Here is a 71,494-nt window from a genome sequence, read left to right as displayed (position 1 = left end):
TTATTTCTAGTTTTGACAACTTTTACTTCACTACAATCCTAAAGAAAACAAATGTACTTTTTACCACATACATTTTCCCTGACACCTAAAAGTACTAGTTACATTTTGAATGCTTAGCAGGACAGAAAGATGGTCCGATTCACACTCATCAAGAGAACATCCCTGGCACCTCTACTGCCTCTGATCTGACTGACTCACTAAACACAAATGCTTCATTTGTAAATGATGTCTGAGTGTTGGAGTGTGCCCCTGGCTATCCATAAATAAAATAAAAACAAGAAAATGGTGCTGTCTGGTTTGCTTAATATAAGGAATTTGAAATTATGTATACTTTTACTCTTGATACATCAGTATATTTTAGCATGTACTTTTGGTACTTAAGTATATTTCAAACAAAATACTTGTAGACTTTTACCCAAGTAGTATTTTACTGAATGACATTCACCTGAGTGATTTTCTATTAAGTTATCTTTACTTCTACTCAAGTATGACAATTGGGTACTTTTCCACCACTGTAACGTAGAAATAGAACTGTTTGGCCATAATGACCATCGTTATGTTTGGAGAAAAAGGGGGAGGCTTGCGAGCCGAAGAACACCATCCCAACCGTGAAGCACGAGGGTGGCAGCATCATGTTGTGGGAGTGCTTTGCTGCAGGAGGGACTGGTGCACTTCACAAAATAGATGGCATCATGAGGCAGGAAAATTATGTGGATATATTGAAGCAACATCTCAAGACATGAGTCAGGAAGTTAAGGCTTGGTCGCAAATGGGTCTTCCAAATGGACAATGACCCCAAGCATACTTCCACAGTTGTGGCAGAATGGCTTAAGGACAACAAAGTCAAGGTATTGGAGTGGCCATCACAAAGCCCTGACCTCAGTCCTATAGAACATTTGTGGGCAGAACTGAAAAAGCATGTACGAGCAAGGAGGCCTACAAACCTGACTCCGTTACACCAGCTCTGTCAGGAGGAATGGGCCAAAATTCACCCAACTTATTGTGGGAAACTTGTGGAAGGCTACCCAAAACGTTTGACCCAAGCTAAACAATTTAAAGACAATGCTACCAAATACTAATTGAGTGTATGTAAACTTCTGACCCACTGGGAATGTGATGAAAGAAATAAAAGCTGAAATAAAGCATTCTCTCTACTATTATTCTGACATTTCACATTCTTAAAATAAAGTGGTGATCCTGACTGACCTAAGACAGGGAATTTTTACTAGGATTAAATGTCAGGAACTATGAACAACTGAGTTTAAATGTATTTGGCTAAGGTGTATGTAAACTTCCAACTTCAACTGTACATGTTCATCTACAGACAGAGCGCGTAAGGCAATATGCTTGCAGTCAACTGCACCTATGACCCCTGGGAAATTAAATGAGCGGACAAACTCTACTTTGACGTGTGCCTGTTCGTCGGCTGTAAATGGGGAACTAATAATGTATCTCGTGGACAATACTTTTAGAATCTCCTCGATCACTTGTGGCAGGGTGTAGCTGAATGATGGCTGTGATATAGCCGACCTGTCATTAATTTCCCTCTGGAGTGTCCCAGTACCGAGGAATCCTAGAGTGGACAGTACTTGGACAGATATGGGTATGGCACGATTACAGCGTGTCTTCCTTTCCAGATTAGGGGCTAATTCCGTGCACAAATCGAACAGAACATTTATTGGGAGACGATAGCGATTTATAATCCATGGATCATCATGTTCAAAAAAGTAATTCTGGTCTCTGAAAACTCTCTCCCTTCTAAATGCACAGTTTTCAATGTCTTTCAATAACGCACTGTCAACTGTGGGACCTTATATAGACATTTGTGTGACTTTCCAAATCATGTCCAATCAATTGAATTTACCACAGATGGACTCCAATTAAGTTATGGAAACATCTCAAGGATGATCCATGGAAAACGGATGCACCCGAGCTCATTTTAGAATGTCATAGCATTAGCACTTAGTTACATTTTTTGTTTTTTAATTTGCAGACATTTCTAAGAACATGTTTCCGCTTTGTCACTGTGGGGTATTTTGAGTAGATTGCTGAGGAAATGTTTTTTTAAATACATTTTTTGTATAAGGCTGTAATGTAACAAAATGTTGAAAAAATCTGAATATTTTCCGAAGGCACTGCACCTCACCTCATCTTTACAACCATTGCATCTTTGTGTTTTGACCATGACAGTTTACAGTCTACAGTCATTTAGTCTCCTCACCTTGTTCAACTGCCACACTATTCATTACCAGATTCAGATGAGGTCTAGAGTTTAGGGAATGATTTGTTCCAAATACAATGCTCATAGTTTTAGAGATGTTCAGGACAAGTTCCTTAGTGGCCATTCAGACCCTTTACTCAGTGCTTTGTTGAAGCACCTTTGGCAGAAATTACAGCCTTCAGTCTTCTTGGGTATGACGTTACATGCTTGGCACACCTGTGTTTGGGGAGTTTCTCCCATTCTTCTCTGCATATCCTCTCAAGCTCTGTCAGGTTGGATAGAGAGTGTTGCTGCACGGGTATTGTCCGGTCTGTCCAGAGATGTTCAATTGGGTTCTGGCTAGGCCGCTCAAGGACATTTAGAGACTTGTCCCAAAGCCATTGCTGCGTTGTCTTGGCTGTGTGCTTAGGGTCATTGTCCTGTTGGAAGGTTTTTCGAGTCTCATTGCAAAGGGTCTGAATATTTATGTGAATAAGGTCTTTTTAATTTTTTAAAATAAATTTGCACATATGTATAAATACCTGTTTTTGCTTATCACTATGGGGTATTGTGTGTAGATTGATGAGGGGATGTTTTTTATTTAATCAATTTTAGAGTAAGGCTGTAAAGTAATACAATGTGGAAGAAGTCAATGGTTCTGAATACTTTCCAAATGCACTATCTGTGTTAAAGAGTAACTTAATCCAATTAAATTGTATTTGTCACATGCGCTGAATACAACTGGTGTAGACTTTACCATGAAATGTTTGTTTACGAACTGTTCCCAATGACGCAGCTTTAAAAAAAATAGTAACACAATATAATGCAATAAAATACAGAAGAACGGAGCTATATGCAGGGAGTAGCAGTATCAGATCAATGTGCAGAGGGAGGAGGTAGATATGTACATGAAGGCAGTGTAAAGTGACTAGGCATCAGGATAGATAATAAGTCAAGAGCAGTGCATTTGTCATACCAAGGTGATTTGTCATACCAAGGTGATTTGTCATACCAAGGTGATTTGCCATACCAAGGTGATTTGCCATACCAAGGTGATGCAGCCAGTCAAGATGCTCTCAATGTTGCAGCTGTAGAATGTTTTGAGGATCAGAGGGCCCATGCCAAATATTTTCAGCCTCCTGAGGGGAAGAGGTGCTACCGTGCCCTCTTCCTGACTGTATGGGTGTGTGTGGACCATAATAAATCATTAGTGATGTGAACACCATGTCAGGGTTTACCAGAATTGGACTCAGAAGCAGACCAGGACAAGGAGAGTAGGAAGAAGGTGAGTATTTATTTACAAGTGAATGTGAATGGGTAGATATATCCAGGTGGCGTAGCGGGCAGCGGTGGTGAGTTGATGGGAGTAAATAGGTGGATCCAATGGGGCAGCGGAATCCTCCGACGACCAGGCGGCAATGGGTAAATGATCCGGGTGAGTAATGTTCATGGCTAACGATCCGGCAGGGAATGGATGTCAGGTCAGAGCTTTTGAAGGGGAGAGGTGCTGATCAGGACAGGTGTGCAGATTACTGATGGGATACAGGTGCGGGTGAACATCGATCTCCCAACAAGCTAATTCGCCCGGCAACCAGACAGGGTGCGTTCCAGGACACCGGAAACACACTCCAGGACAGAAACACAGGCAAACACAGACTCAGGAAGCGGGATTCGTGACACGCCAAGGAACTTGAAGCTCTCGACCCGCTCCACAACAGCCATGTGGATGGGGTGTGCTTTACCCTCTTTCTCCTGTAGTCCACAATCAGGTCCTTGGTCTTACTTATGTTGAGAGAGAGTTGTGTTGACACCACACTGCGAAGTCTCTGACCCCCTCCATGTAGACTGACTCATCAGTAGAGAGTAGAGAGTGTTCCAGAGTAGAGAAACTCACAGTAGCTACTCTAATGGAGTACTGGCAGTGTCTGCTGTGGCAGGTGGGAAGGTGCAAATTACCTGAAAAAGATCTAATCTCTTAATGTTAATCTCAAAGTGCACAAAATTAATGCATTATACTGTTGAAATTCCTTTTTTTTTGTTGCAAGGGTAGGATTCCCCTGGACCCCCCTACTGGCTTTGGGCTGTGCCACAAATGTCTTCAAATTCTAGAAATGCCCTGATTTGTGCATTGCAATTTCAAAAATATTTAATTCAACTGAAATATCTTAATACAAATTCAAAATTATGTTATTCAAATAAAATTTCTGTTGGCACTGAAATCATTCCATAGTCTCTCTTCTGACTTCTTAGGCTACAGTATATTTGAATGGGGAAGTCAGGTTTGTTTATAGTTAATGGGATTGTCATTTTGTTTTGCTGAAAACACTCCAAGGAACGAATTTATGTTAATACCTTATGTTCCCATCCTAATACTACTCCTAATGAATACTGCTATGAGTCTGGCTGTGTCTGTCTTCAGGCTGGACTGCTGGAGTCTGTGAGAAAAAATAGAAAGTACAGAGCCGCATTCTGCTTCTACATGTATGGTGACTTAGCACTCTCTCTCAGCTGAAGGTTTACTGTGGTGTGTAGGTCTGTAGGATTTACCCCTGGTCTTTGGCTCTGATTGCCTCTCCCTAATATCTCTACAAGGAAAGGCAACAGAGATGGACAACAGTGGAGAGCTGTGTGGATTTTCACATATTTTGTGTGTGTGTGTGTGTGTGTGTGTGTGTGTGTGTGTGTGTGTGTGTGTGTGTGTGTGTGTGTGTGTGTGTGTGTGTGTGTGTGTGTGTGTGTGTGTGAACTGTACATAAAGCATACCAGAAAGACAGAAACCTACCATAAACAAGACACAGAAAGACACATAGAAAATGGATATAGACATTTGCAGGTAATATGAGGTGTGTGTCGATAGCACACTGATGAGGTTAGACAGAGAGAGCAGTAAGGGGAGAGCACACAGTTCACACACTCACACACAGACACCCACTCAGAGTGGAGGGAGGCAGCTGCTCCAGGTTTGAGAACACTACACAGATCAAAGCCAAGTAGAAGAGAGTGAAGGACTGACAGGTTGAATGGATGGACAGACTGACGGACGGACAGACAGACGAACAGACATACAGGCAGGCAGGCAGGCAGGCAGGCAGGCAGGCAGGCAGGCAGGCAGGCAGGCAGGCAGGCAAACAGCAGACAGACAGAAACAGACAGACAGAGAGGAGCCATCAAGGAGAGAGCTGAGAGAGGAGAACACAGAACACTCATCTCTACACTACAGGATCGCAAACCTCTGCACAGGTACTGTACACTCTCATTTACTGCAAATACTCTAAACTTCTTATTGTCTCTACAAAAATGTGTTTTGTTTTATAGAGATAATGATAGATGGAACAGAATAGAACAGAATTCCAGTCACTGGAATAGAAAACGGCATAGATTGGGAATGTATTTAAAGTCTATTTATCAGTTAAAATAATAATTATCAGAAATAGCCAGTGGACAGTTCCACCAGCTATATAATCCCAGATTATCAAACTAAAATACCAGCAGTTCTGTTGTATGTTTGATTGGACACAGCTGTTGCTCTACCTGGGATAATCAACAGGAATTCAAATGACTATGTTAAAGAGATTGGCGTTTGCCCATATTGCACTTGAGTAATGGAACTGTGTACTGCTGTTTTTATCCAGTATTGTTGTATCACTTTCCTAGGAAATTATTTTATGCTGAATAGTAGGATTTCCATAAAAATCATCAAACAGTTACTGTAGTCTCATTGAGGAAAATACATAGTGCTCTTTGCTCTATTTCTTTACATGCATATTTCTGTTTTTTTATTTCAGAAAGCTTCATCCCTCCTTTAGTTTTTTATTATTGTACTGCAACAAAAACTCTCAAATTGTAAATCAGTGATTGGCTGAAAACACTCACACACAGCTGTGTGTATCTCCATTCTATTTACCAGTTCTGGTTAGAGATGGAGCCACTGTTGGAGAAGTCTGTGGGGGAATCCTCCAATGCCAGCCTGGCAGTACCTCCTCTGAACCGCAGTGACCCAGTAGAGTTGTTCTCAGGTCTGCAGTTACTGCTGAGCTACCGCCCTCTGTTCATCCCACTCTACTGCCTCCTGGTGGCCGTGGCCTGCGTGGGCAACTCCCTCCTACTAGCATGCATCCTGGCTGACAAGAAACTCCACAACGCCACCAACTTCTTCATAGGGAACCTGGCTGCAGGCGACCTGCTCATGTGTCTGAGCTGTGTCCCTCTGACCGCCTCCTACGCCTTCGAGTCCGAGGGCTGGCTGTTTGGCCGGCCGCTCTGCCACCTGGTCCCCCTGCTGCAGACCTCCACCGTCTTTGTCTCTGTGCTGTCCCTCACGGCCATCGCTGTGGACCGCTATGTGGTGGTGGTTCACCCTGTGAGGAGGAGGATCTCCCTGAGGGGGTGTGGGGCGCTGGCGGTGGGGATGTGGCTTCTGTCCCTGCTTCTGGCAACTCCTCCTTCCCTCCACACCCGCTACTTGGACCTGCGTCCCAGTGGGTTGGAGCTGGTGGTGTGTGAGGAGTTCTGGCCAGACTCAGACCACCTGAGGCTGCTCTACTCCTGCTTCATCCTGCTCACATCCTACCTGCTTCCCCTGCTGTCGGTCAGTGTGGCCTACTGCGGCATTACAGCCCGGCTCCGTCAGCGCTGTCTCCCTGGGGCGCCCTCCCACAGCCTGCATCGCTGGAACAGGACAAAGAGGAAGACCTTCTCTTTGCTGGTACTGTCTGTGCTCTCCTTCGCCTTCTGCTGGCTGCCCTTGCAGGTACTCAATCTGCTACTGGACCTGGACCAGGACTTCCTTCTGGTGGGCAAACGCCACGTCAACCTGCTGCAGGTGTGCTGCCACCTGCTGGCCATGAGCTCTGCCTGCTACAACCCCTTCATCTACGCCTCGCTGCACAGCAAGGTGCGCTTGCGCCTCCGCGACTACCTGAGACCCCTGACAGGGCGGGGCTGCCAGAGCAGTCTGCTCTCCCAGCATGCATTACAGCACAACACTAACACCTGTCTCAGCATGGTGTCTGAGCAGCCAATCAGAGAGGAGCAGGAAGGGCCACAGACCAACGCTGACAACTCCTTCTAAAAGATGAGACACTCACTCTCCACACTCAGAGAGGACAGGGCTCAGGATAAGGTGATGTTGCGAGAGGTTAAAGGTGGTACTGCTGTTGATTTCACTTCAGGTTTGCCTCCACACCCATCTCCCTAATGCTCCTCTCCCTGACCCTCTCCCGGGTTCTCACCTCTTAGTAATTCAGTTAGCTACACTCTCTCTAAGCGTTCTGTGAAAAGTATATAGCACCATAGTACTCAGAGTCCTACCTGAGGCCAGTGTTGTTTTGATGCTTGTTTTAATGTCCTCCAGCTCCCCTGAAGGCGCACACTACCAATCCCTCAAATGAGATTATGGCCAATGGATGATGAGCGAACAAGGGTGGCACGGAGGTCTCTGTATATGCCTCTCTGTTTCTCTCTTTCTGTCACATTCTCTCTTCCTCTCAAGTTGTCAGCTGTAAAGCACTCATATTCTGCCTCACCTGTGAGTGTGTATGCTGATTATCTAGATTGTCACTCTGCATGTTTGTCATAGTTATCTCCCACAGCATACTGTACATAACTCAAAATGATCTTTACAAGTGATTCTGTCAAGTAACATTTAATGTTTATGATATAGTGTCAGTGTATTATGGCGTATAGTTTTACCTCATACATCTGCAAGAATAGTTGGAAAAGGGAGGCACCTGTATAGTAGTTCACCATTACTTGTTCAAGCTTACTTGTATATCATAGATGTACCAAACTGTGAATAAACAGGTTTCCTCCCCAATGATGTTGACTTTTGCTATCCTGTAGTTGCTGTGGTCTGGACTAGAAGCAAAGACACCTGTGTGGGTCGAGCAGTTTTATTCAGTGTTCTGTGACAACCATTGTCCCTGTATGGAGCCCAGGAACTGGGAGAATTCATAGAAATTATGTTGAATGAAAACACAGGTCAGGTGAGAATTGGATAAATCTGGTACTATGTTGAAACTCCCAGCTGTGTCTCTCAACTTGTATACACAAAGGGTCCTCTCTTTTACTATATTTCCACACCTCACGACTACGCTACCACGTGTACACACACACACACACACACACACACACACACACACACACACACACACACACACACACACACACACACACACACACACACACACACACACACATATCCGACCTGCAAATCTCCATATCCGTTTTCTATGCCCTTGTGATACAGTCTACATGCGGTGTCGTTCTGGTTTCCTGTGTCTTGTGGTGCTTTATTGAAGGTTATGGTAGGTTTCAGTCTTCCTGGTTTGCTGTATCTAGTTCTCTTGTGGTACTGCAGAAGGTTCTGTTAGGTTGAGCACCAAACACAAAATCCAACGTTGAGTAATCACCAGCGTTGATATCCCAGGGTCACAGCCTATGCTTTATCAATCATGACTGATATTAAGTTCAACCGTGTGACCTCTATGTGACATGTTATATTCTCCCCCTTGTTCCTCTCTGAATAAAGTCTGACAGGGCTGCCTAATGCACTCGCCCCTCACAGGGGTGAGAAAAGGCCCTCTAAAGAGCATTCTCATGTCAGAAACTGGGAAGAATTCTCAGACGTCAAAGGTCATGCAGGCTGATGAAAGCACAACTGAAAGTAAAGTAAAGATCTGCAGTGCTGTCTGCTCCCTCTGCTGACTATCAGTCCCTAGCAGGGATGTACAGTAACAGTGTTAGCCTCTTAAAGTGCCAATTGCAAGAAAAACTTAGAGCTCTGTTATATTTCATGGATTATTGATAAATCCAGAAAATGTAGGAGGCTGTTGCGAATCTTTATGTGACCTCCTTACATGCCCTATAAGCTCCTCCAGACTACAATATTTACACATACTGTGGTGAAAATGCTAAATACGATAGGTCCTATGTGTGATTTGGTAAAGATTGAGCTAGGGTTTCCCCAACTGTGGTTTGATTGTGTACATCTTTCCATTGTAATGGATGACCATGTGCTAAAGACTGAAAAAGTAGTCTCATCTGCTGACTGCAGGAAACACTGATATACATGAATAGAATCCAGGAGTCATGTATTGTGTTGTGTAGACATTACAATTTTATCCCGTAATAATACAGATTCTATTTCATGCCAAGCTGCATAGAAGCACTTTCTGTATTTTGAGTGATAAACAAGGCACGGGTGCATCTGTATTAGTAATTAGCAGGGAAGGAAACAGCGAGGAGAGGAGAGGAATGCGCAGACAGACAGCTCCTCAGCCTCAACTCAACACAGAGGAGGACCAGGCTCATCAGCCCTGAAGAGCCCTCAAGAGCCTGGGCAATGGTAAACACGCACACACACAAACATACACAGTACCAGTCAAAAGTTTGGACACATCTAATCATTCAAGGGTGTTTATTTTTACTATTTTCTACATTGTAGAATAATAGTGAGACATCAAAACTATGAAATAACACATGAAATAATGTAGGAACCAAAAAAGTGTTAAATCTAAATATATGTTAATTTTGTGATTCTTCACAGTAGCCACCCTTTTCCTTGATGATTATCATGCTGAAACATGAGGTGATGGTGGCCTCAGGATCTCGTCACGGTATCTCCGTGGATTCAAATTGCCATAGATAAAATATAATTGCATTTGTTGTCCATAGGTTGTGCCTGCCCATACCACAAACACGTGGCACTCTGTTTACAAGGTTGACATAAGCAAACCACTCGCCCACATTACGCATTGCACATGGTCTGCGGTTGTGTGGCCGGTTGGTCGTACTGCCAAATTCAATAAAACGACATTGGTAGAGAGATTACCATTCAATTCTCTGGTAACAGATCTGGTGGACATACCTGCAGTCAGCATGCCAATTGCACGCTCCCTCAAAACTTCCGATATCTGTGGCATTGGCACATTTTAGAGTGGCCTTTTATTATCCCCAGCACAAGATGAGCCTATGTAATGATCAGGCTGTTTAATCAATCTTGATATGCCACACCTGTCAGATAGATGGATTATCTTGGCAAAGGAGAAATGCTCACCAACAGGGATGCAAACAAATTTGTGCCAAAAATGTAAGAGAAATAAGCTTTTTGTGCATATGGAACATTTCTAAAATATTTTATTTCAGCCCATGAAACATGGGACCAACACTTTACATGTTGCGTTTATATTTTTGTTCAGTGTAATTAAAAGAGACTGGATCTACGCCACTATCGTATCAGTATACCGGTCCGTCTGTCTGTCTGTTAGGAGCTCAACTGTCTCTTCTCCCTAGGGTCGATGTCTGCGGCCACACGGAATCGCCGTTTTATTCTTATTTTAATCACAGTTTAATTCATCAAAATCCATCTGATCAAGCTAGAGACTTTGCATGGGCTGCATCTCAATCGTCTCAATGTTGGCCTTCCACCGAAGATGCGGAAGGCAGCTGAGGTACAGCGCTGTTTTTCAGAACAGGATTATCCCCTATAACTTGTCTTCTCCTGAAAACGTCTGTAAAGTCTGAACGGTTTGAGCAAAAAACTCATGTGACACTATTATGGAAAGTGGATGTTTTGCTCTATGACGCCCACAAGGTTCACAGGTCTCGTCTGAAGTCATTCCCTTCGGTGTGCCGACTAAATGTTTTTTGCATGCAAACTTCTGTTAAATCCGAATGGTTTGAGTTACAAACTAATATGACACCACTAAAATAAACTGAGATTCTCACAAAAACAAATATATTGTCCGTTCTGCTCTACAACGCCGACAAGCTTCACAGGACTCTTGAGAAGGTCACCTGTCACTGTCCTGTAAAAAAATATATGAAAATGAATAGACTTGACGAGGCTTTTTTGGACCCAAGGTTACACATGTGACCTTTGTCTCTGTCCCAGATGCTTTCCTATATCTCACAGAAGCATTTCAGACACCTCAAATCATACTTCCTTTAGTCCAAAAACGAATCTCTTTTTTTTGCCATACATGAATGTGTTATTCAAAGCACTCCTATGGGCAAGTAGCAGTAAGGCCAAATTCAATGTTTCATCAGATCATTCTTTTTTTTTTAGAGAGCGAGAGGAGGGGGGACGTATACCTCCAGGGGTCTTAAAACTCAAAGTAAAATAGCTAAATGGTCCATCTTATGTTATGGACATGTTAAAACAATGACATATGTTAGTTTAGTAGATATTTCCATCTAAAGGCTTAGACTCTTATTAAACGTATTTAACTTCAACTTGACACACCTGACATTTCTTGTAACATTAGTTGAAGCATTGTGGAGGACGGTTCCAAGTAATTTAATCCATAGGAGCCTAAAGATGTCCCAGTCATGCACTGTGAGCAATCATGAAGAATCAGTCAATGAAATATGTTACCTCAGAATTCACTGATGTAAGTGTGATTCAGTGCAATGTCATAGGTAGTATGATGGTGGTGCGGCCCTACAGCTATGTAGCCACCAGGTGGCATCAGAAAATTCAAACCTGATGAGACTTACCTAGAGCAGTCACCCTTCAAAAGTTGTAAATGCAGACAGCAAATAATCGATGCGTTTCAATGGCACCTTAACTAGGCCCTAAATAGTTAACCCGCACATTAGGAGCTCCAGCAGAGTTCCACCTCAGCTTTATAACTGACACTATCTTTACATCAGTCAAGTGGAAAAGGCCATACGGACACCCCTGACCTGCAAACCAATATTTCATTTCAGAATTGGTTAAAATTAGGTCAAGGTCAGTTTGAGTTTTTGGTAGTCATTTTGCAGGTCAGCAGTGTCCTTAGTCTTTCCCCAACAGAGTGGCTGTGGACCTTTCTTGCCTGGGGCTAAAGGTCCTGAAGCTTCTGCTCATGTGCAGGATTCTCTACTTATGCACATTCTCTGCTCTACTCATGGAGAATGGTGCTTGTTTAATAAAGTTAATCAAAGTTGAATTCTACAAGACCACATATTGATAGTATTATACTTAATATAATGTTACTTACTGTAAGACAAAAAACACCACTATATTTCTTATGAGATTTTAGGATGATTGTGCGAATGGTCACATTTTTTCTCTGGTGTGGCAACAAGTCAACAACGTGTGTCACTAGGCAAAATATAATGCCTTCAGAAAGTACTCACACCCCTTAACTTTTTCCCATTTTTTACAAAGTGGGATTAAATTGATTTAATTGTCATTTGTTGTCTACGATCCACACAAAATACTCTGTAATGTCAAAGTGGCAGAAAAAATCTAACATTTGTGAAAAAAATGTATTTAAAAAACAAAACACTAATATATCTTGATTAAATATGTTTTCTTTGGGGGTAAGTCTCTAAGAGATTTCCACACCTGGATTGTGCAACATTTGCTCATTTATTATTTTCAAAAATCTTCAAGCTCTGTCAAATTGTTTGTTGATCAATGCTAGACAACCATTTTCAGGTCTTGCCATAGATTTTCATGTAGATTTAAGTCGAAACTGAAACTCGGCACTCGGGAACATTCACTGTCTTCTTGGTAAGCAACATTAGTGTAGATGATTTGGCTTTGTGTTTTAGGTTATTGTACTGCTGAAAGGTGAATTCATCTCTCAGTGTCTGGTGAAAAGCAAACAGAACCAGGTTTTCCTCTTGGATTTGGCCTGTGTTTAGCTCCATTCTGTTTCTTTTTTAACCTGAAAAACTCCCCAGTCCTGAACGATTACAAGCCTACTCGTAACATGATGCAGCCACCATTATGCTTGAACATATGGAGAGTGGTACTCGGTAATGTGTTGTATTGGATTTGCTCCAAGCAAAACACTTTGTATTCCGGTAAAATTTGCTTTGCCACATTTTTTGCAAAATTACTTTAGTGCCTTGTTGCAAACAGGATGCATGTTTGGGGATAATTTGTATTGTGGATTAACAACAATGTCGTTGATCCATCCTTAGTTTTCTCATATCACATCCATTAAGCTCTGTAACTGTTACCATAAAATAAATTCAACATTGGCCTCATGGTCGAGCAATACATTTCAAACACAGATTCAACCACAAAGACTATGGAGGTTTTCCAATGCCTCTCAAAGAATGGCACCTATTGGTAGATGGGTAAAGCAGACATTGAATATCCCTTTGAGCATGGTGAAGTTATTTATTACACTTTGGATGGTGTATCAATACACTCAGTCACTACAAAGATACAGGCATCCTTCCTCACTCAGTTGCCGGAAAGGAAGGAAACCGCTCAGGGAAACCTGAGCGGTAGGCAGGATGCCTGTGGTCACCCTCCATTCAGATTTCTTACTGATACACCACTTTGGATGGTGATTCAATACACCAATTTACTACAAAGATACAGGCATCCTTCTGTATCTTTGTAGTGACTGGGTGTATTGATACACCATCCAAAGTGTAATAAATAACTTCACCATGCTCAAAGGGATATTCAATGTCTGCTTTACCCATCTACCAATAGGTGCCATTATTTGAAAGGCATTGGAAAACCTCCATAGTCTTTGTGGTTGAATCTGTGTTTGAAATGTATTGCTCGACCATGAGGCCAATGTTGAATTTATTTTATGGTAACAGTTACAGAGCTTAATGGCTGTGATATGAGAAAACTAAGGATGGATCAACAACATTGTTGTTAATCCACAATACAAATTATCCCCAAACATGCATCCTGTTTGCAACAAGGCACTAAAGTAATTTTGCAAAAAATGTGGAAAAAATGAAGGCATAAGCTACGGACAACAAACACAATTGCATTTTATCAATGGCAATTTGAATGCAGAGATACCGTGAAGAGATCCCAAGGCCCATTGTCGTGCCATTCATCTGCTTCCATCACCTCATGTTTCAGCATGATAATGTCACAAGGATCTGTCCACAATTCTTGGATGCTGAAAATGTCCCAGTTCTTCCATGGCCTGCATACTCACCAGACATGTCACCCATTGAGCATTTTTGGGATGCTCTGGATTGATGGGAACAACAGTGTGTTCCAGTTCCCGCCATTATCCACCAACTTCGCACAGCCATTCCACAATCAATAGCCTGATCAACTCTATGTGAAGTATATGTGTCACTCTGCTTGGGGCAAATGGTGGTCACACCAGATACTGACTGGTTTTCTGATCCACGTCCCTACCTATTGTTTTAAGTTATCTCTGACCAACAGATGTGTGTCTCTATTCCCAGTCATGTGAAATCCATAGATTATGGCCTAATTTATTTATTTCAATTAACTGATTTCCTTAAAGGAACTGTAACTCAGTAAAATCTTTGAAATTGTTGCATGTTCTGTTTATATTTTTGTGCAGTACACATTTGTCCTTCAAACATTTAATTGAAATACTGTATTCCTAAGGACTGCTTCTTCTGGGGAGTGCCAATATGGCTGATCGGTGGCTTCAAAAATATCTTTGTGGCCAATACATAGCATCATCAATCCAGGGTTTCACCGGGGTGTTACAGGCAGCCAGTTACCCACGGATCCGCAGCCTCGGCCTTACATCTAAGGGGATCTCTCTGAAATAACCATAGATTGAAATTTAAATGCATTTACTTAATTGTAATCGCACAAAATGATAACTCTCCTGTCAGTCATCGTTGCCTTAAATCAGAATAACTGCTATATAGGCAAAAACAATTGAATGAGCAATGTGTCAGACATCACTTGCCTAATCATGCAGCCAAATGTACAGAAATATCTTACTTGATATTCTCTCACACACATGGAATCACAGGAGGTCTGAGGGCAATTTTACAAGATTGAATTTATTCACTATTATACAGATCACATAAGGCCTTCATCGTCATACACCATTCTCAGTCAGACAAATGGTTTGCTGTTGATGAACAGTACTTCATCTTTCACTTGCTATTTCACTTTTGTATTATTTTGTTGTCACACTTTCATGTTTTAAAATAATGAGTTGTTGAACCTTCTCCCTTGGTGTGTTGTTAAATCATGCACTAAACTGAAGTGGCCTTAAACCATTCACAAAATTGTTATTTTTTACTTTCAAATCATTGAAATGCACACTAAAAAAAATTGTTCTACCATTGACTAAAGGGCAAAGTGTTAGACCCCCTAACATACAAATAAACAACCATTTTACTATAGTATGCTCTTGCCTTTTTTTCTTCAATGAACTGCAGATCTGTCAAAGTTGTGTCAGAAATGTGATGCAGCCACATTAATCCTCTGAGCCAAAGTCACATTCTAATGGGACAATTTGTTTTTCCTATCCATCTCCCATCTGATCTGTGTGTGTGTGGTAATAATATACTGTACTGGGTGAGGAGTCACTGCAGCGTTGGTATATTGATCACAGAGACAACTGCCTCCCACAGCATGAAAACACAGAGGATAAGTACCAGTGAGTGATCCCAAGTATTGAGTAGAGTTGACCCTCAATAAAACCAATCGTTTTGACTGATCTGTTCTGAGAACAATCCAACATGGCCGACAGAGTACCGCCATGCCTCCTGGCCAATCCTCAGTCAACCCCAAAAGGTGCCTGTGGCATTGCTTTTATCTTATATTGGTAGAATACAGAATATACCAGGAGTATTCATTAAACTACTTTACCTTGACTACTTGTTTTTTTTTTTCAACAAGCGAGAGGACAGTTAAACACCAACATAAATCCCATAGAACACTGGAGCTAGTTACTCTATGCTTTGTTGACATTCCTGGGCATGAGTCCATACGTCTCTATAGGATATACTGTACTGTTATTACTGTACTGTAGTTCGTTGCCGTGGTAGTGTTTTCTGTATGCACACCTTACCTCAGTTTAAGGTCCTTAATATTAGATGAGTACAAAGAGTTCAACTGGCTAGACACCCATAGCAACATATCCAGGATCATTTTGCAATAGGGCAGTGGTTTCCATGGCCACCAGATAACACAGTGGAACAAAGAAAGTACATAGAGGACTTGTCTGGTATAACTAATGTCTCTCTAACCTCTCCCTCATTATGCTACTGTCTGAGGTTTCTGTCAATAATTCCCATAATCAATGTTCCATCATCAAACCCTAACTGATGGAGTGGACCTGAGGTCATCTTAAGCAAGAGCATTCCTCTCCTGGATCCTAAAGGGCCTGATTAACTGACCCTGGCTCAAACTTACTTGCCTAAACAACACCAGGCGACTTCCATATTCACAACCATTAGTAAAGCAACAGCAGTTCGAAAAAGAGAGGGGGAACTGCATGCTATTCAAACCTGCATTCCCAGAACAAACTATTTCTGTCTTGACTAAGATGAAAGAGGAATGTGTAATCAGTATTATGGTTTGGTTTTCCATGGGGTTATAAAGTGAGCCCTGAATCCTCTAAACTAACACTTTTATGACAGGGTCATGTTAAGGAGTCCCTCTCTACTACTGCCACACCCACCCAGCCATTAAAACAAAGTCAATTGATCAAGGTTGTATTTCATGGAACTTCACACTAGAGTTTAAAAGTGCTTCAGATAAGTATGTGGATACAAATACAAGGGTTTGGATGTAAACAACATTTTGATCTGCCAAGGCCCCTTCAGAGAGGCAATGGGTATGGCTGATTGAGCTGGGAACTCATCACACTAAAACATTCTGGCCCAACAACACCCTTTTGGGATACATTTTTTTCAACAAAAACACTCTGACCATTAAAGTGCATCCTTGGATGTCCCCCCACTCTCCCAAATCACCCTCTCCCATCCCCACTGAACCCCCCCCCCCCCCAACCACATAGCAGGGGTCCTTCAGGCAGAGAGGTAGGCTCCCCAAACAGCGGTGTGGCACGTTACTGCCGACAACCTTCAGAGCACAGTCCACACATCCAGTGGCTACTTTCATTAACAAACAGAAAGAAACAGATGTAAAATTATTATACACAAATAACAACATAGCTATGGGCACAAATCATATCTTCCAACTTGACATGGAGGCTTGGACTTTTTCATTATAGTGTATCATTAGGGTTTAAATTGTTGGTTGGCAGAGAGAGTCTTACTGTAACAATGAAACCCACTCTGTTATTTCCCCTGGGCCTCCTGTTGGTGAGTCCTAGAGTCACATTCCAGGTTATCAGGGGCTATAGGGGGGTGGAGGGGAAGAGTCAGCATTGGGATCTGCACTGGCACACAGGTGGCAGGTCAGCTGGATGCTGTTCACTAGTGGCAAGTTTGTTTGTCAAGCGCTCCTCGTCTCCTCTCTCTCTTTATCTATGTTATTATCAATGACCAAACAAGGTAGTGTCAGTGTGTGTGTGTGTGTGTGTGTGTGTGTGTGTGTGTGTGTGTGTGTGTGTGTGTGTGTGTGTGTGTGTGTGTGTGTGTGTGTGTGTGTGTGTGAGTGACGGAGGATCAGGTCAGATCAGGGGTACGGCGTGTGCTCCCTTCTCAGTGTCTTTCACAGTGTCTTTTACAGTGTCTCTTGCTCGGTGGGGGCGCAGTGGGGGTGTTGGTGGAGGGGGAAGGAGGGATAGGAGGGGTGACTGGGGGGTGGTGGGGGCGACTGCTGCAGGGGGCTGAATTGCGTGGTGGTGGGGGGAGGGGAGGAGCGGTAGCAGGAATAGGTAGAGCCACCGGTGAGGGTGGTGGTGGGGGAGGCAGGGAGGCCAGCCAGGCCAGTGGGGGAGTCCAGGAGGGGCTGGTTGTAGAAGAAGAAAGCACACTGGTGGATGAAGGTCTCTATGATTGTCTGGTAGGTCCGCGTGGCCGTCAGGGCGTCCATGGTGGTGAAGTCTGGCCGCATCAGAGTGGGCCAGAAACAGATGGACAGGTTCTCACTGGTCATCAGGTTCTGTCTGCTCAGCTGGCTCACCCTGGGAGAGACAACACAATACACCTCCATCAACAACAGCATGACAACAGCTACTAGTGTAATAACATTATTACACAGGTGTAAGAGCTACTTGATGATACATGTTACAAAACGTGCAAATGGTCACAATGCAGTCAGGGCCAAGGTCATAGAATGGAACAGTTAGCCAGTCTGATTTGCACTCACTTGTGTAAGTGGCTCATGACAAATCTGAAAACGTCATAGTTTTCCCTGGGGAACTTCCTCAGCACATCCTTCATGGTGTAGAGCCTTTGTTCCCTGTCATTGATTTCTGTGCACACACACACAGGGAGGGGGTCAGTGCTATGACTCACATGTTTTCAACACTGTTACTCCATATGCAGTACTACATACAGTATACATTGACACACATAGTTATAATATATTATATTTTCTGAGAACAAAACACGACATATCCTTATCCTCCCCAACACTTACTCACCCTGGAAGAACTTGACTGTCAAAAATCACAAGAATCACTCCCTGAACAACCATTCAGCACCACCCTTGTACCCCACCCTGACTCCCCCACCCTGTTCAATGTCTTACTGAACCCTTCAGAATCCTTGTACCCCTCCCTAACCAAACCCTGCGCCATGTCTTACTGAACCCTTCAGAACCATTGTACCCCTCCCTAACCCCACCCTGCTCCACATCTTACTGAACCCTTCAGTACCCCAGTACACCTCCCTAACCCCACCCTGCTCCACGTCTTACTGAACCCTTCAGAACCCCAGTACACCTCCCTAACCCCACCCTGCGCCATGTCTTACTGAACCCTTCAGAAACCCAGTACACCTCCCTAACCCCACCCTGCGCCATGTCTTACTGAACCCTTCAGAACCCCAGTACACCTCCCTAACCCCACCCTGCGCCATGTCTTACTGAACCCTTCAGAACCCCAGTACACCTCCCTAACCCCACCCTGCGCCATGTCTTACTGAACCCTTCAGAACCCTTGTACACCTCCCTAACCCCACCCTGCTCCAGGTCTTACTGAACCCTTCAGAACCCTTGTACCCCTCCCTAAACAAACCCTGCTCCATGTCTTACTGAATCCTTCAGAACCCTTGTACCCCTCCCTAACCATACCCTGCTCCATGTCTTACTGAGCTCTCCAGAACCCCAGTACCCCTCCCTAACCCCAGTCAGCTCCATGTCTTACTGAGCCCTCGAGAACCCCAGTACCCCTCCCTAACCCCAGCCTGCTCAATGTCTTACTGAGCTCTCCAGAACCCCAGTACCTTCTCCCTAACCCCACCCTGCTCCATGTCTTACTGAGCTCTCCAGAACCCTAGTACCCCTTCCTAATCCCAGCCAGCTCCATGTCTTACTGAGCTCTCCAGAACCCTAGTACCCCTTCCTAACCCCAGCCTGCTCAATGTCTTACTGAGCTCTCCAGAACCCCAGTACCTTCTCCCTAACCCCACCCTGCTCCATGTCTTACGGAGCTCCCCAGAACCCCAGTACCCCTCCCTAACCCCAGCCTGCTCAATGTCTTACTGAGCTCTCCAGAACCCTAGTACCCCTTCCTAATCCCAGCCAGCTCCATGTCTTACTGAGCTCTCCAGAACCCTAGTACCCCTTCCTAACCCCAGCCTGCTCAATGTTTTACTGAGCTCTCCAGAACCCCAGTACCCCTTCCTAACCCCAGCCAGCTCCATGTCTTACTGAGCTTTCCAGAACCCCAGTACCCCTCCCTAACCCCACCCTGCTCAATGTCTTACTGAGCTCTCCAGAACCCCAGTACCCCTTCCTAACCCCAGCCAGCTCCATGTCTTAATGAGCTCTCCAGAACTCCAGTACCCCTTCCTAACCCCAGCCAGCTCCATGTCTTACTGAGCTTTCCAGAACCCCAGTACCCCTCCCTAGCCCCACCCTGCTCAATGTCTTACTGAGCTCTCCAAAACCCCAGTACCCCTCCCTAACCCCAGCCAGCTCTATGTCTTACTGAAGGCCTCGAGCAGCTCCACCTGCAGAATGCAGGGCACCAACGGCTCCGGCAGCTCAGAGAAGAAGGCCTTCAGAGCCCCAGCCACCGTGTTGATGGCAAAGTCCTTCTCCACTAGGTCCAGCCCATGGTCTAGAGAAGAAAGGAGGTAGAGGGATAGAGAGGTAAAACAAGATGGGGGAGAGGGAGAGGAAGGTGAGATGTAGAAGAAGAGAAAGAGGAGGGAGTGGTAGAGGGAGGTGAGGGGTAGAAGGAGAGAAAAGGGGAGAAAAACAGGTAGGGGATGGAGGAAAGAAAGGGGAAGAGAGAAGAATAGGAATAGTGTGTAAGAGGTAGTCGGCTTTGTCACTGTTCTAAATATATTTTGTTGTAGGCCATAATTTCCTCTACAGCTCATGTGTCAATATATTGATTAGCCAAATAACTAACCAGGGTTAGTCCAGGGGTTAGGGACAGAGTGTGGTGAGTATATTACAGTCAATCCATCCATGGGTCTGATACAATGTTTTAGACCAGACAGGACTAGGTAAAGTAACTCACCCTGGTCAAACTGCCTCTGCATGCTCTCCATCTCACACTTGTTCCCGCTCACCCTGTACAGCCCCTCTGTGTTGAGGCCTGCAGAAAGACAGAGATTGAAACCAGGAAGAATGCTTCATTCCATCGACTCCATCTGTATAACATCATTATCAATTTCCTGTAAAGTCAATGGGGGCACTGCTGAAGTACAGAACTTGATCACTGGCTACATTTGTTCTAGTGTAGTTAGTTCTTCCTGGCTTATTAAACGTAAATAGAGTTGAGATGAAAAATAATCATTACATTCACGTTACAGTTTTTTCATTTAGCGGATGCCCTCATCCAGAAGGGCTTACATTAAAGCACATTGAAAATGAACAATCTCATAAAGTGAATATTGTAAGTAAAACTTTCACAGTGCACCACTAAAAAGACATTACACATTTTCATAATTCAGCACCACAGATTTACCTCAGAATTATCAACAATAAGATTCTGCCTAAGTGTTGGACAGCATCCACATCAAATAGCATAATGAACAAGACAAATACACACACAAAACACAGGGGAGAAGAGGAGACAGAAAACGGTGACCTACCTGTGGTCTCAATGAAGTGGACACACTTGTCAATAAAAAGTGGGATAGGTCTGTCTGGGAACACCACATTGACCAGGGGTACCCCGAAGTAGTTGCTCTCCAGGGGCTTGGGAATAGAGGGCCGAGGCTTTGGTCTGGTTTTCTGCACAGAAACAGGAATGTTGAAATTGTTAATGACCAAGTCCATATTAGACTGGTTATTCATTATGTCAACACTATTTTCAATTCAGCTGTAAGCTGGCAAACCAAATGTGCCTTTATGTATTCAGCATAAACAGCTGCCGCATCTAGTCTTAGTCATTCTGAAATACAGGCTTAAATTCTATCCACTCACTTTTGAACTTACTTTATGTGAATAGAATATTATCATGCAGGAATAGTTCTGATTAAAACAATCAAGCAATTACACATCAAAAAAGTTATTTAGAAAGTAGAGTTCACATGAGAAATCATATTAACCATGTAGTCAACACTTAACCACGTTTATCGTATCAAAGCTAGCCATCCATTTACCTAAACTTGAAAGACAATAGTCATTCAAACTTGAAAATTATAGTGCTAACCCATTAGCAGTTAAGAGAAGAATACTAAGTGAAGCAACACGTACCTTGGCAGTTCGCCGTAGGCTCTTCAGAATGTTCCTCTTCTTGGGGTCCTCTCCCTCCTCATTGATGATGTCTCCTTTCAGGGTTCCGAAATCATCCTCCTTGGTCTTTGGCAGAGCCCCCATCTCGTCGTCGCTGCCAATGAAGCTAGTGCGAAAGCTGCTGAACTTACCCAGGCGTTTGGAGCGGTCACGGTACAGTCGGGGCTTCACCCCCGCCGCCGAGAACTTCCTGCAGCGCTCCAGGGAACTGCTGTCTGCCTCACTGTCCGAGCCGTTCCCATTTGAGTGCATCCTGTTGGCGTTGCGGATGGTGATTATCTTGCCCTGCGTGCTGTCATGGGGCACAGAGTAGATGATCTCCTCGTTGCTGGGCCGGGGCTTGGACACAGCATCCATAGGCTCTGCATAGTCTGAGGGGTCGTAACCTCCGTCCCCACCTGGTACCCATGTCACAGCAGAGGGCAGGGAGCGACGGTGGCCCATGGTATCCGTGTTGTAGGGGTTTCGGCCCACCTTCCGGAAGTCAAAGGTCACAGTGGGCTTGGGCCTCACCTGGGGAGGGACCTTGCTGTTGAGTTTGTTCTCAAAGGAGCTGATGTCAGAGATGACAGAGACATCGCTGGAGTCCAGGTCAGGCAGGTTGAAGCCCCCACTATGGGAGGTGAGTGTGCCATCGAAGTAGGGTGGGGAGGGCTCCACATCATCCACATCAGAGTCTAGGAACATGTTGCCAGGGCTGGGTGAGCTACAGCGAGGGGAGTAGGCAGTGTCGTTAGTGCAGGCCTCAGCCACGTTATCATACATGTGTGTTGCCTCCACAATGTTGCGTTTCTCCACCACCTCCATCAGGAAGTGCTGGAACATCTCTATCCTGTGCAGGCCGCCCACCACCCCTCCAGACCCACACACCACACTGTTGAACCTGCCTTCTATCTCTTGGGCCAGCTCCTCTCCCTGGACCAGCTGCTCTCTGGCAGACTCACTTTCTGTGAGCTCCACCTGGCTCTCCCCTACTGCCAGCAGCTGAACAGGGATGATGTCCTGGATCTCACACAGAAAGGCACATAGAGTCTCCAGGGAGGCCTTGCGGCGGGCTGAGTACACAGCAATGTAGCCATGCACTAATCTGCTCTTCCGCAGGGAGAAGGAGGCGTGGTAGGAAAGAAGGGAGAGCTCAATCACCTGTTTGTGAGGCCCCACTGTCTGCTCCAGTATCACTGAGGTCCCACTGTTGGATGTTGGCCTGCAGTGCTGAGGCAGGAGGAAGGGAGAGAGGAGCTGTTCCACGTCATAATTGTCTCCACACATCAAGCACATGACGATGCGGATGTCTGCCTCTGGGCTGGGCTGGTGAGGAGAGTCTCTTGGGCCTGGAGGTTTAGGGGGCAGAGGTGGGGAGCTGCTACTAAAAGATGAGCTCCTCCTAGAGTCCAGGAGACCCCTCAATACTTGATTGATCTGACTGTCATTCACATTGTGCCCATAGCCCACACCAGGAGAGGCTGGGTCTAGGAAGCTACACTGCAGTCTCCTTGCTACCTGCTGTCCCTGTTTTATTAGGCCTAAGGCAGTTTCTCCCCCAATATCTGCATATGTCCCTACTCCCCTTTTAGTAACCAAGAGCAGAGATGTTAAAAGCTGAGCTATATGGCTATCCCTTCTACCTATAGTTGACTCCCGCAACCTTTCAATGCTTTCTACGACGTAAGTTAGGGACTCTTTTGAGTTGTACAGACACAGGCATCCATGGGGTGTGAAAGTGGGAGTGTGAAAGGAATTTACAGGAAGTCGTACGTTTCCCTCGATGGGTCGCAGGGTCAGCTCATACATTTTCCCATCCAGCACATACCGGTCGTCATTGGTACACAGAGTCCTGATCTCATTGGCAAACTCCCTGGCCAGTCCGTCTTTGCCCAATATCACAAGGTTGATTCGGTCAGCTTTAATATCCCCAAAATGGGACTTCACATTGAAGAATGGGTAGCATGTTGGGAAACGTGAGGCCAGGAGCTGCTCTATCTTGAAGTCTCCACACTGTGGGCTGCTGGGACAGGTCTCCTTGGTTGGGTGGTAGACAAAGTGGATATGCTTCAACACCAGAGCATCTCTCTCAGCTGGAAGCTTCTGCAAGGTCTTGAACCTCTGCTCCTCCCCTAGAACCTCCTGGATGGCCCCCATCTTCTCCTTGCTAGGCTTGGCATCCACCTCCAGCTCATAGAAGAGCTCAGAGTACTCCAGCAGCAGCTCTTGGAAGTCCTCTTTAGCGTGGTCTATTATCTCTTTCTGGTGGCGGTTGTAAAGGTCCAGGTACTCTGATTCCTCCAACCATTGGTAGAAGTCTTCGTTCATGATGAAGCTGCGGGCCTCTTCCCAGGGCTTGCCAGGCGTGACAAAGGGAGAACAGGCCAACTTGTGCTTGAACTCCTGCCTCATCTCGGCCCGCTTGCACTCATTCCTCAGGTGCTCCAGGTGGGCATTGAAAATGTACTCGGCTGGGGCCGTCTCCAACAGGTCTGAGGGGATGCGCTCATCCTCCATGTTATCTATGTGAGACGTGTCCTCCCATGGAGAGTCCTCCAAAACCACAAACCAATGGGCAAAGTGCTGCTTGGACTCCAGGACCTTCTGAACCCCAGACCAGCTCAGCTGGTCGATCTCATCCAGGTCAGGCACCAGGGAGCTAAGTGCTAGAGGAAGAGTGCTCAGATAGATTTTCCGACGTCTCTCAATGTGCTCTTGTTTCAGGCGGTACACATGCTGCTGGAAGAGCTTCTTGCATTTCGCTGTACCCTCTAGAAAGACGTATTCCTTGAACTCTGAGGAGCTGTGCATGCGTCTGCTGGTGTTAAGCCAGGTCTCGTTGTGGTTCTTCACTATGCGGTTGACTAGCCATTCGTATCGGTCTTTAGCCAAGGCTATCTGCTGACTCTGGAGCTTGAGGGCCTCAAAGTAAGGAATGATCTTGGGCTTGCCCCTGCTCTTATCAATGAGTTGCACCAAAGCAAGGAAGGCTAGGTCAACATTGATGTTAGAGCGTGCAGATGTCTCCACTACTGGAAGACTCTTTTTAGTGATGGCAAAGGTGTGAGAATCTTTGATGTAGCGTTCAACCCCCTCATCACACTTGGTTAAGACCAGCACAATGGGCTTCTTTGTTTTGCTCAGATGACCGTAAAGGTTTGTGACAAACTTCAACTGGTCGTCAAAGTTGCGGTTCATCCCCCTACTGACATCCATACAGAGCATGAACCCGTCAGCCTGTATCTTGCCCTCAGGCATCTGCTTCTGCTCAAAGTCCTGCTCCAGCCCCAGCTGGTCCGTGCAGAAGTACATAAGCTTCTCTGCAGAGGCCAGCTTGGTGGAGGCCGCCCTCTTGATGTAGGGCTGCATGGCAGTGCTGCGGTGTGGCTGGAACGTCTGGTCATCAATGAACTCTGTCTGCTCCACCACATGCATCCTGCACTCCGGCCCCTCCTCCACCACCCGCCCCACCTCCCCCCAGAACAGGAAGTGGTCATTGTTAACCACTCTGCCCCCAAAGTCACTGGTGCTCAGCACTGACGTGTGGTCCAGATAGAAGTCATCAGCACTGGGGCGCACAAAGCGGTTGCACAGGCAGGACTTGCCCACTCCACACTGGCCCTTCTCTTTCTCCGTCCCTGACAAACCCACAACAATAAGGTTGTATGTGGGTGACTTCGCATCCTGCTTTTTCGCCATCATTATCGTCTGCTGACACTCATCCTGCCATATTCAGGGACTCGATAGAAGAGTACACCTGGATGTGAGTGGCAGATTAGTTGGTGTTTCCTCTAGTGTGCTTCATGTTTTATCAACAGCAGTGTAGGGGTGTAGCAAAGGCAGAGGCTTCTCTCAGTCATTCCTAATGTAGCTATGAGCCTGTCAGGAAAAAAAAGAGAGCACAAAAATCAAATAATTAGCTAAACAAAATCTTAATTTATGTTTAAAAGAGGAACAAATATTAGTTTGAGCCAAGTTCACCTTATTTCTGCTCTCTTCATAAAAATAACAGTCAAACACTTTCACAAGAACGACAGTGGTTAAAAGACAAGACTAAGAATAATTTCCCTTCAACTTAATGAGAGAACACTGAGTAGGGGCAAGAATTTCTCATTTCTAATCCGCTCTCAATCTGGGCTGGCCTTTTAATAGAACAGGGTCGTTCCAGCTCAAAAAGTACAACAAAGAGTTGACACACACCATCTCAGGTTGTTCTGAAATCGTTTCTGTTGTTAGAAACAGAACATTAGTATTCCTGCAACATGATTTTGTTTTAATATAAATTGACCTAATTAATTGCATCCAAATTGGCCATTTAAAATGTATAGGATTCATATAATAGTCAATAAATATAGTACCTAACATCCAACTTGGACCAAACTTTTTTTCCAACAATAAGTTACACGAGGAATCCAAAGGAACGGTCAAAAGTCAGTCACGGACCCCCCCATTCCAATCCCACCCCAACAACGAGTATATCAAAAATCTAATCAAATGTTATTAGTCACACGCGCCTAATACAACAGACCTTACGGTGAAATGTTTACTGACGAGCCACTAAACAACAATGCAGTTAAAAAATATATGAATAAGAAATAAAAATACCAAGTAATTAAAGAGCATCAGTAAAATAACGATAGCGAGACTACATACAGGGAGGGGTACCGGTACAGAGTCAATGTGCGGAGCTTTACGCCACTCCAGCCGACGCTTGGCACTGCACATTTGATCTTAGGCTTGTGCGCGGCTGCTCGGCCATGGAAACCCATTTCATGAAGCTCCCGACAAACAGTTATTGTGCTGACGTTGCTTCCAGAGGCAGTTTGGAACTTGGTAGTGAGTGTTGCAACCGAAGACAGACAATTTTCACACGCTACGTGCTTCACGGCTGAGCAAGTGTTTGCTCCTAGACGTTTCCATTTCACAACGGCCCATACAGTTGACCGGGGCAGCTCTAGCAGGGCAGAAAGTTGATTAACTGACTTGTTAGAAAGGTGGGATCCTATGACAGTGGCATGTTGAAAGTCACTGAGCTCTTCAGTAAGGCCATTTGTACTGCGAATGTTTGTCTATGAAGACTGCAAGGATGTGTGCTCAATTTTATACACCTGTCAGCAACAGGTGTGGCCGAAATTGCCTAATCCAAATTCACTGAGAATACATTACAAAGGATGAAGAAACAATTCTCAGAGCCACAACTCCATTCTAGGTGTCAGAAATAGAAAACTGATACTGTATCCCAGTGGAGGCTGCTGAGGGGAGGAGTGAATAGAATGGTTTCAGAAACATGTTTTTGTGTTTGATAGAAAACTATTTGGTCCAAATAATAATGTACGGTACTTAATTTATTAAATATTTTATGAATCCTATGAATTAAAAATGACCAATTGATGTACAATCAATTTGTTTAATTTCTCAGAGATCAAATTATATCTCAACAAAATAACGCGGCAGGGATGCTAATCTTATACATTTCTAACTACAGAAACGATTTCTGAACAATCTGAGATGGTGGGTTTGATGACTTGCTGAAATGACATGGAACAACCCAACAGCAAATGCAATATACAAAGAAAAACTCAATATCCCTGCAAAACAAGCGAGACACTAAATATGTTGAGGGCGTATGTAGTGAAAAGATTACATTTCTTTTTTTGCCTTGTATGAGAGATGTCACATGAAAGGAGCCTAAATGGGACCGGAGACAGGGGTACTCTCCGCCATGAATACACATACTTCAACTCAATGACAAACGTATCACATGTAGGCTACTGACAATCCCATAAAAGGATCACAACAACTGCAATACAACATCAAGTACAATACAACATGTGAGGAGTTGGTCATGTTAAAGTGGATGAATCAACTTGGGATTTGGATCATTAACCTGCTAGTTAGCAGTTAGGTTCCCTAGCCACGAGGCTATACTGTCCTTCTGCTCAGAGCTCTTTTTTTTAGGGTATTTTTCTGCCTACTTTATGACTTGGCAGGTTTTGGAGTGTGAGCAAGGGATGGGAGTGAAGGGGAGGAAGAGGACAAGCACTCACACTAATTGGAGGCCCATCCTACCTATCGCTAGCCAAAAGCATTGAGGGGATGGATGGTCTGTGTGTCTCATAACCATGTAAGATACGTCCTTATCTCGATGGTGGCCAAGGACCTCTTCAGACAAAGGGCTAAGCAGTGCTCTTGGTTTCCTTGCCAACCGGGACCTTTAGCTGGTCACTAGTAAGGATCTATGCTCTTGACTATGGCCTTGATCCTGAATATCATGATCATGGATGAATGACAACACACATTTAGGTAAACATCAACCTCTTTAGACAGCAACAAAAATATAAACTCATCAGCCAGAGGTCTGTTTGCACTGTTCTTATTGTAATAGCTTCCTAATTGCTGGTGTTTATACTGTTGCCAAACAAAGAAAAAACAACAGATGAAAGATCTGCCCAGCATACAGACAATCACTAATTAGCATAATCCAGTCTACTGTATGTAGACAGTAACCTATCATCATCACCAGCATTAGAATCAGGTAAGGTTTGGTGTACTCTGGTCTGTCAAATTGCCAAGCAGTATATTTGACACAGAGGAAGGGGCCATACTGGAGATACTCCATAACTACAACCAAATTATGACAAGAGGATGCACAAAGTACGGCCAGAAAACAAATCACACTTTATTATTGTGATAAAATCACACATGTAAATAGACTATCTATGTACTTACTGTATCAATATTGACATGAAATGTGGACTACAAACTGACAGGCTACTGCCATTTAATAAAACTGTTTCCATTATTATTGTTTACAAAAGGAGGCATCTCCATATATTCTAAACCTATATAAAATCCAGCATTTTAAACATGTCTAAATAGCCCATCAAAGGCAAAGTAGGCAGTCCATCATGAAGCTCAGCTGTGCAAGGCCTGACTGACAACCAGATTGAACAGGCAAGTTATTTGGAAATGAAAACAAGCAAGTCACTACCCTACCCTCTGATTGTAAAGATACATACCTTTATATATTCAGAAGCGCAAACATAATTGCGCCATATTGTTCGACATTGTCAATATATAGTGGGTTGGTTACAACTCGTTATCCATATTTGAAAGGATTTAACAACGATTTTGAAATGAATGTTCATGAAAAGCACTGGCCACTCCAGGCCTCTTGTCCACAGAATGAAATAGCCGACTCGTAACTAAACCCATTCACCTCGTATTTCTGAATCCACTTGCACTTTTTAATCATCACTCTATTCACCCAAAGATAAATTTGTAACAGACAATTGATACATTGTGAGTAAATTGATGATGAGAATGTTTATCTTGAACACTGGTTTCCGTCTGGGTTTCAGATTAAAATGGGGAGAAAGTGAATACATACCATCGCATTCTCCCTGAATCTGTCAGGCCAGCGCTTGCCGCAGCCCTCGCCGCCTGATATACATGGACAAGAAACACAAATGTGGCTCGTTTGATTCCGAAACAGACACAAATAACTATACATATGTTATTGTTAGCTTGACAGATTCATTTTAAGTCTATATCCCTATTTTGATTATTTCCAATTTCATTGATATTTTCGTTGTCTTTGTGATAATAAAACTACTAACGTAAAAACAATGATCTTCCTGGTTTTTTGTTCTCTCCTCGGAGAATAAAAGCGTGTTTCACCGTCTTCTCCTTGGTTCACCACGTTGCTTTTGACCAATTATTATGTCCATTGTTGTGCCAACATTATGCTGGATCGATCATGCACGGGACACCAGTCGAGGTTGCTGCAATTGCCGTACAAGGTTTATTCTAAACTGGCTTCATACAATAAATTGGTAACGTCCTTATCAATTTAACAAGAGATTGCGTGTGTGTGAAAGTGTTTTTTCCCCCAGCTTCCCAATAATGGCGGCGGCCCTCCTCCCGGAGCTAATTCTCCTCTCCTTTTCTCGGAAAATGGGGAGCTACGGAGACAGACGCGGCGAAGACTCACCCAGCGGCTCACACACACAACTGCAGAACGTCGCTATTTACAAAGGCGAGACGCTGCTGTCATGCCGACACGCGCAATCACCATCACTGCTACAAAGGTGACTTTAGCCAATAAATGTCAAGGGTGATAATGACGGTGATATATCTCTGTGCATTCCTGCTTTTCGCAAACTAACCAATATATTTTTAATAAAGTTCTATTTTGTCTGAACTAAATGACATCGCCTGCTTTGTAGACCTTATGTCGTTGTCTTTGTCTTATTATTTTATTATTGTGTCCTACTCTAAATTCACCCAATGCGTCATAGTAATATTTGTTCAAATTATCATTATTAGGCTCATCCCTGTTCTGAGACAGGTCCCAAAAAGTCCCAAAATAGATTAAAATACTTTCAAGTAAAAGGATAGGCCAACTTTTTAACATTGTCTAAAAAATAATATTTCATATCCAACATTGTACAATATACTCTATCTTGGGGTTTCCACTAGCTTCTAGAGACTATAACCACAAAGTCAGATTTCACAGCAACAAAGTCAGATTCCACAGCCACAAAGTCAGATTCCACAAAAACAAAGTCAGATTTCACAGCAACAAAGTCAGATTCCACAAAAACAAAGTCAGATTCCACAGCCACAAAGTCAGATTCCACAAAAACAAAGTCAGATTCCACAGCCACAAAGTCAGATTCCACAAAAACAAAGTCAGATTTCACAGCAACAAAGTCAGATTCCACAGCCACAAAGTCAGATTCCACAAAAACAAAGTCAGATTTCACAGCAACAAAGTCAGATTCCACAGCCACAAAGTCAGATTCCACAAAAAAAAAAGTCAGATTTCACAGCCACAAAGTCAAAATTGGCAACAACAAAAAATGTTGTAGCTTTTTTGTCTTAGTTAAGGTTAGCAGCGTGGTTAAGATTAGAGTTATGTTTAAAATCAAATTTTAAGAAGATACATTGAAATGGGCGGGGTTTATAACTTTGTGGGTAAATACTTTGTGTGTAAAGTGGGTAAAGACTTTGTGGGTAAAGAACTGGTTTTAATGTCTATCGTACAGAAGCTAGTGACGACCCTATCTTGTGGGTTTCTATAAATCTGATGCCGTAAAGGCTATTGCCGCCCCCTGGTGTAGCCTACTGTTGTGCACGTCTATTTGTACAAATAAATACAGGTTTTACACGTCTATGCATGGGGCCAGTGCTACTGCAATATATATGTCATAATTTAGCCCGAATACGCGTTGAATATATGCAATAGATACATTTGAAGTTCAGCCACAGCAGCACACGTCACACCAAAATTAGATATTGGCTAATTGATGACGTACTTCCAAAACATTTGCGCACGGGGAGGCAAGCATTGGAACGACAGGACAAGACACCATGGTGACAGTTCGTCTCCTGACACTTTTCTAATGCGGTTGTTTGAGCGGATTACGGAGCTCATGTGGGATTTCATAAATAACGGGAACATAAATTAAGTATACAGCTTTAAGGTAAGCTTTAATTCAAGCATTTTCTTATCTTTGGCTATATCATTGCTTCAATTAGGTGAAATATTGCATTTATGCATAAGGTGATCAAGGCTACTCAAAGGAGGAACTCATCATGTTATTTTGTAGCTGAGTGCAACCTTTGCAGCTAACGTTAGCTTTATAATAATAGTTAACAAAGTAACCCATTATATCTGTCCAAACTTGTATCGCATATGCTTCAGAATTGCCACGTTGTGGAAAATGTATTATTAATAATCTGTAGGTTAAATGCTTATTACTAAAATCAGACTCATAACCAACACACTTTTGCTCTTGTGTTTGCTTTGCAAATTGTATACTTTGCCAAGAGGGTAATTTTCACTTGACTTTTTAAATATATTGAATACAAGATTGTATTTATTTGCAAGAATAAATATATATATAACCAACTGCTATATTCTCCCACTGGTAATTTTGGGGGGGTTATTTCAAGCAAATATTGCATTTATTGCAATTTTCACAGCGTATTAAGTTTTGCAATCATGCTTAGGTTATAGTTTTAACAGGTGAGAAACAATGTTCCCTCAAATTTTGGGGTGCACTGATTTATATGATATAGCCTACAGTAGCCTATATGTGGTGTTCAATGCAGGCCTACATTGCATGAGACTTTTAAACATGTTTTTACATTATGAAGGGCTTAATATTACTGAATACTTTTTTACTTGGTCTGTAACACCATGGGCCAAATAGGTGTCTGTGAATTGCATTGTATTGTGTTGTATGATGCAAGAAACCACTATACGAAATAGCATGTATTATTATTACCATACAGAGGATTAGATAATGTAGGCTACCCCTCTGCCTATTGGCTTATTTACATATTCAAGCCTGTCTCAAAATACAACACTTCCCATTTCATTAAGAAGTAAGCTTTTTACCTGACTGTCCTTTCAAAGACCGCTTGAAATGTAGCCTACACATTTTGTCCTCTTGTAAGAAGCAGTAACTCCCCATTGCCGACCTATATTTATCTACAGTGGCGACCCATCATTCAGGGCAGAGCCACACCTGTTTTGAGCCCCATATTTTTAGCAAAAAAATACACTACCTGTCAAATGTTTTAGAACACCTACTCATTCAAGGGTTTTTCATTATTTGTACTATTTTCTACATTGAAGAATAATAGTGAATACATCAAAACTATGAAGTAACACATATGGAACCATGTAGTAACCAAAAAACTGAAACAAATCAAAATATTTTATATTTGAGATTGTTCAAATAACCACCCTTTTGCCTTGATGACAGCTTTGCACACTCTTGGCATTTTCTCAACCAGCTTCATGATGGAGTCCCCTGGAATGCATTTCAATTAACAAGTGTGCCTTCTTAAAAGTTAATTTGTGGAATTTCTATCCTTAATGCGTTTCAGCCAATCAGTTGTGTTGTGACAAGGTAGGGGGGTATACAAAATATAACCCTATAAACGACAGTCCATCATTACTTTAAGACATGAAGGTCAGTCAATATGGAAGTATTTGGAGTTTCTTCAAAGGCAGTCACAAAAACCATCAAGCACTATGATGAAACTGGCTCTCATGAGGACCGCCACAGGAATGGAAGACCCAGAGTTACCTCTGCTGCAGAGGATAAGTTCATTAGAGTTACCAGCCTCAAAAATTGCAGGCCAAATAAATGCTTCAGAGAGTTCAACTAACAGACAGATCTCAACATCTACTGTTCAGAGGAGCTTGTGTGAATCAGGCCTTCATGGTTGAATTGCTGCCAAGAAACCACTACTAAAGGACACCAATAATAAGAAAAGACTTGCCTGGGCCAAGAAACATGAGCAATGGTCATTAGACCTGTGGAAATTTGTACTTTGGATTGATGAGTACAAATGTGAGATTTTTGGTTACAACCGCTGTGTCTTTGTGAGACGAAGAGTAGGTGAACAGATAATATCCACATGTGTATTTCCCACCGTAAAGCATTGAGGAGGTGTTATGGTGTGGGGGGATTTTCTGGTGACACTGTCAGTGATTTATTTAGAATTCAAGGCACACTTAACCAGCATGGCTGCCACAGCATTCTGCAGCGATATGCCATCCCATCTGGTTTGGGCTTCGTGGGACTATCATTTGTTTTCAACAGGACAATGACCCAACACACCTCCAGGCTGTGTAAGGGCTATTTTACCAAGAAGGAGAGTGATGGAGTGCTGCATCAGATGACCTGGCCTCCACAATCCCCCAACCTCAACCAAATTGAGATGGTTTGGGATGAGTCGGAGTGCAGAGTGAAGGAAAAGCAACTAACAAGTGCTCAGCATATGTGCAACCTCGCATATGTGCACAATTGGCCCAGTGTTGTCCGGGTTAGGGAGCGTTTGGCCGGGGTAGGACGTCATTGTAAATAAGAATTAGTTCTTAACTGACTTACCTAGTTAAATACAGGTTAAATGAACAATAAAAATAAATATCTGTCAGTCTACTAATTAACCTATACAAATAGGCCCTATTATATTTCAAAAATTAAAATCAAATTTTCTATCCTATACTTGTAACTTGTAGGCCTCATGTGCTGCACCAGAATCACATGTTCTCTTCTGCTTAATCATAGTTTGAACGATGTGCATAATTCCAGGCCATTTAATACAGTATAATATAATACAGTACAGTAATACAGTTCACACTAAAAACGATTAGCCTACTGGAGCTAGTTTAATTTATTTACCCAAGAGAGCATATAGCTAGCTACATATATGGGTTTTTATGTCGTGCGTAATGTGCAGTAGCCTACAGTATATCATATATGTATTGGATAATGGCACAATCATTTTGGCTTTTTTGGGCTTGGGATCATTAAATGTCGTTAACGTAGGGCTCATAAAATGTCTTTAATGTATGGCTCATCAGGCTCAGGTAGCATCAGGTTTCAAATCCAGACATATTCATATGCTTTATAATGCTTTTGAATGACACTTCGGTTTTGGTGGGAAATACCGGGTTACCCGGGAGAAAAGTGATTTATTTCCGGCATGGGACTTTTGTAAATAGCGTAAATATTCAACCCTAGCGTGGACGGTGCTAGACTCCTCTGTTAGATCAGCTTGCCCTTGGAATGAGCCTCCCTCCTCACTGGAAGATGATATGTTTTCTCTTTCTGTGGTGCATGAGGGAACATCATTATCTGACATATTTCAGTCAGCTGCGGAATGTCACCAAATATGCAACTGTAATGCCAAGGTCAAACTCCTTTATAAAATTCATCAGTTTCTTATTAGCTTATTAAATATGACCATGCACTCTGTTGTGTAAACTGCAGTGCATAGGGCCACTCAGTTGCTTTTTGTCTCTCGGCCTACAGTTCATCTGTTGTTGTGTGGTTTGTTGCTTGTGTTTGCATGAGCCATGTCCTATTTTTGGGCCTACCACACAGTGTCTCTATTGATACACAGGTACCTGATCTGAGCTCACTTCCTCCTCTCTTCTCTGCCACTTTCTGTTTAAAGGCCAACCATGGTGGTTTCCCGGAACCACAACCCCACAATGCACTTTCAACTTCAAGCAGAAATGATTTCCTGCGTTTTCATAAATTCCAGCATTTCATGCACTCATTTGAGACAATTTCCACACTGCCACGTAGGGCTGCACGATATGGACAAATAATCTAGGCCTTATTTTTTACTAAATGTTGCAATTGCGACTTTACTTGCAATATAGATCAAACAACTTGGGTGAACTGTTGGTATCATGGAAATATAGTGTCTAATTCAATAGTTAGAATAAATTATAGTGGGCACTTTGAATACAGGGTTGTTTGACATGGCAACGAATGAAAATGCCAGGGAGGAGTTATTGCGACAGGGTAGGAACCAAAGTGTTAGTCAGTGTTTCCCAGGGGACCCTATAATCTTTGGCTATGTTAAATGTTTCTTAATGTAGCCAACATATTCATGCTTCGCCTATTATTCTATGTCAGAAGATACTGTTGCACAAACAACATGCTGATTTAGGCCTACACCATCACTGGTATCAGGCTGTATTAGCTAGCTACGTTTGCTCTGACTCAGTAGATATATTAACTAGCTAGCCAGTTAACTAGCGATTAGCAGCTAACACAATTGACCTAAAACTTGCTAAGAAAAGACTGTTTGCAGATGTAAGAAACACAAACTAACAGAGTAATTATGGAACGTTTGTGGATTTATATTAAGAAGCAAAATGGAAGCAGCATCATTGTCATCAACATTGTTGCATGTGCTGCATTGATCATGTAGACTGAATGGAAGTGTCTCGTGGTCAAGCAACAACAAATGTGCTCTTTGAGTGACGGGTCAGGACTAAGTCTGTGTGGAATGCGCCATAGAGAGAGAGAGAGAGAGAGAGAGAGAGAGAGAGAGAGAGAGAGAGAGAGAGAGAGAGAGAGAGAGAGAGAGAGAGAGAGAGAGAGAGAGAGAGAGAGTGGAGAGGGATGACTCAAGTTGCGGTTTAAACTACAAAAATGTACGTTACACATGGCATATCACATTTAACAAACCAAGCATTAAAATACCATTATAGAAAGTAAACTGGTCCATGCACTGTATACCAGCATATAGTAAAATATGGTATACCACCCACCCCTAAAGGATGTAGGCCTTTGTAGAGAGTGAGTTAGGTTTCAGAGGAACAGCTCCAGTGTTTTGTCAGGGAGAGGGGGCCTGAGACTGCTGAGTGTGAGTGAAGGTAAGGAGGGGGAGTAAAGGAGAGGGATAAAAAGATGGTGGCTGTGGGAATCAAACACAGATGGACAGCAAGCAGGAGAAGGTGTGTGATACTGTAGACTCATAGACTAGATCAGGGATTCCCAACCAGATTCCTTGGTCTATCCACAAGTGGTACTTGAGAACACTCATGAAACCACATGCTTACTGATAAAATATACATGAGGGGGTACTTCAGGGGTACTCCGGGAAGAGCAAAATTCAGTTGGTGGTACAGTAAGCAAAAAAGGTTGGGAACCAGTGGACTAGACAGAGCCACATACAAAGGTTGCTGTTTACACAACCTCACAATGACAGGAGCTCCAGAGTGGCGCAGTGGTCTAAGGCACTGCATCTCAATGTTAGAGGTGTCACTATAGGCCCTGGTTCGATTCCAGGCTGTATCACAACTGACCATGATTGGGAGTCCTATAGCACAATTGGTCCTGAGTTGTCCGGGTTAGGGTTTGGCCGGGGTAGGCCATCATTGTAAAATAAGAATTTTTTTCTTTACTGACTTGCCTAGTTAAATAAATGTAAAAAGACCAACTTTCTGTTAATACACCTAATAATTTTTTCCTGAACAAAGCCCTTCTCTCACAGAACACTGTTTAAGCATCAGTGCTTTATAACACTAACAGACTGGGTGAAATGGAGTATAGCTGGCAGCATAAACGGGGATAGAAAGGGAGAGAGGAAAAAGAGAAGTCTGGCAAGAGTTGTTGTGTAGATAACGATGAGTTTATTGCTCTGTCCCAGGGATTAAACCTGATACTCATTAGCCTTCCTCTTTTACGCTGTCACCACATATGCATTTTGTGTGTGTGTACCTGTGTGTATGTGTGTGTTTTTGTTACTGATGTGGTACTGATCTGGTCTTCCTATGAATATTTGATGTATAAACTGTGTGTGTGTGTGTGTGTACATGTGTGAGGGTGAATACATACCTGCGTGTGCGTACATACCTGCATGTGTTACGCATGGATGTATGTGCACATGTGCACGTGCTTTTGTGTGTGTGGGAATGACATCCAGTGTGATAATCCCCCCTGGCCTCGCTCAGACTTCCTTGCCCCAAATATCATTATCATTCCTCTATGCCTCATCACGCCAGTGATGGAAAACGCACCAGTTAAAACACAATGAGGGGAAAGAGCATAACAAACTATCTCCATAGGCCTGAAGCCTATCAATGCTGTTGCATGTAGCTTTTGTCAGAATGTCTCGTCGTTGGAGATTTAGACTAGGCTACAGTATCATGCACAATTTTGCCGTTTTTGAGTTGGTAATGCAATTAACTGTAATTTCATCAATTAGAGTCAGTCTATTGCTACTATGAGAAGGACTGAATATGGTAGGGAAGTTATTTAGGCTCTATTTGGTCATGTAAAAAAGTGTTGGGGTGCCTTTAAAAAAATATGTTTTATAGCATTTGTAAAAACACATCCAAAGATGTTGTTTATTGCTATTGAGTGAAAAGGGGGTGGAGAGCATAGCATGCACTGTGGGTCTTTTAGGATAGGTCTGGGTGGAGAGATATTGGATCTCACTGTTCTGCACACTGCCCTTATGTGACTCTGTTCAAAGTGGGAGAGAGAGAGGCTCCGTCTGGAAACCATTATTCAAATTCCACAAGGCTGGATTTCTGATGATGTTGGCAAAGAGAGAGAGGGGACTATGTGGGAGGAGGGGTTTAAATTATAGTAACTGGAAATCAGAACAGTGGTGGAGGCGGACAATGGGGAGTGCCGTCCTCAAACTGAGACCAGTGACCTTGGCCTTACCAACCCTGTCAGTAGGGTGAAAGTATGTGCAGTGCACAAATAAGTGCACTGCTGCACAAACTCCGTGTGTACTGTACATGAGGGGTTAGCGGATATAGTTATCACTAACACACAGTCACAAAACGTGTGAACAAATGTGTGAACATATAGCCTGTAGCCTACAAAAACATATGGCATAGAAGGGGCAGCAGAGTAATGATATAAGAGAAATGTCTGTGCTGGTGTTATTGTAAGAGAGTGATGCATCTTGTGTTGAATGGACTGTTTTTTTTCATGGACGGGAAGAGAGCCAAAGGAGAGGGTTGGGTATGAAATGAATCTCGTTGGTGTGACAGTTCTATTGCTGTCATCTCCTACAAATCTGTCTCAGCCTGTGGGAGAAGGGAAGACGGGAGGGAGGGAATGAGGGAAGGAAGGAGGGAGGGAGGGAATGAGGGAAGGAGGGAGGGAGGGAAATAATGCCCTCAGGCCTCAGTCATGTGATTTTTGTAACTTTTTTATATAGTTTCAGAGCGATTACATGTTTTGTTAACGTCCATGGGCTGTTTGGATATTTTTCCAAACCTTTTGAAATCTTCCTTTTCTTTGCCCTCTATTCTTTGGTCTGGCTCAGACAGCATACTTTACCTCGTATGTTTTCTCTCTCTTTCTTTTTTGGAAGTTGCTCCGGTCCAAATGTGTGACGCGTAAGTGGAGTTACAGCCCGTGTTTCAGATCGGTGGTTTAAGAACTTGCGGACTAGTGGAGAAGAGGATGTTTTCTTGATCTGTCAATGGGACTACCGGACTGAAGGTGTAAACAAGTTGAACTGCTGGTATTTAGGATTGATGCTGTGTGTTTTGTCCTCGTAGGGTAGCAGGAGGGACTGAGAGAAAAGAGAGAGAGAGCGAGGGAGGGAGAGTGGGGTGTATGTGTGTGTTTGGAAGAGAGAACCAGACTTACAGAAACAGAGACAGTATACTGTACTGTGTGCGAGAGAGAGAGAAGAAGGAGAGAGTAACTGTAATCTGAATCTATTGCACATGGACAGAGAGACTAACTAGAACACATAGGGACTCTTCCTGACGAGGAGGGAGGACCAGTGACTCCAGAGGCACCAAGGACCAGAGAGCGAGATCACCAAACACTAAGCTAGGACAGGATGAGGTACCGAGGCAGGGTAAGATCCTTTTCCTTTCTCTACATGCTGCTCATAACATGTCATAGATGTCTGTTTGTGTGTGTGTGTGTTGCAGAACACACAGAGCAGATGTGTACGGAACATATGGAACATTCCTCTGAAGGTAATGTAAGCTCATGTTGGGTTGCCCTCACAGCGACCACAAAGAGGAAAGGGAGACACGTTCAGTCATTCATCAATCACAAATAATGTGCTCAGCATGAGTCATGGTGTACAGTACAAGTCAATTGTTTGGGCACACCTACTCATTCAAGGGTTCTTCTTTATTCGTACTATTTTCTACATTGTAAAATAATAGTGAAGACCTCAAAACTATGAAATAACACATGAAATCACATAGTAACCCAAAAACAAATCAAAATATATTTTATATTTGAGAATCTTCAAAGTAGCCACCATTTGCCTTGATGACAGCTTTGCACACTTCGCATTCTCTCAACTAGCTTCACCAGCAATGCTTTTCCAACAGTATTGAAGGAGTTGCCACATATGCTGAGCACTTGTTGGCTGCTTTTCCTCCTCTCAATTGGGTTGAGGTCGGGTGATTGTGGAGGCCAGGTCATCTGATGCAGCACCATCACTCTCTTTCTGTAACGGCGTTCTTCGTTTGTAGAAAGAGAGTCGGACCGAAAAGCAGCGTGGTGGTTACTCATGTCTTTAATGAATGAAGAGCGATACATGAAATAACTTATACAAGAGCAAAACAACAAACGGAACATAAAACCTAATTAAGCCTATCTGGTGAAACTACACAGAGACAGGAACAATCACCCACGAAATACAAAGTGAAACCCAGGCTACCTAAATACGGTTCCCCATCAGAGACAACAAGAATCACCTGACTCTGATTGAGAACCGCCTCAGGCAGCCAAGCCTATACTAGACACACCCCTAATCAACCACAATCCCAATGCCTACAAAAACCCCAATACGACAATACAATAAACCCATGTCACACCCTAGCCTGAACAAATAATTAAAGAGAACACAAAATACTAAGACCAAGGCGTGACAGAACCCCCCCCCCCCCCAAGGTGCGGACTCCCGGACGCACCTCAAAACCATAGGGAGGGTCCGGGTGGGCGTTTGTCCATGGTGGCGGTTCTGGCTCGGGATGTGGACCCCACTCCATTAATGTCCTAGTTCCTCCCCTTCGCGTCCTGGGATAATCCACCCCCTGCCGCCGACCATGGCCTAATAGTCCTCACCCAGAACCCCACTGAACTGAGGAGCAGCTCATGACTGAGGGGCAGCTCGGGACTGAGGGGCAGCTCGGGACTGAGGGGCAGCTCGGGACTGAGGCAGCTCGGGACTGAGGGGACTGCGGGGAGCTGCTACCGGAGGACTGGTGTGTGAAGGTGGCACAGGATGGACTGGACCGTGAAGGTGTACTAGAGAGCCTGAGAGCAGGACTGGCACAGGACGTGCAAGGCTAGATAGGTACACAGGAGGCCTGGTGCGTGAGGCTGGCACATTTTTCACCAGCCGACTAACACGCACCTCAGGACGAGTATGGAGCACTGACCCAGGTGCCATTAAATCCCCGACATGCTCCGTCGGACGAATATCGTACCTATAGCACCATACTAGCAACTCCCTCATTACTCTCTCCTCCACTTTCCCCATTAACTCCTTCACAGTCTCTGCTTCGCTCACCTCTAACACCAGCTCTGGTTCTGGTCTCCTCCTTGGCTCCTCACGATAAACAAGGAGAGTTGGCTCTGGAAAGACCGGACCGTGCAGGCGCACTGGAGCTCTTGAGCACCGAGCCTGCCCAACCTTACCTGGCTCGATGCCCACTCTAGCCCGGCCAATACGAAGGGCTGGTATGAACCACACCGGGCTATGCACCCGCACTGGAACACCGTGCGCTCCATAGCATAACACGGTGCCTGCCCGGTCTCTCTAGCCACCCGGTAAGCACAGGCAGTTTGCTCAGGTCTCCTACCTGGCATAGCCATACTCCCTATAAGCCCCCCCCCCCCCCCCCCCAATAATTTTTTGGGGCTGCTTTTCGGGCTTCCATCCGCGTCGCCGTGCTGCCTCCTCATACCAGCGCCTCTCCGCTTTAGCCGCCTCTAGTTCCTCCTTGGGGCGGCGATATTCACCAGGCTGAGCCCAGGGTCCTTTTGTTATGCAGGTGAATGAGGACCCAAAAGCGATTTAGCGAAAACAGAGTCTTTATTCCAGTAAAACTCAAGACGAAAACAAAACATGAAAAAACTTAAATCCACTCGTAGTGACGAGGACAGACTGGAGACTCGACCATTGACTGCAGGTTGCCTCGGGAAGGCACCGACCGTAGCAGACTAAGACACCTGCTACACGCAGCATCTGAAGGAGACAAGACACGACAGGGCGAGACAATGACACAGCACAGCGAACATCATACAAGGATCCGACAGGACAGAAACGGAAAACAAGGGGAGAAATAGGGACTCTAATCAGAGGACAAGATAGGGGACAGGTGTGAAAAGACTAAATGAGTGAGTAGGAGAATGAGGAACAGCTGGGAGCAGGAACGGAACGATAGAGAGAGGAGAGAGAGGGAGGGGGAGAGAGAGGGATAGAAAAATGGAACGAACCTAATAAGACCAGCAGGGGGAAACGAACAGAAGGGAAAGCATAATGACAAGACAATATAAGACAAAACATGACACCTTTTCCGTCCAGTTCTTCCTCCCATGTCCAATTCTCCAAGTGGTGCAGCCTCTCCCACTGCAGCTGCTTCTGTTGCCTCTCCTTTGGCTCCTGCCTGTTAACACGCTGCTCGGTCCGTGTATGGTGGGTGATTCTGTAACGGCGTTCTTCGTTTGTAGAAAGAGAGTCGGACCGAAATGCAGCGTGGTGGTTACTCATGTCTTTAATGAATAATAATAATAATAATAATAATAATAATATATGCCATTTAGCAGACGCTTTTATCCAAAGCGACTTACAGTCATGTGTGCATACATTCTACGTGTGGGTGGTCCCGGGAATCGAACCCACTACCCTGGTGTTACAAGCGCCATGCTCTACCAACTAAGCTACAGAAGGACCTATGAATGAAGAGCGATACATGAAATAACTTATACAAAAGCAAAACAACAAACGGAACGTAAAACCTAATTAAGCCTATCTGGTGAAACTACACAGAGACAGGAACAATCACCCACGAAATACAAAGTGAAACCCAGGTTACCTAAATACGGTTCCCCATCAGAGACAACAAGAATCACCTGACTCTGATTGAGAACCGCCTCAGGCAGCCAAGCCTATACTAGACACACCCCTAATCAACCACAATCACAATGCCTACAAAAACCCCAATACGACAATACAATAAACCCATGTCACACCCTGGCCTGAACAAATAATTAAAGAGAACACAAAATACTAAGACCAAGGCGTGACACTTTCTTGGTCAAATAGCCCTTTCTCAGCCGGGAGGTGTGTTGGGTCATTGTCCTGTTGAAAAACAAATCGCAGAAATAAAAATATAAATCATGCCTTACCTTTGACGAGCTTCTTTTGTTGGCACTCCAATATGTCCCATAAACATCACAAATGGTCATTTTGTTCGATTAATTCCGTCCATATATATCCAAAATGTCCATTTATTTGGCGCGTTTGATCCAGAAAAACACTGGTTCCAACTTATGCAATATGACTACAACATATCTCAAAAGTTACCTGTAAACTTTGCCAAAACATATCAAACCACTTTTGTAATACAACTTTAGGTATTTTTTAAAGTCAATAATCAATCAAATTGAATACGGGATTATCTGTGTTCAATACAGGAAGAAAACAAACTGACGCTAGCTTTCTGGTCACACGCCTCTATCAAACAGTACACATGAAGTGACCCTCGTTTTGAACAGGGCTACTTCTTCATTACACAAAGGAAAATCCTCAAGCAATTTCTAAGGACTGGTGACATCCAATGGAAGTGGTAGGAACTGCAAGCAAGTCCCTTAGAAATCTGGATTCCCAATGAAACCTTATTGAAAAGAGAGTGACCTCAAAAATAATCATCTGAATGGTTTGTCCTTGGGGTTTTGCCTGCTACATAAGTTCTGTTATAATCACAGACATGATTCAAACAGTTTTAGAAACTTTGGAATGTTGTCTTTCCACATCTACTAATAATATGCATATCTTATCTTCCGGGGATGAGTAGCAGGCAGTTGAATTTGGGCATGCTTTTCATCCAAAATTCCAAATGCTGCCCCCTAACCTAGTTTTAAGTGTGCCTTGAATTCTAAATAATTCACTGACAGTGTCACCAGGTAAGCACTGTCACATCTCCTCCTCTATGCTTCACGGTGGGAACCACACCTGCGGAGATCATCCGTTCACCTATTCTTCATCTCACAAAGACATGGCGGTTGGAACAAAAATTCTCAAATTTGGACTCATCAGACCAAATGACAGATCTTTACCAGTCTAATGTACATTGCCCAGTTTCTTGGCCCAAGCAAGTCTCTTCTTCTTATTGGTGTCCTTTAGTAGTGGTTTCTTTGCAGCAATTCAACCATGAAGGCCTGATTCATGCAGTCTCCTCTGAACAGTTGATGTTGAGATGTCTGTTACTTGAATTCTATGAAGCATTTATTTGGGCTGCAATTTCTGAGTTGCAGTTAACTCTAATGAACTTATCCTCTGCAGCACAGGTAACTCTGGGTTTTCCTTTCCTGTGGCGGTCCTCATGAGAGCCAGTTTCATCATAGTGCTGGATGGTTTTTGCGACTGCACTTGAAGAAACTTTCAAAGTTCTTGAAATTCTCCGTATTGACTGACCTTCATGTCTTAAAGTAATGATGGACTGTCCTTTTTCTCTGCTTATTTGACCTGTTCTTGCCCTAATATGGACTTGGTCTTTTACCAAATAGGGCTATCTTCTGTATACCAACCCTACCATGTCGCAACACAAGTGATTGGCTCAAACGCATTTAGAACAAAAGAAATTCCACACATTAACTTTGAACTTCTTTGGGATAGGGGGCATTATTTTCACCTCCGCATGAAAAGCGTGCCCATAGTAAACTGCCTGTTCCTGAGGCCCAGAAGCTAGGATATGCATATAATTAGATTTAGATAGAAAATCCTCTAACGTTTCTAAAACGGTTAAAATGATGTCTGTGAGTATAACAGAACTGATATGGCAGGCGAAACCCAGAGAACAAACCATCCCAAAAACATAATCCAAAAACACTGTTTTCAATGGCTTGAGTTTTAATTATAAGCCCAAGTCCTCCCAAATTGCAGTTCCTATGGCTTCCACTAGATGTCAACAGTCTTTAGAAAGAGTTTCAGGCTGGTTTTTAGCAAAATGACCTTTAAATTGTTTTTCTAGGTGGTTCCCAATTTGGCTTTGGTGATTCCAAGTGCGTGAAGGAAAGCGTGTTCTTTGTTGTTTATCTCCGGTATAAAGACAATTATGATTTTCTGTCTTAAATTTGAATTAAGTTTATTTGCATATTAGGATACCTAAGGATTGATTATAAATGTTGTTTGAATTGTTTGGAAAAGTTTATTAGTAACATTTGGGATTCATTTTGTATGCATTTTGACGGAGGGAAACTGAGTGGATTATTGACTGATGCGCGCAAGCTAAACTGAGTTTTTATGGATATAAAAAAGGACATTATCGAACAAAAGGACCATTTCTGTTGTTTATGCTACATTTTGGAGTGCCAACAGAAGAAGATCTTCAAAGGTAAGGCATGAATTATATTGTTATTTCTGAGTTTTGTGTCACGCCTGGCGGGTTGAAATATTATTGTCATGTGTTTGTTTGATGGGGTGCTGTCCTCAGATAATCGCATGGTATGCTATCGCCATAAAGCATTTTTGAAATCTGACACATTGGCTGGATTAACAAGAAGTTAAGCTTTATTTTCACATAGTGCATGTGTATTTTCAAGAATGTTAAATATTTACAATTCTGTATTCTGTTTAAATTTGGCGCCCTGCACTTTCACTGGATGTTGGTCAGGTGGGACGGTAGCGTCCCATCTAGCCTGGAGAGGTTTTTAATTTTTTTAAATTTTATTTCACCTTTATTTAACCAGGTAGGCTAGTTGAGAACAAGTTCTCATTTGCAACTGCGACCTGGCCAAGATAAAGCAAAGCAGTGTGACACATACAACAACAGAGTTACACATGGAGTACACAATAAACAAGCCAATAACGCAATAAACAAGTCAATGACACAGTCGAAAAAGAGTGTGTGCAAAAGGCATGAGGAGGTAGGCAATAAATAGGCCATAGGAGTGAATAATTACAATTTAGCAGATTAACAATGGAGTGATAAATGAGCAGATGATTATGTGCAAGTAGAGATACTGGTGTGCAAAAGAGCAGAAAAGTAAATAAAATAAGAACAGTATGGGGATGAGGTAGGTAAATTGGGTGGGCTATTTACAGATGGACTATGTACAGCTGCAGTGATCGGTTAGCTGCTCAGATAGTTGGTGAGGGAAATAAAAGTCTCCAACTTCAGCGATTGTTGCAATTCATTCCAGTCACTGGCAGCAGAGAACTGAAAGTAAAGGCGGCCAAATGAGGTGTTGGTTTTGCGGATGATCAGTGAGATATACCTGCTGGAACGTGTGCTACGGGTGGGTGTTATCGTGACCAGTGAACTGAGATAAAGCGGAGCTTTACCTAGCATAGACTTATAGATGACCTGGAGCCAGTGGGTCTGGCGACTAATGTCTAGCGAGGGCCAGCCGACTAGAGCATACAGGTCGCAGTGGTGGGTGGTATAAGGTGATTTGGTAACAATACGGATGGCACTGTGATAGACTGCATCCAGTTTTCTGAGTAGGGTATTGGAAGCTATTTTGTAGATGATGTCGAGGGTGGTGATGCTAGTCGGGCGGGCGGGTGAGGCCAGCGTTTGGTTTTACTAGCGTTTAAGCGCAGTTGGAGGCCACGGAAGGAGTGTTGTATGGTATTGAAGCTCGTTTGGAGGTTTGTTAGCACAGTGTCCAAGGAAGGACCAGAAGTATACAGAATGGTGTCGTCTGCGTAGAGGGAGATTAGGACATCACCCGCAGCAAGAGCGACATCATTGATATATACAGAGAAGAGAGTCGGCCCGAGAATTTAACCCTGTTGTACCCCCATAGAGACTGCCAGAGGTCCAGACAACATGCCCTCTGATTTGACACACTGAACTCTGTTTGTAAAGTAGTGGGTGAACCAGGCGAGGCAGTCATTAGAAAAACCAAGGCTATTGAGTCTGCCGATAAGAATACGGTGATTGACAGAGTCGAAAGCCTTGGCCAGGTCGATGAAGATGGCTGCACAGTACTGTCTTTTATTGATGGCGGTTATGATATCGTTTAGTACCTTGAGCGTGGCTGAGGTGCACCCGTGACCGGCTCGGAAACCGGATTGCACAGCGGAGAAGGTACGGTGGGATTCGAAATGGTCGGTGATCTTTTTATTAACTTGGCTTTTGAAGACTTTAGATAGGCAGGACAGGATGGATATAGGTCTATAACAGTTTGGGTATAGGGTGTCACCCCCTTTGAAGAGGGGGATGACCGTGGCAGCTTTCCAATCTTTAGGGATCTCGGACGATATGAAATAGAGGTTGAACAGGCTGGTAATAGGGGTTGCAACAATGGCTGCGGAGAGTTTTAGAAAGAGGGTCCAGATTGTCTAGCCCAGCTGATTTGTACTGGTTCAGGTTTTGCAGCTATTTCAGAACATCTGCTGTGGGGGGGGGGGGGGGTTGGACTAGCCTTTGCTTTGCTGACTTCCCTGAACAGTTGCATATCACGGGGACTATTCGATGCTATTGCAGTCCGCCACAGGATGTTTTTGTGCTGGTCAATGGCAGTCAGGTCTGGAGGGAACCAAGGGCTATGTCTGTTCTTAGTTCTGTGTTTTTTGAACGGCATGCTTATCTAAGATGGTGAGGAAATGACTTTTAAAGAATGACCAGGCATCCTCGACTGAAGGGATGAGGTCAATATCCTTCCAGGATACTCGGGCCAGGTCGTTTAGAAAGGCCTGCTCAGAGAAGTGTTTTAGGGAGCTTTTGACAGTGATGAGGGGTGATCGTTTGACCGCGGACCCATAGCGGATAGAGGCAATGAGGCAGTGATCGCTGAGATCCTGATTGAAAACAGAGGAGGTGTATTTGGAGGGCAAGTTGGTCAGGATAATATCTATGAGGGTGCCCATGTTTACGGATTTAGGGTTGTACATGTTGGGTTCCTTGATTATTTGTGTGAGATTGAGGGCATCTAGCTTAGATTGTAGGACTGCCGGGGTGTTAAGCATATCCCAGTTTAGGTCACCTAACAGAACAAAATCTGAATCTAGATGGGGGGGCGATCAATACACAAACGGTGTCCAGAGCACAGCTGGGAGCGGAGGGGTGTCGATAGCAGGCGGCAACAGTGAGAGACTTATTTCTGGAGAGGTTCATTTTTCAAATTAGATTTTCAAAAAAGTATTACAGAACTTTGCAGGCTGTCTCTGCAGTAGATTGCAACTCCTCCCCCTTTGGCAGTTCTATCTTGATGGAAAATGTTGCAGTTGGGTATGGAACTCTCAGAATATTTGGTGGCCTTCCTAAACCAGGATTCAGACACGACAAGGACATCAGGGTTGGCGGAGTGTGCTAAAGCAGTGAGTAAAACAAACTTAGGGAGGAGGCTTCTGATGTTGACATGCATAGGTTAAGGCACATCTGTTCATTGAAATGCATTCCAGGTGACTACATCATGAAGCTGGTTGAGAGAATGCTAAGAGTGCAAATCTGTCATCAAGGCAAAGGGTGGCTACTTTCATTATATATATAATATTAAATAATAATAGTACCTAACATCTGATTTAGACCAAACTGTTTTTTAGCAATGACCCCCCCACACCATGGTTAACCAACTGGCGGTTTCATTTGGCCCACCAAGTTTTCCGAGCAACATCATTTAATTGTTGGACATAAAATCCTTTAAAAACACCAGGAAATCAGCTCCAAGTGATTTTAATTTTGGCAATCTGTTCCCAAGTATTCCCACGCATAATAGAGAGACACGTGATTGTATACAAATGTAAGCAAGGGTTTGAAATTATTATGTTTTAATCAAATATTATATAATATATCTGTTGGCGCATCTTGCGGTCAATATGCAGTCTGCAAATGATTTGTAATTATGTTCTGGCCCCCCAACCATCCACTCAACAACAAAATCGATCTGCAGCTGAATCTACAGTGCATTCGGAAAGTCTTCAGTTCCCTTGATAATGACGAAGCAATTACAGGATTTTAGAACTTTTTGCTAATTTATACATTTAAAAAATGGAAATATCACATCTACATAAGTATTCAGACCCTTTACTCAGTATTTGGTTCATCACTACAATATGTTTTTCTTAGTATACCTCAATTCTTGTTTTGTCTATTTGAATGAAAACACCTCTCTCTTTCTCTGAGTACCCCTCGACCCTCCCTGACTCACAGTGATGTACTCTGCCTCGTACTCCTCCTGCTCAGACTTGAGGGTGAGCTCAATGAACAGCTGATGCAGCTTCTCATTGCAATAGTTGATGCAGAACTGCTCAAAACTACAGGGAGATGGTTAGGGTAAAGAATATGGCACAAAACAACTGTGCTACAATGTTTTTTATTTATTGACCTCTATTTAACCAGGGGAACCCATTGATAACAGGGTCTCATTTCCAATGGTGCTCTGAGGACAACAGTGTGAGCAACAAATTTAAGCATGATCACCACAAAATTAGTTACAGCGCTTCAATTGTTTTAAATATTACATTCAAAAGGGCAGTAGAAACAAATATACAGTGCATTCAGAAAGTATTCAGACCCCTTGACTTTTTCCACATTTTGTTACGTTACAGTCTTATTCAAAAATTGATTACATAGATTTTCCCCTCATTTATCTACAGACAATACCTCATAATGATGAAGCAAAAACTGTTTTTTAGAACATTTTAGAAAATTGCTGAAATATCACATTTACATAAGTATTCAGACCCTTTACTCAGTACTTTGTTGAAGCACCTTTGGCAGTGATTACAGCATTAAGTCTTCTTGGGTATGTCGCTACAAACTTGGCACACCTGTATTTGGGGAGTTTCTCCCATTCTTCTCTACAGATCCTTTCATGCTCTGTCTGGTTTGATGGGGTGCGTCGCTACACAGCTATTTTCAGGTCTCTTTTCACATTGAACCTAATGTATTGGGCTCCTGAGTGGCGCAGCGGTCTAAGGCACTGCATCTCAGTGCTAGAGGCGTCATTACAGACCCTGGTTCGATTCCAGGCTGTATCACAATCGGCTGTGATTGGGAGTCCCATAGGACGGTGCACAATTGGCCTAGCATTGTTCGGGTTAGGGTTTGGATGGGGTAGGCTGTCATTGTAAATAATAATCTGTTCTTAACTGACTTGCCTAGTTAAATAAAGGATAAATAAAAGTATTGGGAAAAACGTCACCCCTGTGACACTCATCTTTCTCCATTGAAGAAGAGAAATGTCAGCTACCTTTTTGCAGAAATGTCCCAGAATGAGGCTTTCAGGCTGATAATGGGGTGAACTATCTATGTAGTGGTCAGAACCTGGTAATATCAGAATGTAGGATGGGACATAAACCCAACAACTTCAATTATACATTTCTCTGAATGGGGGGGGGGGGGGGGGACATCACCAAATTAACAGAGAATACATTACATAGGATGAAGAAACAATTTTCCGAACCACAACTCCTCCATACTACTTGTCAAACATAGAAAACTGATACTATATACTTGTTGTTGGGGTGGAATTCCCGTGGGGCGTGGGGCGTGGGGTGTGGGGTGTCCGTTGGTGACTTCCGATTTATTTTTTGGATTCCTCATGTCTAACTTATAGTTACAATCAGATGTTATAGTACATACTATATTTACTGAATATTATATGAATCCTAAAAATTTAAATTACCAATTTGGGTGCAATCAATTAGATTAATTTCTTAGAGATCAAATTATATTTCAACAAAATACTGTTGCAGGAATACTAATCTTATTTCTTTTTAATAACAACAAAAACAGTTTCAGAACAATCTGAGATGGAGGGTGTCGAAATCCTATTTCTTGTGCTTTTTGAGGTGGAACAACCTTTAAGGCATTAAATAATCAATGTGCATTATTTTAAAATGACAATTGAACAGGTAAAGATGTATGCTTAGAATATAATCTATGCAGAAGAAGATAGGTATGTTGACATGGAATTGGGCATAATGATTATGGCTCTACATTGCAGGAAATATCTGATTCAGGTGTTTGAAAAATGCTAAATTCTTAGAATTTTCTACCTCCGGACCACCTCCGTTCATCCTCACGTACTTCCCTCTAAAAGAATGGGTGCATGACGCCCCTGACCTAGAATCTTGTGCTTTTCTGATGAGTACGTACTGCACATATCTTTTCACTGAGGGCCACAGGACAACAGCAACTATGCCTACACTACTTGAGAGTCCACTCACAACCCTTTAAAGAGGCAGAAGGGTGTGAGCTAAAGCATTAGAGTTGAGAGAAACACACAAAAGACACATTCAATGGAGTTCCTTGAAGACCTGACCCTAAACCTGACCCTAAAATACTTCAGTTATATCCTTCGGAAAATCTGACTGATTCGCTAATCGCTATGTATTCATGTGTGTGTGAGAAAGAATTCCTCTGTTTTACTGGCTGCAGGAAGGCCACCTGCAGATGTGAGTAGGAGAACAATACACTGAGTTAGAGGGGTTAGAGCACAGAGTGGAAGTGTCTCCTGGCCTTCCTCTGCTCAAAGTTCTTGGCTTCACTCCACTGTTGTCCTTGTGTTGTTTCAAGGATTTTCCACCATTAAGCGTTCAGAGATAACGACCAGTTAATTACCTCAACGAGCCCCTAACAACACCCCTGACAGGGCTGTGTGTTCCCAAAGCACCTGGCCCCATTGTTCCTCTCCCTTTGTGTGTGCGTGTGCGTCCGTGCGTGCTTGCATGTGTGTATGTTTGTGGGTGGGTGGGGGTCCGTGCATGTGTGAATGTGTGTGTTAGGGGGGGCTGGCTTACTCTGTTCAAAAGATACAGAGAGTGATCAAACAAACTAGAGGCTATTGGTTGTAGTAGCACTGTGCTGGAATATAGGATGTAGCCTAGCCTTGAAATTCTGGTCTGTACTGCTGGATTATAGTACAGTCATAGCTGGATAATCCACAGTAGGTATATTTTTATTTGTGTGTCTGATGGACATGACGGTGAACTTCTCTGGATATTAATTCCTGTCATGTTTGCCATCAGTGTACCAGTGTTTACATGTACACACACCTCTTTAACAGCATTGGTCAGAACCTGACTGGAGCTATGGCCTGTATTTACTGTATATACATCCCAATACGCTATCTCACAATCACACAATAGAGGAGCTTAGAGACACTGTTTATATCAGGGATTCTTGAAATGTCATCATTGTTTGATTTGTGTTCTGTATGTCTGAATTGTCCTGTGTGTGCTTTCCTCTGGTTGATGTGGTTGTTCTTGACAAGCCTCTTGTAGAGCTGTTTATTTGCAGTGTTGTGGTGTTGTCGGTATACACTCAATCCCAACTCGAACCTCTGCCCAACCCTCAATGCACTTGTGTAGTTCTAAGAGGTTATGTAAGCGATATGGGGAAAATTACTCCAAGCCTATCAGGGGGCAAGGTGAGGATTTTAACATATTGCTTATACCTGTCAAATTCTATCGTGTCTAGATGAAGTGCATATTGGTGGGGTCAATTTGGGTTATGTGTATCTGGGGAAAGAGCAGCAGGCAATGAAGACACCCCCCCCTCTTCTCACCCCATCCCTCTCTATCTATCTCTCTCTCTTTCTAGGATTTGGGAGGTGAGGGCAGAGTTCATCTAGTTATGGAGAGTACTCTGACAGCACGTGACAGGGTGGGGGTGCAGGACTTCGTCCTGCTGGAGAACTACACCAGCGAGGCGGCCTTCATCGAAAACCTGCGCCGACGTTTTGGAGAGAACCTCATCTATGTAAAGAATCATATCATTATGGAAATATTGGTCCTATAAAAATTATTGTCACATGCTTCGTAAACAGCAGGTGTAGACTAACCCCCCCCCAAATTAAAAAATATATAAAAATACAGAAATAACACGAGAAAGGAATAAATACACCACGAGTATTTAGACCCCTTGACTTTTTCCACATTTTGTTATGTTACAGCCTTGTACATATGGGTAGGAATAAAGTGACTAGGCAAACAGGATAGATAATAAACAGTAACAGCAGTGTATGTGATAAGTCAAAGGACTTAGTGCAAAAAGGGTCAATGAGGATAAATCGTTAACCTATAGCTAACCTGACTAACTATTTAGCAGTCTTGTGTGTCCAGGGTCCTGTTGGTTTCAGACTTGGTGCATCGGTACCGCTTGCCGTGCGGTAGCAGAGAGAACAGTCTATGACTTGGGTGGCTGGAGTCTTAGAAAATGTTTAGGGCCTTTCTTAGACACCTCCTGGTATAGCGGTCCTGGATGGCAGATAGCTCGGCCCCAGTGATGTACTGGGCCATACGCACTACCCTCTGTAGTGCCTGCAGTTGGATGCTAAGCAGTGACTTTTTGAGGGTCTCAGGGCCCATGCCGAATCTTTTCAGCATCTTGAGGGGGAAGAGGTGTTGTCGTGCCCTCTTCACGACTGATCCTACATAGCTTCACATAATGTTTGGTTAAGGTTTATTTTATGTCAGTGTTTGAGGGGTTGGTGACGGCAGTGTACGGGTCTTGTCTCCCCGTATCAGACCTACATAGGATCAGTGTTGGTGTCAGTGAACCCCAACAAGGACCTGGAGATCTACTCCAAGGCGCACATGGAGCGCTACCGAGGGGTCAGCTTCTACGAGATATCACCCCACATGTGAGTCACCCTCTGACCCCTGATCCTGAACCTCTCTCTGACCAAGCAGGACCAGCATGTATGTGTAGATGTCATTATGTACATACAGTAGGCCTACATATGAATCTGCATTGGGTACAATACATTTACAGTATGTATTGTTTGTTTTCTATATGATCGTGATCAACTGTATGTGAAAACACCAGTATGAGCTGGATCATTAGCTGACATCATGTTTGTATCCCACCCCTCTGTTTCTCTGTCCTGTAGCTATGCGGTGTCAGACAACACGTACCGGGCCATGCGGATTGAGAGGAGGGACCAGTGTATCCTGATCTCTGGGGAGAGCGGAGCAGGGAAGACTGAGGCCTCCAAGAAGATCCTCCAGTACTACGCCACAACCTGCCCTGTCACTGACCACTTGAGTACGCTCCGGGACCGCCTGCTGCAGTCCAACCCTGTTCTGGAGGTACGGTATACCCCCCGCCGCCTCTCAAGATCCCCTGCCAAGGATCTCTTCCCATGAGCACCACTAAGGCTCTGGAGGAGGAAGGGCATTTATAGCCGGGGTACTGAGACTGGTGTAACATCAAAGATAAATGAATGGCCCACTACAAAATCATGTTGCTTCAAACTAGTAAATCTATTTGTGGATGAGGGAAATCATGTTGATACATTGCATATTTTGAACCAATCTCCGACAAAGCCATAACAATAGATACATCCTGCTGTGAACATGCTATTACTGTACTGTTAATGCTTCCTCTCTCTCAGCTGTGTTTGATCTTATCTCTGTTGTTCCCCTCACTCACTTCTCTCTCTCTCTCTACAGGCTTTTGGTAATGCCAAAACACTGCGTAATGACAATTCCAGCCGGTTTGGCAAATACATGGATGTCCAGTTTGACTTCAGGGTAAGCCTTTTGTTCTTCTTTCTTTTGGCACCTGGGTTAAGGGATTTTCCTCACATAAGTCTACTATCGCTGATACTCATGCCATACTGTCTCTACAACACACCATTCCATCAAAAGATTGTGCATAACTAAAACATGTTGCATTCAGGTCTTACCATTACAGCATGCCTTACTATGAGTCTAAGTCATGAGGGCATAATTCAGATAAAAGACAATTTATGGTCATTCCGCATCTGCATTGGCCGTACAGCATTTACTGCGATGCGGCCTCTGTAGAAGTCAGGGCATTCATACTTTTTGCACTTTGCAGAGCAGAGCTGTTGTGAAGGAAGTTGTCAAGGAAGTGAGTTTGTGTTTATATTGGAACCTTCAGACAGCATTTTCAGATCAAGCATAAATCGGTTTTAATGCAGCTCTAGTAGGACCACACTCAGAAGTACCTTGACTGTCCCTGTTCCTAACCTCCCCTAGGGGGCGCCGATAGGTGGCCACATCCTCAACTACCTGCTGGAGAAATCCCGTGTTGTGCACCAGAACCACGGCGAGAGGAACTTCCATATTTTCTACCAGCTGCTCGAGGGAGGAGAACAAGACCTTCTCAGCAAGCTGGGATTGGAGAGAAACGCCCAGAAATACCAATACCTGGTCAAGGTGTGTGTTTGTGCGTGCGCATGTGTGTGTGCGCGTGTGTGTGTGTGTGTGTGTGTGTGTGTGTGTGTGTGTGTGTGTGTGTGTGTGTGTGTGTGTGTGTGTGTGTGTGTGTGTGTTTGTGTTTGTTGTGTGTGTGTGTGTGTGTGTGTGTGTGTGTGTGTGTGTGTGTGTGTGTGTGTGTGTGTGTGTGTGTGTGTGTGTGTGTGTGTGTGTGTGTGTGTGTGTGTGTGTGTGTGTGTGTGTGTGTGTGTGTCGGTGTGTGCGCACAGTTATTTGATCAGTGATGTACTGTTCCTCTCAGGGTTGCTGTCCTAGGGTGAGCTCCATCAATGATAAGAATGACTGGAGAACAGTGAGGAAGGCCCTGACCGTCATCGGCTTCCATGAGGATGAGGTGGAGGTTAGAGACATTTTAGTGTATAATAATAGTGCATACCGTTTTTTACTGCAAACAAATTTCACTCAACCCAAAGTTTCACCATGAAGAATGAGAAGGTCATGGTTTAAATCTCTGTTCACTCTCCCTCTTTAGGATCTGTTGAATATAATCGCCAGTGTCCTCCATCTTGGGAACACTCAGTTTGGAGAAGGAAAGAATGGGGAAAACCAGATCACCACTGAGCCTCAGCTCAAATACCTGTCAAAGGTTGGAACTATGAAGATGAACGATACCCTACACCCCCATCACACACACACACACACACACACACACACACACACACACACACACACACACACACACACACACACACACACACACACACACACACACACACACACACACACACACACACACAAACACGCACACACACACAAACACGCGCACACACACAAACACGCGCGCACACACACACACAAACACGCGCACACACACACACACAAACACGCGCACATACACACACACACAAACACACACAAACATAAACACGCGCACACACACACAAACACGCGCACACACACACACACACACACAAACTCCCCATTCTAACACACACACACATTCCCCATTCTAAAGGCAGATGTTGATGTTGTCCTGCTTGTCCTGCAGCTGTTAGGTGTGGATGGAGCAGCACTGAGAGAGGCTCTCACTCATAAGAAAATCACTGCCAAAGGGGAGGAGGTGAGTGTCTATGGCGGGCTGTTTCACTTGATACAGAACTATGCCTGGTAATATAATATAATTTAATATCCCACTTACAAACAAGTAATACAGTATGCCTTTGATGTGTATGGCATGCATATTTAGATTGTGGTTTTAAAGAGAGTGTACTAAAGTATTTTGCATCACTAATATGTGTGTGTGTGTCCCAGATGATAAGCCCGTTGAGTTTTGAGCAGGCTGTGGCAGCCCGTGATGCCTTGGCCAAAGCGGTGTATGCCCGTGCCTTCACCTGGCTGGTGGTGAAGATCAACCAGTCTCTGGCATTCAAGGTCTCACACAAACATCAATCAGGATAGCTAGCTCATAGTTACTGCTCCTCTTTTTGCTAGCTACATAATTCTGCTTCCCACCTATAAAACTGAGTGTATTGTGTGCTGTCTATCTGCAGGATGATGTGTACAACAGCAGTATGGGCTCATCATCAGTCATAGGACTGCTGGATATCTATGGCTTTGAGGTCTTCCAGCACAATAGGTACCAGAACGAATGTTAGCTCATTTATTCAGTGCATGAATATGTGTTGTATAGCAATGTGCTGTACATTATGTCATTGTTTGGCTATGACTCAATTCAAGAATCACTCACCGATCTTAAATGAGTTCTAAATGTCGCCAAAACCAGGTTTATGTTTTTCTCCAGGTCTCGTAAAATGTATCCTAAAGACCTGCGTATCTGTACTTTGAGAGGCGGCCAAATTGAGCTTGTCCCCCATTATAAGTATCTAACGTAAACTCACCCCATTTCGTACAAATGTGCGCAACCGCGACATTCAAACGAGGCTGCAAAGAAAACTAACGGGACTGTAGCGACTGTGTTGACTTCAAAATCTGAGGTGGGAACTACGTTTCTATTCAAGCGTTGATCGACATGGTAATGGCTCTATAGTATTGGAGAAAAGTTGAAAAAAACTGACCCTCCGTTACATCGGGACGTGTCATGTCGTAACGTACAGCACGCATAAAGCAACTATTTCTGTCTTTACAATCTCTCTCCACCAGGTGTAGCACTTCTCTCGTCGTTTAAAAACAAGAAATGGACAGTGACGGGGGTAAGGGGGGATACGTCATCACTGTAAGCGATCATGACTTTCAAAGCTGCTGTTTACTTCTGAAGATCTCTTTAGCACCGCCCTAAAAACCTGATTCAAATTTGACACAAACCTTCAAATAGGTATGTAATTGTCACGCCCTGACCATAGAGAGCCCTTAGTTATGGTGTTGTAGGTCAGGGCGTGACTAGGGTGGTGTTCTAGTTTTCCTATTTCTATGTTGGTGTACTTGGTATGGTTCCCAACTAGAGTCCGCTGATTATCGTTGTCTCTGATTGGGGATCATACTTAAGTTCTCCATTGTTCCCACCTGGGTTGTGGGATATTATTTGTGTCTGTGCTGGTAGCACCACTGAGGTTATGTTTTGTTGCTTGTTTGTTTTTTTGAAGTTTCACTGCAAATAAAGATGTGGAACTCAACACTTATTACGAACGTGACAGTAATGACACATTATATAAACTCTTTATAGTGTTTTATTTACATTTTAGAGGCGATAAATTGGACAGATCGAGTGAAAAAAAAGCAGTTTTCCCACACATCTCCTCTCCTCACTATCACGCATTAGTTTAGCTTCCCCACCCGCCATTTTTAAAAAGACCTGAAGGAGCTCATTGCCTTCTTGAATTATGCAGAAACGGGCAGCGTTTAGGTCATGTCATTAATTTTGTTGGAAAGGGGAGAAATGGTGCTTTACAATGGTATTGACATTACAGTTGATCTGGAAGTATTACGTTTTTGGGGCGCTAAAATAAGGTCAATTGTACAGACCAAGGCGATGTACAAAAGTGAGCGAGTTTACGTTGGGTATTTGGATTGACGGTGAACTGTCCTTTAAAACACACATTGATAAACTGACTAAAACATGAGAGTAAAGATTTGGTTTCCTGTATAGAAACAAATCCTGTCTCACTTTTGAAAATAGGAGGAAGATTGTTCATTTTTTACATCGCAGAAGAGTGCGAATTGACATCCCTGTCTTTTGAAAATGACTTTGACAGGTGTTGCCTGCAGTTTGAGCAACAAAACAATAATTGATTTGATAAATTGATGCTTTAAACGAAGTGCTGCGTATAGCGTATATATGAAGGTCTACATGTATGTGTCAACTTTCACAGTGAATGATTTTGTTTATACGTTTTGTGCCATTGAATTGAACATCGGCAAATGCGTCAGTAAATACATATGGTTCCTATTTAATACAACCCTTGCGCCTAATAGATCGCAAAGCAGCATTACAACTGAGCTAAAGTTTTGGATTTACCAGTTCACTTTCTCATCCATAACCTAAAAACACATCTCAAGTGCAAGTGTGCTGTTTAGCTCACATCTGCAGGCTGGGGGCATTTAGGACGTCTTCTACTGCGGATCGCTAAAATATCCTATTGATTATGATCACATTTCCGAAGATGTTTTTTTATGTTTTAGAAACTTGGGAGTCAAGCTCGAGTTATCAGTGTGGCCTGTTCACCTGGACATGTTGATCTACAGTGCCTTCGGAAAGTATTCACACCCCTTGATTTATTCCACATTTTGTTGTGTTACAGACAGTATTAAACATATTTACCTCATCCATCTACACATAATACCCCAAAGTGAAAACATGGTTTTTAGACATTTTTGCAAATGTATTAAAAATAAGAAACAGAAATATATTATTTACATAAATATTCAGACTCTTTGCTATGAGACTCGAAATTGAGCTCAGGTGCATCCTGTTTCCATTGATCATCCTTGAGATGTTTCTACAACTTGATTGGAGTCCACCTGTGGTAAATTCAATTGATTGGATATGATTTGTAAAGGCACACACCTGTAAGGTTCCACAGTTCACAGTGCATGTCAGGGCGAAAACCAAGCCATGGGGTCAAAGGAATCGTCCGTAGAGCTCAGAGACAGTGTTGTGTCGAGGCACAGATCTGGGGACGGGTACCAAAACATTTCTGCAGAATTGAAGGTCCCCAAGAACACAGTGGCTTTCATCATTCTTAAATGGGAGAAGTTTAGAACCACCAAGAATCTTGCTATAGCTGGTCATTCGGCCAAACTGAGAAATTGGGGGGGGCCTTGGTCAGGGAGGTGACCAAGAATCGGATGGTCACTCTGACAGAGCTCCAGAGTTCCTCTGTGAAAATGGGAGAACCTTCCAGAAGGACAACCATCTCGGCAGCACTCCATCAATCAGGCCTTTATGGTAGAGTGCCAGACATTAGCCACTCCTCAGTAAATTGGCACGACAGCCCACTTAGAGTTTGCCAAAAGGCACCTAAAGACTCTCAGACCATGAGAAACAAGATTCTCTGGTCTGATGAAACCAAGATTGAACTCTTTGGCCTGAATGCCAAGCTTCACATCTGGAGGAAACATGGCACCATCCCTACAGTGAAGCATGGTGCTGGTAGCATCATGCTGTGTGGATGTTTTTCAATGGCAGGGACTGGGAGACTAGTTAGGATCAAGGCAAAGATGAACTGAGCAAAGTACAGAGAGATCCTTGATGAAAGAGTGCTTAGGACCTCAGACGGGGGTGAAGGTTCACCTTCCAACAGGACAACGACCCTAAGCACTCAGCCAAGACAACACAGGAGTGGCTTCGGGACAAGTCTCTGATTGTCCTTGAGTGACCCAGCTGGAGCCCGAACTTGAACCCAGTCTAACATCTCTGGAGAGACCTGAAAATAGCTGTGGAGCAACTCTCCTCATCCAACCTGACAGAGCTTGAGAGGATCTGTAGAGAATAATGGGAGAAACTCCCCAAATACAGGTGTGCCAAACTTTGTAGTGACATACCCAAGAAGACTCGAGGCTGTAATCGCTGCCAAATGTGCTTCAACAAAGTACTGAGCAAAGGGTTGAATACATGTGTAAATGGCATATTTCAGATATTTTCTAAAATGTACTAAAAAACAGTTTTTGCTTCGTCATTATGAGGTATTGTGTGTAGATAAATGAGGGGAAAATCTATGTAATCAATCTTTGAATAAGACTGTAACGTAACAACATTTTGAAAAAGTCAAGGGGTCTGAATACTTTCTGAATGCACTGTATATTTGTTTCTACTGCCCTTTTGAATGTAATATAATTTATTTGAAGCGCTGTAACTAATTTTGTGGTGATCATGCTTAAATTTGTTGCTCACATTGCTTGAACTGTGGTTCTCAGAGCACCATTGGAAATGAGACCCTGTTATCAATGGGTTCCCCTGGTTAAATAGAGGTCAATAAATAAAAAACATTGTAGCACAGTTGTTTTGTGCCATATTCTTTACCCTAACCATCTCCCTGTAGTTTTGAGCAGTTCTGCATCAACTATTGCAATGAGAAGCTGCATCAGCTGTTCATTGAGCTCACCCTCAAGTCTGAGCAGGAGGAGTACGAGGCAGAGGGCATCACTGTGAGTCAGGGAGGGTCGAGGGGTACTCAGAGAAAGAGAGGGGTGTTTTCATTCAAATAGACAAAACAAGAATTGAGGTATACTAAGAAAAACAAATTGTCATGTAGTGATAAAGGTGTAGTTCGGTAATGATACTGTATATTTCAGTGGGAACCGGTGAAGTACTTCGACAACAAGATAATCTGTGACCTGGTAGAGGGAAAGCACAAAGGCTTGATCTCCATCCTGGTGAGAATGACTGACATTCACCTCAGTTTAGTAGTGTTTCTGACTCACTTTAACCTTTCACCTCTCTCTAATATCGCTCTCCTTCTGTCCTCTCCCTGTCTCTAGTTGAATGTTAAGGTATAAATGTGTTTTAGGATGAGGAGTGTTTGAGACCAGGGGAGCCCAGCGATATCTCCTTCCTCGAGAAGCTTGAGGACACTTTGGGAGGCCATGCCCATTTCGTCACGTGAGTCTCTTTTACACACACACACATGCACAAAACACATGGGTGCCTTCACAGTTTGTTTGTGTATTTGCACCATGTTCCAAATATGTTTTTGTGTGTATATTTGTGGTTCTGTATCTAAGATATGATTTGTCTCTGTATGCATGTCAGTCACAAGTTGTCGAATGGGAAGACTCGCAAGGCAGTGAGCAGAGAGGAGTTCAAACTGATTCATTACGCAGGAGAGGTCAACTACAGTGTCAATGGTGAGCTAGCTAATCAATCTGGTAATAGTGTAATTGCAGAAAATAATTAACTGATTTCATCCTCACATATACTGTTTGTAATATTTTGTGTTCATCTGCATCAAAGGGTTTCTGGACAAGAACAAGGACCTTCTCTACAGAAACCTGAAAGAGGTGAGGCTGGAGCAACAATAGTGAAATGAGAACACACAGACCACACACTCACACCCACCTCACAATTACTACAGGTTTCCCATGATCTCGCTCAGAATTCCCACACATGGTTTATGTGTGTGCACTACAGTAGGTATAGAGTGTAGCGGATGTTTTGGTGTGTTGTGTTTACATGGTTCTGTGGTGTGCTTTCTCTGTCCAGGTCATATGCCAGTCAAATAGCCAGGTTCTGAGTCAGTGCTTCCACCGAGAGGAAGTGACTGACCAAAAACGCCCAGAAACGGTGAGACACACACACACACACACACACACACACACACACACACACACACACACACACACACACACACACACACACACACACACACACACACACACACACACACACACACACACACACACACACACACACACACACACACACACACACACACACACACACACACACACACAGTCTGATATGTCACCTCTCTGCTTCCCTCTGTAGGCTGCCACTCAGTTTAAGAACAGCCTGGCCAAACTTATAGAGATACTGATGTCCAAGGAGCCATCCTATGTGCGCTGTATCAAACCCAACGATGCCAAGCAGTCAGGTAATCATACACCCTGTGAAGTCAATCAGCCCAATCAATCAATCAGTCAATTAAATATTCTCACTCTCCCCAGGGAGGTTTGATGAGGCTCTAGTCAGACACCAAGTCAAGTATCTGGGTCTGATGGAGAACCTGAGGGTCAGGAGAGCTGGGTTTGCCTACCGCCGACACTATGAAACCTTCCTACAGAGGTCTGTGTGTGCGTGTGTGTCTATATTATGCCACTATGTTTACATTTTCTATACCCACAGTTTCTGTATTAACTATATACATTTCTGTAACCACAGTTTCTGTATTAACTATATACATTTCTATACCCACAGTTTCTGTATTAACTATATACATTTCTGTAACCACAGTTTATGTATTAACTATATACATTTCTATACCCACAGTTTCTGTATTAACTATATACATTTCTGTAACCACAGTTTCTGTATTAACTATATACATTTCTGTAACCACAGTTTCTGTATTAACTATATACATTTCTGTAACCACAGTTTCTATATTAACTATATACATTCTGTAACCACAGGTACAAGTCTCTGTGTCCCGGGACGTGGCCTAACTGGCAGGGCAGACTGGCTGATGGAGTAGCCACTCTGGTGCAACACCTGGGCTACAAACCAGAGGAATACAAACTGGGCAAGTAGGTACACAGAGAGAGAGAGGGGAGGGAGGGAAGTAAAGGGGACATACATTTCCCTTAGTCATGTTGTGAGGAGAAACATGAGACAGTATGTTGTTGATGTATAATTCCCTATCTCTTTGCAGGACCAAGATCTTCATCCGCTTCCCTAAGACTCTGTTCAGCACTGAAGATTCCCTGGAAGCCAGGAGGCCTGCCCTCGGTGAGACTATACATATATTTTGGGGGAATTAATGTAATTAGCTAGGAGAATAACACAGATCATGATAAACAGCAGAGTAGCAGTAGCAGTGGAAAACCATCCACTTGGTCAACTAACCAGCAGCATGAGGATGGATAATACAGTTAGCTAATGTAATTATACTGAACAAAAATATAAACACAACTTGCAACAATTTCAAAGATTTTACTGAGTTACAGTTCATATAAGGAAATTAGTCAATTGAAATGAATGAATTAGGCCCTAATCTATGGATGTCACATGACTGGGCAGTGGTGCTGCCATGGCACCCACCCACATAGGGAGCCAGGCCCAGCCAATCAGAAAGAGTTTATCCCCACAAAATGTCTTTATTACAGACAGAAATAGATCAGAACCCCCCTCAGACAATTCCGCAGGTGAAGAAGCCAGATGTGAATGTTCTGGGCTGTCATGGTTTCAGGTGGTCAGCGGATGTGAGGCCGATTGGAGGCAGTTTATGGTAGGGAAATTATCATTAAATTCTCTGGCAACAGCTCTGTTGGACATTCCTGCAGTCAACTTGTGTGCTCTCTCAAAACTTGTGGCATTGTGTTGTGTGAGAAAACTGCACATTTTAAAGTGGCCTTTTCTTGTCCGAAGCACAAGATGCGATGCACCTGTGTAATGATCACACTGTTTAATCAGCTTCTTGATATGCCACACCTGTCAGGTGGAATGGATTATCTTGGCAAAGGAGAAATACTCACTAACACTAACAAATGTGTGCACAATTGTATTTGAATGAAACATGGGACCAACACTTTACATGTTGCATTTAGATTTTGGTTCAGTGTTGGATCCAATTAAACGTTTCCGTTCTGTGGTCCATTTGGTCTCCTCTGTTCCTGTTCTCTGCTCTAGTTCTCACCCTACAGACCTCATGGAGGGGTTACAGAGAGAGGGCCAAGTACCTCCGCATCAGACAGGCAGGTGAGGGATCAAAGAGCTCACACTATTTCTCTGCTTCTCAATTACTGCTTCCTGAAGCAGTTACTCTGTGGCCACTTTCTTGATATCTGCTGAACCTTTGAATGAAGTCATGCAAAAGGATATAACTTTGTTGTTTGTTCTTTTGAGCTCTGCACAGTTGTAGCTTGTTGTGGTGTGTCTGTGACGTGACTGATTGTGTCCTCTATCCATCTATTAGTCATAGTGATCCAATCTGCGTGGAGAGGGATGATATCCCGTCAGAAGGCCAGGCGTCGCAGACACGCTGTGGACATCATACGCAAGTTCATCAAAGGCTTCATCTACCGCCACTATGAGCGTTGTCCAGAAAACGAGTACTTCCTGGACCATCAGCGTTTCTCCTTCCTGATGATGCTGTTTAGGAACCCACCTAAGAGTGTCCTGGACAAAAGCTGGCCCATCCCCCCACCTTGCCTCACTGAGGTACTGCAGCCAGCCCAACAACACTCCACACAAAACTCACTGAGAGACATTAAGTGTAAGCCAAGAGGTGATGGTGAAATGCATCTGATTGTTGTGCATTCAATGTGTCAATGTTTTATTTGTATCTGTCCCGATGTCTGTGTAGGCGTCAGAGCACCTGTGCAGGCTGTGTATGCGGAACATGATGCGGGCCTACTGCAGGAGGATCCAGCCAGAGTGGAAGAAACAGGTAGGCTACTCTGTCTGTTACTGTCACTCACCTGACGGGAACACATAGAAAGGATATTTATATTTTTATTTTATTTTTGAATTTTACCCCCTTTTCTCCCCAATTTCGTGGTATCCAATTGTTAGTAATTACTATCTTGTCTCATCGCTACAACTCCCGCATGGGCTCGGGAGAGACGAAGGTCGAAAGCCATGCGTCCTCCGAAACACAACCCAACCAAGCCAACTGCTTCTTAACACAGCGCTCATTCAACCCGGAAGCCAGCCGCACCAATGTGTCGGGGGAAACACTGTGCACCTGGCAACCTTGGTTAGCGTGCACTGCGCCCGGCCCGCCACAGGAGTCGCTGGTGCGCGATGAGACAAGGATATCCCTGCCTGCCAAACCTCCCCTAACCCGGATGACGCTATGGCAATTGTGCGTCGCCCCATGGACCTCCCGGTCGCGGTTGGCTGCGACAGAGCCTGGGCGCGAACCCAGAGTTCTCGGGAGGCACAAAAAAAAGATTTAAAAAAGAAAGGATATTTCTGTCCTCTTTCTATTTGTTTTTTAAATCTCACACACTCTCTCTGTCTCTCTGTCTGTGTGTCTCTCTGTCTGTGTGTCTCTCTGTCTGTGTGTCTCTCTCGCTCTGTGTGTCTCTCTGTCTGTGTATCTCTCTCGCTCTGTGTGTCTCTCTGTCTGTGTGTCTCTCTGTCTCTCTCGCTCTGTGTGTCTCTCTGTCTGTGTGTCTCTCTGTCTGTGTGTCTCTCTGTCTGTGTGTCTCTCTGTCTCTCTCGCTCTGTGTGTCTCTCTGTCTGTGTGTCTCTCGGTCTCTCTGTCTCTCTCGCTCTGTGTGTCTCTCTGTCTGTGTGTCTCTCTGTCTGTGTGTCTCTCTGTCTGTGTGTCTCTCTGTCTGTGTGTCTCTCTGTCTCTCTGTCTGTGTGTCTCTCTGTCTCTCTGTCTGTGTGTCTCTCTGTCTGTGTGTCTCTCTGTCTCTCTGTCTGTGTGTCTCTCTGTCTGTGTGTCTCTGTGTCTCTCTGTCTGTGTGTCTCTCTGTCTGTGTCTCTCTGTCTGTGTCTCTCTGTCTGTGTGTCTCTCTGTCTGTGTATCTCTGTCTGTGTGTCTCTCTGTCTGTGTATCTCTCTCTCTCTGTGTCTCTGTGTCTCTCTGTCTCTGTCCACATTTCTCCATTCTTTCTCCCTCTGTCTCTCTCTGCAACCTCACTCTACAGGCATCTCTTCTGTCCTCTTTCTATAGATGGAGCAGAAGGTGGTAGCCAGTCAGATATTCAAGGATCAGAAGGACAGCTATCCCCAAAGTGTCCCTAAGCTGTTTGTTGCCTCCAGACTAAGTAGGGTCCACTCACTAACACAGTGTGCACACACTTCCAAACTTCACAGACCACGTAACTGACAACCACACCACTGACAGATGTTCTGTCCTGTATACAGACAGTGAGGAGTTCAACCTCAAAGTGATACAGACTCTGGGCAATGACAAAGTGAAGGTGAGTAATATGATATTGTAATACTATCCCCCTGTAGTGTTTCCGACCCCTGTCTCACCTCTGTCACTCTGCTGTTTTTGGCTGAGTAGTTTAATCCTGCTAATTGTCTGTTTGCTGTGTACATCCTCTTTACATTGTCATGCATTGCTTTGAATCTAATTGATACAGTTAGACTTAGAACTTTGGGTTTTTATGACAACCCCTCCCTCTTTCTGTGTCTCTCCCTCTCTCTCTGTCATTCTCTCTCTTTCTCTCTCAATCCCCCTCTTTTTCTATCTGTCTGTGTCAGTATGGAATTGCGGTGACTAAGTATGATAGGAGGGGTTACAAGGCACGGCCTCGCCAGCTGCTCCTCACCTCCTCCTTCGCCATGCTGGTGGCCGAAGCCAAGCTGAAGCAGAGGATCGACTATGCAACCCTGAGGAGTGAGTCTCTCCTGGGGGCCATAGGGGATTGAGGGGCTAGGGGTGGTTGGTCGGGGGAGAGGGGGGGTAACCTTGGTTACAAGGTAGTTGTAGTGTATGTGTCCAGTGTATAACACGGTTCTAACACGTATAACACGGTATAACACGGTTCTTCTCTTTCCAGGCATCTCTGTGAGTTCTCTCAGTGATGGGTTCATGGTTCTCCACGTGCCCAGTGAGGACAACAAGCAAAAGGTAACAGGATGATCTCATCCTGGTTATTCTATCTAGCAGTTGTCATGGCGACTTACTGCCATGGTGCCATAAAGTACAGTACCTAACCTCTGACCCCTTGTCTACCCTGTAGAGTGATGTGGTGCTCCAGTGTGATCATTTGATCGAGGTGGTGACCAAGCTGGCCACTATGGCGGACAAGAAGATCAAGGTCAACACGAGCCAGGACAGGTGAGTTTGGCTCCTCTGATCATCTGGACACTGGATATCTTCTTCAGAGTATCTTTGAGAGCCTGCTGACATTTGTCAACCCATTCCAACTGTCATCCACTGTTAGTGATCATGATAGTTTTCTCTTTTATCCCCTCTTCTCTCTCATCCCCTCTCACCCCCTACCCCTTCCCTCCTTTCCTCTGGTCCTCTCCTCCTGTCTGTTCCTGTGTGCAGTATTACGTTTGCAGTGGCTCGGGGGAAAGAGGGAGTCATTGACTTCACCAGTGGACCAGAGCTGAAGGTGGCCAAATGCAAGAAAGGACACCTGCTAGTGGTGAGTCAGGGGATGGAAGAGACACATTATTATGAGGACAGCAGGGCTGAGGAAAGGAGGATGAGAAAGGGGGATAGAGGAGAAGAGAGGACACCTGCTAGTGGTGAGTCAGGGGATGGAAGAGACACATTATTATGAGGACAGCAGGGCTGAGGAAAGGAGGATGAGAAAGGGGGATAGAGGAGAAGAGAGGACACCTGCTAGTGGTGAGTCAGGGGATGGAAGAGACACATTATTATGAGGATAGCAGGGCTGGGGAAAGGAGGATGAGAAAGGGGGATAGAGGAGAAGAGAGGACACCTGCTAGTGGTGAGTCAGGGTATGGAAGAGACACATTATTATGAGGACAGCAGGGCTGAGGAAAGGAGGATGAGAAAGGGGGATAGAGAAGAGAGGACTTGTAGATGGAGCATGAGGAGGACTGGGATTGTAAAATGGAAAGCAGTAATTTAAAGATAGCCACCTCTTTCATCTTTATATTTTCATTGGAATTTTTGACCAATAATCCACATTAGGTAATAACAATGACGCCATTTGTGAATTGATTTGTTTTGCAGACGGCTCCTAAACTCAACCCATGATGATGATGGGAAGTAATAACCGCCTCGCTGTAATCCACAGCGAACCAGTCATCCCATTGGATGCCATAGCCAATCAGATTCTAGCCACACAGAAGTTGTTTTTCTTCTTTAAATGTGAGACCGTAGCCATACACTCACTGCAAAAAAATATAATGATTGTTTTCTCTTTTAACACAATTGCACTTATTAATCTACATTTATATAGTTATTGATTTAGTTACTGACGACATTTCATATATAATGGAATCAGAGGTTTTGCCGGCATTCATAATACTTTGATGTTTATTAGCAATAGTCGTATTAAATGAAACCACACATTTGAAATCTTATGCTTCATCTTTATTTTGTAGTCCTGTTTACAATATATTAGCTCTTGTATGTAATACAAATACAAAACAATATTTATATTTCCATAGTAACAACAATAAAAAGCATTTTCAAATAAATAAGTAATAAATAAGTCAATAAATAGGCAAATAGGCGTTGAAGTCAGTGAGGGCTGTGGAAAAAGGGGATGTTGTGTTTCTCAGCACTCTTCCGGTTCTCGGCTGTTAGTCAGAGAGAGTGAGAGACAGAAAAGATGGAAACTCAGGGAGAAACCCAGAGGAGAGTAAGGCTGTACAACTTACAGTGATACTACATGTAAACCTGATTTCTGTCAAACAAAGTGAAGAGCATCTCTCACACGATGAGAAATCATGATCTTAGGATCAATACCAGAAATCTCCATTGAAGTCTTTCTGTCAAAAGCAATACTGAATTATTTATAAATATGAATATCATTATTATTGGTATTAGCTGTATTAACTTGTTACTGCTGAAATAAACTGTGTGCATTGACAACATAAAATACTGTTGTGTTATGATTCATAACAATACCTAAATTCTCACATCCAATAATATCCCTCGTCCACAAAATAAGTTAAAAGCCACTCTGACCACAACTTTTCCAGGCTAGTGCAGTACTATTACGCATTATGAATATGAATCTATGCACACCGTGTTTATCTGCCATTGGGCTGGCTTGGAGGACCACTGTGTTTGGTCTTCAGGAGGATGAAGTCTCTGGCCAGCTTGGTGAGGTAGCGCTCCAGGTCCCTGAGGATGATGTAGCCCTCAAGGCGGCTGGTCCACAGGGACTTTGATGGGGCCTGGTGGCTGGAGGAAGGGCTCACTGGACGGGTCAGGGCTGGGGGAGAGCTGGGGCTCACACGGGAACTGTTCACACACCTCAACTGTAAATCCCACAGAGAGGTTTATCAGACTGAGCTCGTAACAATATTCTCCTCACGTTGGATATACGGTAGCTGCTGAGTGATGGGTAGCTATGTGAACACCTCATTTAGTGTGGAAAGACCATAAGTATACACACAATGTGTGAACACATCAAATATGTATCTGTGCATGTGTTTGTTCATTCATTTATATGGTGGGCATTGTACCTGAAAGTTGACTTTTGTCATGAGATCCCGCAGGTCTGTCTGAACGCGGTGCATACCCTGGGGTATGGTGGTTTTAGCCTTCCCCCTTGTCCCCATCCAGTGGGCTGCTCTCTGTTCCACCTTATCCACCTCCATCTCCTTTCTCTTCATATCCAGGTGAGCCCAGAAAGTGTGCAGGGCTTGAGAGGCAGCACTCAGACGCTCCCAGTCCTGTACAGATCGTAACATTATACACAATGTCCCTCCTGCTCCATCGTACCTTTTTAAAGCATTAAACCACCACAGGTTAACAGTGATTCATAAACGGGTCACACAACAAACACACACCTTCATCTGAAGCCAGTGGTAGAAGTCTGTAGAGAGTGATGGTGTGGTCTGTAACTCCAGATCTCTGTCCTCAAACTGCTTGTCATCCAACAGCTCCTCTTTCTGACAAGACAAATGAGGGTACATTATGATAACAGCCTGTAGTAGGTGAGGATAGCTGTTGTCTCTGGGCGTACAAGTGCTAGCAGACTAGCCACCAGTAACAGAGGAATAACAGAGGAGTGAACTCACATATCTCATGAGCAGCTGCTGAACCCGGGCATGGGTGCACCTGGTAGATTTGAGGGAGTATGAGTAGGCCTGGAGTAGGCCTGGAGTGGAAGCACCACATGGGTACACACAGCTCAGGGTGAGGAAGAACAGGGGAAACAGAACACACCACCAAACAGCCATCTGGAAGAGACAGGGAGAGGATGAATATATGCTGAACTGCACAATCATGTCAACATTTATTTGAATCAATATTCATTACATGTTGGCTACTTGTGGAACTCTCTGTAATGGCTCTATTCAATCTATATTGCAGATGTTCAGCTTTATAGCGTGATTGAAATTTAAAGGCAATGTTCTGGCTCTAATGGAGACACAGATGGTAAACGCTACATATTTCGGCTCAATAGGAAATTACCTTTACATTTCTATAGCGCAATCTGTCACGCTTCAGCAATACAAATTGAATAAAGCCCTCAATATGTATTACTTTACAACAACAACACAAAGACAGTACAAATTGTAGATCCTTGACAATCTATTACATAATCTATTACCTACTATGGAAAACTGTAGAATTTGACAAGCTCCAAAAATCCTTGCTTTTTAACCTAGTATCATTGTCCCATCACACTACCACAGACTTCTTAGTATCTAAGCCTTATAGCGATAGAGGAGTATACCACAGGTGGTCCAGCTATGGGACACCTGTAAGCTCAACACTAGTTCAGAGAGTGAGCTCCAGAGACAGCAGACTTACCGTTTAGTGATAACAATCTGTGATTGACATACATCCTAGCTGCATCCTTTGATATTTATATATGTCCTTAGTTTCTCTTGTAACCTGGACTTTTTCTCAGCAGCTTGAGAAGGGGTTCCTGCACGGATGATTCATCTCAATTGCCAATTCTGTTTAGAAGTTTGTAAGCACATAATTGCATCATTATTCCGTTTTCACTATCATTTTGAGATAAAAAGGGCCTAATATGATGTATAATTAGGCTAATAAATGTTGTGTAATTATGCTAATAAATTTTATCTTGATCGAACTCTACTTTTTGAAACGTTTTACAGTGTAATTGTAATCTAGCCTAATTAGTCATTATATATGATATTCTGATGAGTTTAGTGTATCTGATTTATTAGACCATTGGATCGGTATTGGGTTTAAAGACCTACAATCCCTCCTTTTCTCTTTACGTTAGTAGTGGGCAAAATTATTTTAAACATGGCTTATACTTAGTTTATACACTGTTAGTTATTTGTTAATCGTTTATAAAAAAAATAATAGACAGTTATAAAACAATGATTGAAATTGTGTGATTTGCCATTTAGCTGGTTGCCAAATACTGTCATATAACCAATATAACAATCACACAAATTCAACCATTGGATTCCTAGCTGTTTATTACTGATGTATAAACTACAGGTATCGGCCAAAATAAAGGAAACAACAACATGTGTCTTAATAGGGTGTTGGGGCACCACGAGCAAGAACAGCTTCAATGGTGTTTTGTTGATGATGGGGGAAAATGCTGTCTCAGGCGCTGTTCCAGAATCTCCCATAAGTGCTCAATTGGATTGAGATCTGATGACGAAGACGGCCATGGCATATGGTTTACATAGTTTTCATGCTCGTCAAACCACTGTGCTTTGGAAGAGGGCATTGTCATCCTATGGAAGCATAGCCATGGCAGCCAAAATAATGGCTGATGGGATGTTAATTGCTTAAATAATTCAGGAACCACACCTGTGTGGAAGCACCTGCTTTCAATATACTTTGTATCCGTCATTTACTCAAGTCTTTCCATGATTTTGGCAGTTACCTGTAGCTCAGTATTTGAATTGTTTATTTTATACAGTCATTATTGCTCATCTTTATCAACGGTGTTAACCATTTCGGACCCCAATGTCTTTATATATTCATATATGTGACACACCCTGACGAATCCAGTCGGTAGTCGGAAAACACACATTGGAAATAAGCTAAAGTAGAAATGACAAAATCTGGTCAAATATATTTAAAGTATAAATACCTACATTAACATGTAATCTTGAATTTTGTCACATTTTATATGCATACAGCACCTCTTATAATGAGGGCATACATTATGGGTTTGGCTATAGGATAGCACTAGCTGAGACGTTGACAATAACAAGTTTACCAGAAACAGCTGATTCCACATGCAAATTGTTGTTTTAATCCAAATTAAGAGTTAAAGGTAAATTAAACAAATCCCTTTTATTTTTCAGAAACCTTTATAATAGTATAACTTCTACTATGTTTAGTGTTAAAACTATACGTAACTTGGATGGATGGATGACCAAGACGTAGGGGGGTGGCTATAGAAGAAGAGGATGA

General features: G+C 43.5%; 4 protein-coding genes across 6 annotated transcripts; 2 read left to right on the top strand and 2 right to left on the bottom strand.

Moving 5' to 3' along the window:
• The first annotated feature begins 5,903 nt into the window (after positions 1–5,903).
• Positions 5,904–7,937, top strand: LOC123998563 (prolactin-releasing peptide receptor-like). Its single transcript, XM_046303528.1, has one exon. The coding sequence runs from the start codon at positions 6,120–6,122 to the stop codon at positions 7,269–7,271; it is 1,152 nt and encodes a 383-aa protein (XP_046159484.1). The 5' UTR covers positions 5,904–6,119; the 3' UTR covers positions 7,272–7,937.
• An 8,972-nt stretch (positions 7,938–16,909) lies between these two features.
• Positions 16,910–29,794, bottom strand: LOC123999906 (rho GTPase-activating protein 35-like). The gene is made up of 8 exons (XM_046305937.1): positions 29,327–29,794; positions 29,098–29,150; positions 21,687–25,586; positions 21,080–21,221; positions 20,503–20,580; positions 19,963–20,094; positions 18,177–18,282; positions 16,910–17,991 (listed from the first exon to the last, which is right to left on the bottom strand). Exons 3-8 carry the CDS (start codon positions 25,407–25,409, stop codon positions 17,589–17,591), a joined length of 4,584 nt encoding a protein of 1,527 aa, XP_046161893.1. The 5' UTR covers positions 25,410–25,586; positions 29,098–29,150; positions 29,327–29,794; the 3' UTR covers positions 16,910–17,588.
• Positions 29,795–31,005: 1,211 nt separating this feature from the next.
• On the top strand, positions 31,006–68,920 carry LOC123999175 (unconventional myosin-Ic-like). Of its 3 annotated transcripts, none has more exons than XM_046304669.1 (31): positions 31,006–31,195; positions 51,754–51,912; positions 52,680–52,795; positions 53,045–53,243; positions 53,607–53,687; positions 54,159–54,338; positions 54,640–54,738; positions 54,871–54,984; positions 55,387–55,458; positions 55,650–55,769; positions 55,889–55,974; positions 59,834–59,939; positions 60,087–60,167; positions 60,302–60,393; positions 60,544–60,638; positions 60,745–60,791; positions 60,994–61,074; positions 61,279–61,384; positions 61,458–61,575; positions 61,923–62,036; positions 62,162–62,238; positions 63,139–63,207; positions 63,425–63,669; positions 63,815–63,898; positions 65,138–65,231; positions 65,332–65,387; positions 65,677–65,812; positions 65,976–66,046; positions 66,159–66,256; positions 66,473–66,572; positions 67,130–68,920. In XM_046304669.1, the coding sequence occupies exons 2-31, from the start codon at positions 51,787–51,789 to the stop codon at positions 67,151–67,153; spliced, it is 3,087 nt and encodes a 1,028-aa protein (XP_046160625.1). In that variant the 5' UTR covers positions 31,006–31,195; positions 51,754–51,786; the 3' UTR covers positions 67,154–68,920. The 3 variants fall into 3 exon arrangements, 2 of the variants coding, with proteins under 2 accessions (XP_046160625.1, XP_046160624.1); XM_046304668.1 differs by lacking the exon at positions 31,006–31,195 and adding an exon at positions 38,175–38,867; XR_006832398.1 differs by lacking the exons at positions 31,006–31,195; positions 65,976–66,046; positions 66,159–66,256; positions 66,473–66,572; positions 67,130–68,920 and adding an exon at positions 38,170–38,867 and having other exon boundaries at positions 65,112–65,231; positions 65,677–65,688.
• LOC123999176 lies at positions 67,991–69,526 on the bottom strand. The gene is made up of 4 exons (XM_046304670.1): positions 69,154–69,526; positions 68,923–69,024; positions 68,596–68,805; positions 67,991–68,388 (listed from the first exon to the last, which is right to left on the bottom strand). Exons 1-4 carry the CDS (start codon positions 69,361–69,363, stop codon positions 68,158–68,160), a joined length of 753 nt encoding a protein of 250 aa, XP_046160626.1. The 5' UTR covers positions 69,364–69,526; the 3' UTR covers positions 67,991–68,157.
• Between the last annotated feature and the right edge of the window lie 1,968 nt (positions 69,527–71,494).

The sequence above is a fragment of the Oncorhynchus gorbuscha genome, linkage group LG16 (genome assembly GCF_021184085.1).
Source record: "Oncorhynchus gorbuscha isolate QuinsamMale2020 ecotype Even-year linkage group LG16, OgorEven_v1.0, whole genome shotgun sequence".
Classification (NCBI taxonomy): domain Eukaryota; kingdom Metazoa; phylum Chordata; class Actinopteri; order Salmoniformes; family Salmonidae; genus Oncorhynchus; species Oncorhynchus gorbuscha.
Note: the sequence above shows the minus strand (reverse complement) of the source record. Positions and strands in the feature narration are given on the sequence as shown.

Excerpts from the sequence above, each read along its gene's own strand:
- LOC123998563 (XM_046303528.1), top strand. The coding sequence starts at position 6,120 with ATGGAGCCACTGTTGGAGAAGTCTGTGGGGGAATCCTCCAATGCCAGC.
- LOC123999906 (XM_046305937.1), bottom strand. The coding sequence starts at position 25,409 with ATGATGGCGAAAAAGCAGGATGCGAAGTCACCCACATACAACCTTATT. Across the intron at positions 20,581-21,079 it reads CCACTTCATTGAGACCACAG|GCCTCAACACAGAGGGGCTG; the intron begins GTAGGTCACCGT and ends GTCTTTCTGCAG. Across the intron at positions 18,283-19,962 it reads GGAGCTGCTCGAGGCCTTCA|AAATCAATGACAGGGAACAA; the intron begins GTAAGACATAGA and ends GTGTGTGCACAG.
- LOC123999175 (XM_046304668.1), top strand. Across the intron at positions 60,792-60,993 it reads TCTACAGAAACCTGAAAGAG|GTCATATGCCAGTCAAATAG; the intron begins GTGAGGCTGGAG and ends TTCTCTGTCCAG. Across the intron at positions 66,257-66,472 it reads GTCAACACGAGCCAGGACAG|TATTACGTTTGCAGTGGCTC; the intron begins GTGAGTTTGGCT and ends TCCTGTGTGCAG.
- LOC123999176 (XM_046304670.1), bottom strand. The coding sequence starts at position 69,363 with ATGATTGTGCAGTTCAGCATATATTCATCCTCTCCCTGTCTCTTCCAG. Across the intron at positions 69,025-69,153 it reads AGCAGCTGCTCATGAGATAT|AAAGAGGAGCTGTTGGATGA; the intron begins GTGAGTTCACTC and ends TTGTCTTGTCAG. Across the intron at positions 68,389-68,595 it reads TGACAAAAGTCAACTTTCAG|TTGAGGTGTGTGAACAGTTC; the intron begins GTACAATGCCCA and ends TGGGATTTACAG.